General features: G+C 41.6%; 2 protein-coding genes across 4 annotated transcripts; both read right to left on the bottom strand.

Moving 5' to 3' along the window:
• Window positions 1-299: 299 nt before the first annotated feature.
• LOC142463371 (uromodulin-like) lies at window positions 300-30,211 on the bottom strand. Of its 2 annotated transcripts, XM_075566026.1 has the most exons (17): window positions 30,031-30,211; window positions 29,624-29,686; window positions 28,279-28,434; window positions 26,524-26,762; window positions 26,021-26,146; window positions 25,219-25,417; window positions 23,084-23,221; window positions 18,073-18,087; window positions 15,970-16,758; window positions 15,768-15,872; window positions 13,872-14,080; window positions 9,496-9,659; window positions 6,522-6,767; window positions 5,631-5,793; window positions 3,706-3,787; window positions 2,060-2,092; window positions 300-702 (listed from the first exon to the last, which is right to left on the bottom strand). In XM_075566026.1, exons 1-17 carry the CDS (start codon window positions 30,152-30,154, stop codon window positions 623-625), a joined length of 2,931 nt encoding a protein of 976 aa, XP_075422141.1. In that variant the 5' UTR covers window positions 30,155-30,211; the 3' UTR covers window positions 300-622. The 2 variants fall into 2 exon arrangements, with proteins under 2 accessions (XP_075422141.1, XP_075422142.1); XM_075566027.1 differs by lacking the exon at window positions 29,624-29,686.
• Window positions 30,212-41,451: 11,240 nt separating this feature from the next.
• Window positions 41,452-69,667, bottom strand: LOC142463370 (uromodulin-like). 2 transcript variants are annotated; one of them, XM_075566024.1, is made up of 18 exons: window positions 69,492-69,667; window positions 68,882-68,923; window positions 68,279-68,434; window positions 65,234-65,472; window positions 64,686-64,811; window positions 63,074-63,248; window positions 60,932-61,069; window positions 60,718-60,732; window positions 55,979-55,993; window positions 53,399-54,193; window positions 53,207-53,311; window positions 51,822-52,030; window positions 50,474-50,637; window positions 47,216-47,461; window positions 46,566-46,728; window positions 44,569-44,650; window positions 43,692-43,721; window positions 41,452-42,110 (listed from the first exon to the last, which is right to left on the bottom strand). In XM_075566024.1, the coding sequence occupies exons 1-18, from the start codon at window positions 69,586-69,588 to the stop codon at window positions 42,031-42,033; spliced, it is 2,877 nt and encodes a 958-aa protein (XP_075422139.1). In that variant the 5' UTR covers window positions 69,589-69,667; the 3' UTR covers window positions 41,452-42,030. The 2 variants fall into 2 exon arrangements, with proteins under 2 accessions (XP_075422139.1, XP_075422140.1); XM_075566025.1 differs by lacking the exon at window positions 60,718-60,732.
• Between the last annotated feature and the right edge of the window lie 1,527 nt (window positions 69,668-71,194).

The raw sequence follows: 71,194 nt of genomic DNA, 5'->3' as shown, positions 1-71,194 counted from the left end.
ACCCACCCATTCAGTCAGTCACCCAGTCACCCACCCATTCAGTCAGTCACCCAGTCACCCGGGGGAAGCCCAACCCTGTCGTCCGCCCCCCCAAAATTACATCCCGGGCAACGCCGGGTCTCTCAGCTAGTAATATATAAAGAAGTGCTGTCTACTGCGTCTAGTCCATACACTCACCCACATTCCAGTCCCCGGAGGACATTGCAGAAGAAGAAAAAATTTCACAAGAAGAAAAGGAGAGGTTAACCTGTTTTGGGTGTGCATAAAATGTTATATATTTAATGAAACAAAGTATTGAGTAACCAGTTAATAAATGTATTTTATTGATTGAAGTTGAGTATACAGGTTACAGAGCAACAATTTAATCGAGCATGCTTGTTTTGTAAGGATCAGTCAAAGTTGGTGAATGATTTGGAATGCAGCAAAACATAAGTGTTACTGTAGTAAATAAAACGTCAATAGTAATATATTTAACTAAGCATGCAGAATAATCAGAGCCAGTCAATTAACTCAATATGTTTTATATGTATCCTCCATTTACACTTCATAGATTGAAGGAGTTTACAACTCATACTCCTGCGTTATGAATAATTATGACTTAATGTGCACGATTGTAGCATGCTTAATTAACAATGATAAAAAACAAATGTCTTGCCAGGAATAAAATAGTAGGCGTCAGTAGAGCCATTGAAGTACGTGTTCCTAAACAAAAGAGAAGAAAAGTTGATCAAAAGACCATTTCGCCACATGCACCCACTTGTTTAGCATGAACAGGAATCAGGGGGTCTCCAGAGCAAAACCGTGTTAATTTCAGCTCCTGCTTCGTGACATAGATGCCTCTGAAGGGGCTGCTGGTATCTCATGGAGGTTTAAAGCCCTCTCATCGCCGGGGCCTGTTTTACAAATGTAGCACCCTCAGACGCTCACCATTTTGCCGTCGCCCCCCTCCAGCATTGCAAATGATGCTGTGACGTCACGTGGTGACGCGTTGTCTTGGCAATGTGATACCGTGGCATTCCATTGTCATGGCAACGCATAGGCATATGACGTTGCAACATCAAATGATGCCTCGAAGCTGGAGGAGGAGGGTGGCAACGTAGCACGAACCTTACGAAATCTTCAAAAGGTGGAACATCGAAGCTGTGGGGCGCTGAGATGCCCCCCTCCCATTAGGAACTACAGGCCTGCTCATCATGCTGGCCAATAAGAAGTCGTAATGCATGACGTTGTGGCTTCCTATTGGACTGAGGGACGCGGTAGATTTAAACCTCAACCTACCAGTGTGGCATATTCTCCGGTAAGTATATCAGGGAGCAGGGAAATCTGAAATCCAGCTCCAGGGACCCCTGCTTTTTATACATGTAGTAAAAAAAGAGGGGGTGGCAAATAAAAAATAAATAGGGGATGTGCCTGTTTTTTGCCCTTATTTGGTTTTGGTCCAATTCATTATCTGAATTTATTGATGAAGATATCCAGTTTCGCCACAGAGTGGCAGCAGTTAGTTCCAACACAAACAGCATGTGATGCAGAAAGGGAGAGATGCAATTGAGAGACTAGAGTGAGCATCAAAGCCAAAAGTGAGACCCATAACAAGTTCTAACAACCAGGCAAATGAGAAAAGTTACAGTAACATGCAGTGACTGGGGAGGGAGAGGAACTCTGAAAGAACTGGTGTGAACAATACCCTCAAAACCTATGAAAGTGTGCAGTTGATATCTGGAAAGTGCTGTAGTATAAAACAATAGGTACGAATTACCATACAAATGTTTTAATCAAATAACCATGTAATCTACTGCCCCCCTCTGTCACCTATTGCCCCCTTCTGTCACCCACTGCTCCCCCATCACTGCCCCCCTCTGTCACCCACTGCCCCCTCTGTCACCCACTGCTCCCCCATCACTGTCCTCTGTCACCCACTGACCCCTTATCACCTACTGCCCCCCTGTCACCCACTGCCCCCCTGTCACCCACTGCCCCCCTGTCACCCACTGCCAATGGGGGCATTGGTTGGACCACTTATAATTCCGTCTCATTGTTTGTAATATCGCTGACCACTTACCATCACTGCTTGGTACCGTGGGGGTGATTTGGTCTGTAATGTAACAAAAAAATGGATTACACGTCACATTAACCAGCTGTCTGCCAAGAACTAGGGATGTGCTAAACTTTCGCATGAAGTCGCAAACTCCTTGTCCTCAGCGCACGTTCTCAGCCTCACAGGAGAACAGGGAAAGAGAAGGAAGCGATGGGATAAAAGCATGGAGCACATAACGACTGAGGAAGGAATCCCACTTTGAGGCCAGTAACTGTGTCGTGTACTGTATGTACAGTAGACAATAATTCACTCTCTACCCCTAATCTATCTGTAACCCTCCAAACATAACACTTAGATTGTAAGCTCTTTGGGGCAGGATCTACTTTATCCTTATGTTGCCATTTACCTTTAGCACTTATCCTTATTGTTTGTATTGTATTTACCTCCTATTGTAATGTTGTACAGCGCTGCGTACATGGTTGGCGCTATATCAATAAGATTATACATTACACATGCCTATTAAACCCATAAACCATATATCATATTGTGTCCAAGTGTAATGTCCCCTGCCTGGGTATTGTAGTTTAAAATTGGGTTAGCCAAGTTATCCAGCGTATGAAGTATGACAAGGACGCAAGGCGAGGAAGTGTTTTCTAACTGCATTTCTTCTGTTTACATTGTTGCTGTTAATGACAAACAAAAATACAAATAGTGATGTGCAGATAATTAGCGAGCTAAAAGTGTTAATTATGTGATTGTAAATTTGCTGCTATAGTAATGTGCTGTATTAGAAGTCAGGATATCACCAAAGCCAGGTTTTGCCCAATGGCATTGAATGTTTTTTTCCCAATGATACAACTATTGTATTTTAACACTAGTCCAGGGGTGGCCAATTCCAGTCCTCATTGTTCACCAACAGGTGAGGTTTTCAGGATATCCCTGCTTCAGCACAGGTAGCTCAATCAGTGGTTCGGTCATCATGTCTGAGCCCCTGATTGAGCCATCTGTGCTGAAGCAGGGATATCCTGTAAACCTGACCTATTGGTGGCTCTTGAGGACTGGAGTTGGCCACCCTTGCACTAGTCTATAAGCATTAACTCTAAGGCTTGGTCCCCGCGGGCTGTTGGCGCTGCGGAGACAAGAGCCGCCCCTCAATGGGGCCGGGCCCGCTTAGGCGCTGACCCATGCTGAGGCGTGCTGACGCTTGTCAGTGAGCCCCTGCAGCCGCAATGAGAGCAGCTTTAGCAGGGGCTCGCGCACCCTTCCGCAGGCGTGCGGAGGCGTAGCTCTTACATTTTTTTTAGTTTAAGCGCTCATTGGAGCGCAGGGCCGGTCTCGTGAGCTGTTCGCCCAATGAGGGCAAACCAGCTCTGTGACGTCACTGGCCTGGCCCCCGACACACTCCCGGACGGTGCGCGAACTAAGGCGAGGGAAAGCACCCGCTTTCCCTCAGCCTCCGCGCGCCTCCACACGGCTGGAGTCACCATGGACTCAGCCTAAAAGAGAAGTTTTCATTCTCAAAGCAAGCTGGCACAGTCTCACTGGTCTCTCTACATAAGCCTCTGAATATGCTTTCTTATACTTTAACATCACTGATGCCAATAATTTACCAAAATATGGCAACTTACTGGTACCTGGGCAACTCACTCTCTGCCAGAAACACTTATTACCTTGTCGGACTATGGGTCCCACAGACACAGCCATGTTGCGATTCCCGGTATCAGCAATGCGAGACGCCCTCCCAGTGCAAGACTAGAAAAGGCAACATGTACAGAATATAGTTAATGAGTTGGATGATGAGGCACAAGCGCAACAACAGCTTATTTAGGAACGGAGCTCTTTTATATTTTCATTGCACACGAAGAAAGCTAGAATTACAATACGCAAATTGCATGCAATCATTATTAGGCCGCGCTTATAGTCCCGGCTACGGCGACGCAACCGCGTGACGTCATCCGTCGCCGTTGTCATAGCGATTTCTGCCTATAGTGTAGGAGACAAGAGGCAGCGACCACGGAGTTTGGCGGGGGTGTGGCAGCGGCGAGGCGGGGATGTGGCCATGAGCGGTTCGCCCTCATTGGCTGAACCACTCACGTTATTTATTATTTATTTATAAAATATTTTACCAGGAAGTAATACATTGAGAGTTACCTCTCGTTTTCAAGTATGTCCTGGGCACAGAGTTAAGACAAATAATACATGTTTACAAATACAGTTACATAATGAGCAGAGTATACATTATATACAAGACATTGCATGCACAGTTAAAGATCATTTATATTATGGGCGTATGAAACAGTTACAGACCAGATAAAAATGTGTGACAGCCTTAGATTTGAAAGAACTTAGACTGGTGGTGGATGTAAGAGTCTCTGGTAGGTTGTTCCAGAGAACACGTGCCCTCTGAAGTCACGCGGCAGTCGCTGAAAAAATCAATTTCAATTGACTTCAGTGATTTTTGTCATGCCGTCGCGGTCGTGCCTACTATTGGCGCACGTGACGGATTAAATCACCTTGTTTTGATGCCTCGCGCCATTGCCATTGCCGTAGCCGGGACTATAAGCGCAGCCTTAGGATCTAATAGTTGTTTCCACAGCTACTTCTCGGGTAACTAAGGTATATTATTCTTATCATTTATTTGTAAAGCGCGGTACAATGTGGGTACAGAGTTTTGTATATTACATAAACAGAATTACATACAAATAAGGACAAACATGAACAAACAGATACAGAAGGTAATAAGGTTCCTGCTCCTCGTGGGAGCTTACACTATAGGGGGAACAAGGGGCAATGTTGGGACAAACGGCTAAAGTGGCTGCTCAATGTGGGATGGCGTGTGTCTAAGAGTAGAGTATGGTCCAGTCGCACAACTGATCCCATTAAGGTTTGGGGGTGAGGATGTTAGGGGATGTTAGCTTGGTGTTTGGTCCAGCCGTGCAGCTTGTCTCAATAGGGTTGGAGTGGGGTTGGATGTTAGGGGTATGCCAGGCTTCCTTGAAAAGGTGAGTTTTCAGGGAGTGTTTAAATGTCTGAATGACTGGGGGTGAGTCTGATGGTGCATGGTAGGGAATTCCAGAGAGAGGGGGCAGCACGGAGAAGTCTTGTAGGCGGGGGTGAGAGGAGGTGAAAAGGCGGATGTTGTGGGCAGAATGTAGGGGGCGTTTAGTGATATCTTTGGGGATGAGATCTGATATTTAAGGGGGGCAGCGTCGTCGATAGCTCTGTAAGTCCGAACTAGGTTTTTAAATTTCATTCTAGAGGATATGGGAAGCCAGTGAAGGGATTTGTGTAGTGCAGCAGCAGAAGTGGAACGGTGATGGAGGTAGATGAGTCTAGCAGCAGCCTTGTGGATGTTTTGAAGTTGGGACTGACGGATGAGGTGAATGCCAAGCAGGATAATGTAGCAGTAGTGCTTTTTAATTGTGCATTGGCATGATGTAAACACATATACACTGTAAACAGGACACTACCCATAAACTTTGACCGTTACACATAGAAATTAAAGAGCAATTGTTTCGAGATCTATGCTTTCCATGTCATTCAAAGAAATGTGACAAGAATGAGGATCACCAGGTAACAGCGGTCACATACTTACAGGTGCGCATGTTTCCGTTGCGATTTCACAAACATGAAGCTCACAATGCAAGTAGACAAGATTATAATCCTTAACATATTCGAACAGCTGGACAGAAAATCGCCCTCTGTTTGAGACGCCATTTTCAGCCATGTTAATGCTCGAGTCCTGTTTGCTGGGGCACCTGTAAAAACAATATAACCTCTCTGAGAACAAGACACTAGATTTGAGCATTACTGTGAGTTTTCACTTTAAATAGAATACATTGCGCATAAAAAACGATCGAAGTCAGCAGAAAACTGGAAAAGATCTGTAAGGGAAACTCACTGGGGATCTAAATGTAATCGAAAATGTATTAATTAATTACTAATTAATTACTGTCTGTTTGTTCGCTATGCATTTGGACACCTCTTAAGATATCGTAACCACATTTTGCTGATGGTTTCTGAGATCAAGGAGTAGGTTTTTGTCTATGTTTGGATACAATTCACAAATGACATCACTGATAACATCACAAAGGACATCACCAATGACATCACATTTGACATCACATTTGACATGATTTCATCACACAACGCTCAACACTCTGAAAATCCAATTTGCAATACTAGCAAAAATACAGGAGCAGCCAAAGTTCTTCAAAAGTGCGAGATCAGTGTTTGGGACGAGAGTGCAATGTCCCACAAACACGCAGCATTAAAGTCTCTCGATCAAACACAGAGGCAATTAAACTATTATGGGTGGAGTTGTTGTGGTTTTAGCAGAGGGATTTCGCTTTAAGACACTAAAAAATGTAATTATCCATTTATAAATCTCAGTATTTTTTTGGTCTCTTAGAACCCCGAGCAGCACCGAGCACTTATACCTAGTTATTTATCAAATGTGTGCTTATCTACCAAAGCCATTCTGTACCTGTCTCTGATGATATAATATTTTCTAGAGTCAGAAGCATTGCTTGAAGGCGTAGCATAGCAGTTTTTCGCCAACAAAGTGAACTGAGAGGTATCCCCTCCATCAAGAGTGACTCCAATGTGCAATGTGGTTTTGGCTGACAATAGAACTACCGATCCCTCATATGGTGTAAAGTAGCTCTCATCTTGGTAGAGAGCCATACGTGCCACAAACAGTCCTGTGCCTTCCATGCTGATATTTACTGAGCTGTAACAACAATCAAACTGTGTCACATATCATTTACAAAACAATTTGAGAATATTCTAAATAAAATACTTAATCATGTCACAGAATTCTAATACTCTAGTGAAAACGAGCCGAGATGTAAAATGTTATACGAAGTATGAGCCATTAAAGGAAGTTACTGCCGGCAGGGTACTGTATACACATCAGATACTAATGTGTGATAGGTACAGTATTGCTGCATATTTAACTTACTGCATTACAAAAGGTTTTCTTGAAGAGGCAAGATAATTCAGACTCCCGTCCATTTCTCATCCAAGTTTCTTATTTTTAGCATCGCACAAATTATAATACGTAAACTGGTGATATTAGGATTCTGCAAGAAAATTGACTTCAGCAGCAGTTTCTGTGCGATAGTCTCACTGTTTTAATCAATAACCCCCACCTATTTCTAGTGTGGATTAATGTAGCAACAATTTAGAGAGGGGAGAGAGTGGGAGGTGTGGGAAGGGAATGAGTGACATGGGGGGTGAGTGACTTTAGGGGGAGTGGAAGGCTTAACATGGTGGTAGAGACAATGCAAGACAATGCATTACACAAGGGGGAAATAGTAACTTTGGGGAGGAGGGAAGAGTGACCTGGGGACCGTGTACGATGGGGGGCAGTGGGTGACATGGGGGGAAGAGTGACTTGGGGTGGTGACTTGTAAGTAGTAGGTGACAAAGGGTGGGAAGGGTGACATGGGGGGTAGAATGTGAGGGTGGAGTGGGTGACAGTGTGGGGGGGTTGAGTAACATAAGGGGAGCTTGAGTAAAATTGGAGGGTAATAGACATAGGGGAGAGTGTCCCTACCTCTTCTGGTGTAGCCATTGGGTCTGAAGGCACTTATGGCAAATCAGAGCCGCTCCCTGTCTCCTGTTCGCCCCACCACCGCTGATGATTGGATCTGGTGTCAGAGGAGGTGGGTCCAGCAGGAGACAGAGGGAGTTGGCTAATAGCTGCAGTTAACCATTACATCTGTACCAAAGGAGGCAGGGAAGAATTCCTTCTACACCCTCGGACTACCAATCATCGCTGATCCCCCCCAAAGCAACAGTGGGAAGACATATTAGATGGTCAGGCGTGGGAGGAGGAGACCTCAACCAAATCTAAGACCAAGCAAGGTTTTGGCTAGGCTAAGATTTGGACCCACAGATCCATAGCGTGATCTGGAATGTTCCAAACTGCGGAAGCCCGCAATTCTTGAACTCAGGAGATCTGAAGTTGGCCACCCCTGGTGTAGATTAATGTTTTAAACATGGTGTAAGAAAGTAAGTTGCAGGTATAAGGAATAGAGCTATGGAAACTAAATGAAACACACTATTCAGGTGAAAATGTTAGTTCCCTGCTTTAGCAGGACTTTAGCATGTCCATACTCAAACTCCTAACATGTGCACTTTGAACAGACTGGAACACACTAGAATTTCTTAAATGACACATGGAAATTGCTAGAGATGTGCAAATTATTCGCCTGCACTCGCCCTGAATATGGCGTTTACTCGCACGCGTAAATATTCACAGTTTACGAGTCATTTAAATAAACTTTGTAGACTCTGGAGGGAGCTGATAGATATGAGCTAAGTCAGGGATGCGCAATCTCTTTCCCCTGAGCCCCCCCCGCCAGGTGTCACCCCCTCCTTGTGCCCCCCCCCCTTACCTTGGCTCCGGCGTTCTGATGTCACGACGTCACATTGCCATGGTGACGCATCACCAGAACCCATCTTAGCCAAGGTAAGAGAGGGTTACAGAGGCCTTCGACGCTTCCACGGCATTTCATTTAAATGCCTTCGGGAAGAGCGCAGGGCCTCTGTAACCCCCGTGGCGCCCCGCATAGAATCTCGCACCCCTCCATTTTGCGCACCCCTGAACTCTATAAGTAACGCGTCGTTAAATCCGTGTGTTATCTGCCCCTCCTTACATCACAGTCCTAATTTCTCGCTATACACCTGCCCAACTCTTGCGTTCTGCTCATGGATGTCTTCTATCAGCCCCTTTTGTGCGTAAAGCCCCCTCCCACCTTAAACTTTTCTCATTGACCACCCCCACCTCTGGAATGTCCTTCCCCTCAATATCCGACTTGCACCATCTCTATCCACCTTTAAGATTCATCTTAAAACACACATCCTTAAAGCGGCATACTGTATGGGGAGCTCCGTGGCTGATACTATAAACCTCATACTGTACATCAACCTTGGCCCCCTGCAGACGCACTTACCAGAACGCCCTCCTACTTCTCTGTACGTTCTTCCTACTTACTAATTAGATTGTAAGCTCTTCGAGCATGGAATCCTTTCCCTAAATGTTACTTTTATATCTGAAGCACTTGTTCCCATTATGTGGTATTTATATTATTTGTTATTTACATGATTATCACGTTTATTACTGCTGTGATGCGCTATATACATGAATGGCGCTATATAAAGATATACATGCATAACGGCGCTCTGGGGTCAGACATTGTTACAGGGAACACCTCTTTTGCATACTATTAGCACTAACGTCCGTTATAGCAACACAAGAGCTCGAAAACAGCACTTCACACTGCGTTAGTGAGCTTTGAAGAGCCCCTTTAGCATTAGCACTTGATGCATTAATTTAAGTTAACGCCTCGTTAAGTCAATAATGGAGTTATATGAAAATGGGCCCTGGTGTTAGTGACCAATACGGGCTGTTAGTATTCAGTGAATAAAGGCGGAAGAGAGGTTTTAAGTACCTGGCGATAGGCATCACAGCTGTATCAAGGCTGATTTGCATATCCAGTGGGTACACACAGGAATACTGTATACTGACATAATCTTCCAGTCCTCCCCCAATCGCTAAAGGACTTTCCAGCGACAGATATATGGTGTTTCTGTAGATGACATGTGTTTCATTTTTCTATAGGATAAAAGAAACACTTCAATGCAAAATACTTCACATGAACTAGTTAGCTTTGCAATACAAATACTTATACGTTTGCAAAGATGATGAGATGCTACATAGGACGGATTAGATTTCCTCTAGCTACTCCACTATATAAATTCTCTCTCTCTCTCTCTCTCTCTCTCTCTCTCTCTCTCTCTCTCTCTCTCATTCACAGATATCTCGCCACATGTTGTATTGGTGGAGTGGTTTGGGAGGTACTTTTATCAGTCAGGGCCTTATTCAGAAAGCCTCGATAAGGCCCTTATCGAGCACTTATCGACCAAAATGGCTACTCGTATACAGATAGCCTCGATAAGTGCTCGATAACGGCCTGTATCGACGCAAAATTTTATCTCCATCTGAAATTCGCTGACTGAGCAGCGATCAGCCCATTATCGACCATTTTCGGATGGTTGATAAAGTCGCGCGATTCAGAGACCCGCGAGTCGGGTGTCGTGGCCTATCGCAGCCCATCGCAGCCCTAAAAAATGATTTTCTCCCCAAATCCAATTCACCACAAAATTGTTGGTCAATTGGTGGGGAGATGGGTCGATGAGCTGCGATATGTCGGGACTTAGAAGAAATCAGGCCCCTTTCCTGCCTCGGATTGATGCCGGGGGTCTCCGGAGCTGATAGCCATTAATAGCAGCTCTGGACCCCCCGGCATGCATCCGAGGCAGGAAACATGCATGTACAGCAACTTCATTACCTTAGCGGCTAACCGCTAAGGCAATGAAGGGGTTAAACACCCGTGCCAAGCTTACTGTAAGAAACATACAATACAATGCAATACTGTGGCTAGCGGGGTGGGTGAAGGGGAAATTTGGCCCTTAGTGGCTGTTTAGACATTGCGGGGGGGGGGGTTGCGGGTATTATTATATGGGTATGATGTACCACTATACTACTCAATGGGTACAGGGTGGGTATAGTCAGTCAGGGTGGGTGCTTAGGCCTCCCGGGTTGGTATCGGGTCAGGGTGGGTTAACCCCTTAATGACAATAGCGGTTAGTAACCGCTAAGGTGATTAAGGGGTTAGGGGCCATTAGAATGTCTTTATTATGTATATATGCTTTCTGGCAACGGAGGACAGAGGGACCTGCTGTTGTGGTAAGTATAACTGTATTTATTTACTTAATTTTTGTATGCTAATGCAGTGATTAATAATGGGAAATAATCTATTATCCATATCTGGATAATAGTTATTTTGCCCATTACTGTACTGTATGGGTTTGGGCGGAGGGGGGCGTGTATTAATGTTTATTACAATATTTATTAATAGTATCATATGGGAGAAAAAAGAACCCAGTCTTCCAGCACTCAATCACAAACAAATGTAGAGTTGTAAATTTAAAATACTTTATTAATGCCAAGAATAAAAAAATGGGTGTTAAAACGTAATTAAACGGTGTATTGTAACAGCACGTGACTGTGTCCAAATGTTACCCACCTTGAGCTGGGTGGGTGGATGTAGTAATAAAACCCCTTATGGATATTCGGGATTTGGACTGCTATATGTTATAGCTTCCTAAAAGGTATAGGAAAGGAGCCTATAAAAACTCACCCAGAGGTTTTGTCAATGTAAGTGTATCCGGGTATGTAGTGCACACTCACAAGATACACTTATGGTGCAATTGTATTAGTATACTATGCAAGGTCAGACCGTATCTACCCCTATTGTGGGAAAGGTCGGCATCTTTCTCCTGCACACGCGGGAAGCCAGTTCATTTAAATTTAACAGCAGAGGGATATTGATCCGCGTTAAAAGATTTGTGGCTTCCCCCAAAGTGCATGTTCAGTGGGGATCGCGCTTCGTAACCATACAGCGCGATCCTCTTACCCAGGCAATCCTCTCCTGCACACGCGGGAAGCCTGCTCATTTGAAATTCAACAGCAGATGGATATTGATCCGCGTTGAGTGACTTACGGCTCCCCCCGGCGTGCATGTGAAGCCGGGATCGCGCTCTGTAACCATACAGCGTGATCCTCTTACCTTTAGGGGTCTATTCAACCCACCTACAGACAGGCATGTCCTCGAACATATCAGCGCTGATATAACCAAGATCAGCGCTGATATAGGGGACTATGCGACTTATAGCTAGACCGGCCCCTATTTAAACTCACAATTGGTATATAGCTGCTATACAGGGAAAGGGGGGTGGGGTGAGTGAACACTGATTCCATCCCATCATTAACCCCACACATACCCTATTAGCTGGTATTAGCTGCATTTTGTCAGTGTGTTCATCTACTCAGGAGATTCATATATTCTGTCAGTTGTTATGTGTATTTATTAGCCCTATAACCAGTGCTGACCTCAGCTGCAGCAACCACAATATAGTGGAGGTTGCTTCAACAGGCTATTATAAATACACACAGACCTCTATACTGAGTTGAGATTACCTATACCTCACTGACACTACCATAGGTGAGCCCTCAGGGTTTATAGTACAAATAGAAACACCACGGCATTATTACTACCACCTATGGTGAATCAACACTCTGCAGTATATATACCTGATAAACGCTAATATATACCTCACCTCATACTTGCTTATAAGCCTGTGTTTTACCTTATTATGTGGGCGTAATATGAATCCGCAAAAGATCTAGCGCCAACTAAGATATCACGCAGGGAGCAGTTTATTCCCACAATAGGGGTCGATACGGTCTGACCTTGCATAGTATACTAATACAATTGCACCATAAGTGTATCTTGTGAGTGTGCACTACATACCCGGATACACTTACATTGACAAAACCTCTGGGTGAGTTTTTATAGGCTCCTTTCCTATACCTTTTAGGAAGCTATAACATATAGCAGTCCAAATCCCGAATATCCATAAGGGGTTTTATTACTACATCCACCCACCCAGCTCAAGGTGGGTAACATTTGGACACAGTCACGTGCTGTTACAATACACCGTTTAATTACGTTTTAACACCCATTTTTTTATTCTTGGCATTAATAAAGTATTTTAAATTTACAACTCTACATTTGTTTGTGATTGAGTGCTGGAAGACTGGGTTCTTTTTTCTCCCATATGATACAATCAGTCTCCATCCAGTCAGCACCTCACTGTGGTTATCATCAGCTGTGCGGGTTTTTCTTTGTGTATAGCAATATTTATTAATATACATTTCTTTAATAGTGTAGAGGTGCAGGGGGTCTCCGGAGCTGAACCACGTTGGTTTTATGTCCGGGGACCCCCTGCTTCCTGAGATACAGGCACCTTTATGGGGTGCCGTAATCCCTCTGCATTGAAATGTCCCGCATCACGTGACCGGGACATTTCCTTGCATAGGAGATACTGGCACCCCATAAAGAGGCCTGTGTCTCGGGAAGCAGGGGGTCATACCAACGTGGTTCAGCTCCGGAGACCCCCTGCACCTCTACAGTATTAAAGAAATATATATTTAAATAAATATTTTTCAGGCGACATTTCAGCTGGGAGAGGCGGCTCTCTCAGAGCCGCTCTCTCTGCAGCAGAAATGAATCACTGGTTCAGGCCTTTTCAGAGGGTTGATTCTCTCGCTGGCAGCAACTCGCCTGTTTTGGGCATTTTGCTATCACTGGTAATCGAGCCTTTCTGAATACCGTGATAGCAACGCCCAAAAAAACACTAATTTTAAATTCACTGGCGATTTTTTTTATGAACCTTCTCTGAATAAGGCCCTCAATGTGTACCCTACTAAAATCTTTCCTCTCCTTTCTCTCTTCTCCAGCAAAACCCAAAATTCAGGGTGTGAAGACTTTTACATGGCAAACGCCTTGCAAACGTCAAAAAAATTAGATTTCTTTTTTTGGTGAATTAACAGTTTTGCCGAATTTCTCAAAGTATGTAAGTTTGGGTAATAAGTTGACATATTTAGTAGCAGCATCATTACATCTCTATTGATGGACAGCCTTGAAAAAGATCCCTTTTACAGACTTCTTTCTTATAGAGTAATCCCCCCTTTGACTACCTGAACGTGGAAACCTGACACTAACATTTTACACTACATAGAATATTACAGGTACAACGAAAGAATGGACAATTTCATTTTTAGGATTTAGCGATATTATTTATCTCAATGATATATAAAGCTGACATTTGGATTCAACCAGGATTATCCTCTGTTACTATTTGGCCTGTCCTTTCTCCTTCAAATATACTGATTTATTACAGATATATTAGTAGTACTTACTACGAATTCATTTCCACATTTTCCTGTTTTAAGTGGAGACACCACGGAGATTATGTTTGTGCTGTTATAATCTGGAAAGCCAAAGCATCCCCTGTCTCTCAGGTGTATGTTTTCGGTGTTCAGGTTCAGACTTTGTAGCTGGCATTTCTTAAAGGAAGCTTTTATTTCAAGAGTACCGCACGTCAGAACTGGACGCAACGTTTCAATAGCTAGAAACACGAGATATAAAAAGTAGTTTTTGACACATTTCATTTTAATATAGTGGTTTATACTGTACCCCTTCTTTATGAACCTCTAGATGATAGTAGGGAGCCAGAAATGTATTAGAATCCATTCCTGGCACAAAGACCATCAATGACTATCAATGCTTTGCACCTAGACTCTAATACTGTTGAGGACATAAAGGTCCATGTCTATATGTGGTTCTATGCTTCGAGGCACCTTACTGCACTGGAAGACAGGGCTGCCGACAGGGGGGGGACAGCCAGGACAGGTGCCCCGGGCCCGATGGCTTGGGGAGCCCGGACGGCACTGCAAGTTGGGCCTGACCTCTGGCCAGGCCTGGCTGCCAGCTCTGTCCGGGCCTCAGCTCTCCCTCAGTGACAGGCCTCTATCTCTCTGTCCCACACCGAGCTTCCGAGATGCTGCGCGACGGGCCTCTATGACATCAGCGCGCCAGAAATGTAAGCGTGGCCCAGTTTCCGGCGCGCACGTTGACTTCAGAAGCTCAGCGTGGGACAGAGGGATAGAGGCCTGCAGCTGAGAGAGAGCCGTGGCCCGACCGCAAGTGGACTCGCACCCGGGCCTGGCCAGGCCCCCACAGCCACTGGACCTGGCCTGACCATCCACAAGGTAAGTCTGTTTTTTTAGTATGTATTGGAGGGTTGGGGGTCTTTTTGTATATGTAATGGGGGTGGGGTCTTTTTAATATGTATTGTGGGATGGGGGTCTTTATTTATATGTACTGTATTGGGGTGGGGGTACTTTTAATATGTACTGGGTGGGGTCTTTTTTGTATGTATTGGGTGGTGGTGTCTTTTTTTATATATATTGTGGTGGTGGGGGTCTTTTTTATATGTATTGGGGTCTAGGGGTCTTTTTAATATGTATTAGGGGTGGGGATCTTTTTTAATATGTATTGGGGGTGTATTTTTTAGTATGTATAGGGGGTGGGGGGTGTATTTTTTAATATGTATTGGTGGGCGGGTATTTTTATTATGTATTGGGGGTGGGGTTATATGTATTTAGGGGGTGGAGTTGTTTGGTATGCATTTTTTTGGGGGGGGATTAAGTGAGAGTGGGGTAATTGATGGAAGTGGGGGTGAGTGAGAGGGGAGAGGGTGGGGAAGGGGAGTGAGTGAGGAAAAGAGGGAGTAAGAGTGAGACGCCGAGGAGAGAAATACATGTGAGGTGAGGGGGGGGGGGTGGGTTAGTGAGGAAGAGGGAGTGAGATAGATGGGAGAGAAATACATGGGAAGAGGGTGGGAAATAGAGGGGACTCGTGAGGTTTGAAATGGGGGGGGCGGCTCACAACACCGCCGAGGGGGGGGGGGGCCCAGACATAACTCTAATCCTGGGCCCCGGAAAATCTGACTGCGGCCCTGCTGGAAGATACCTTATTGCTCATTCACTTGAACTCAATAAGGTTATTTTTACACATCATATAACATGAATACATTACACCGTCTATCTTTGATTAATTCTAAATTAATTTGATCCATTTATTAATCCTAGTTTTGTTGTCTCATTACCTGTCCGATGTAGTTATGTTGTATAGTGTATAATGGCTTTCCGAAAATGCAATGTAATATGAATTTGCTCTGAGTATAAAAGTAAGTATTTTTAAGTACTCTGAAATCTATGTGTCCCGAGCATATCAGAAAGCATTGTACATACCAGATATTTCATATGTATTTTTGCAGTAGCAACCATAGGTTCCATTAAATCGTCTGCATTCTTCATCATCTGCACACGCACAGAAATCATCGACTGTGGCTGGATCTGTATGAAAATAGAATGTAATTGTTGTATCACTTCAGGGTTTCCTTGCAATATTGAAGACACTGATAATAATGATATTTGGGATATTTTTACTTGCCTGTACAATATCCCAAACTGCAAGATGGAGCTCCTCTGAATTTGTAAATGTGATACCCTCCAGGGCAAGCCTTAATTTGAACATCTGTTGACCACAAGCAACAGTAGTCACCCCAATGGGCGCAAGCCGTGCGGTTTACAATTCCGTCCATGGGTCGAGGATGGGATCCAGATAACCACATTGGGGCAGTAGTACCGCAGCTATATGTAGGAACACAAACTTCTGGCATGCGAATCCCTCCACTGCCGATGAATCGATGCCATCCAAAAGTTCCAGAGTCACAGTAATAGCCATATGAACTGGACATGCTTCTCCAGGGCTGGTTAAGTGTGGTATGGTTAAAACACGGATCAGTACAGGAATAAGATCCTATGTATTTGGTGCAGTCTTTATCAAACCCACACACGGCTGTTGTACATTCATCAAACTCACAGGAAGATCCATTTCCAATGTAGCCAGTGGGACAGGAGCATGCATAGGAGCCATAGTCATTTATGCAATATGCTAGTGCATGGCATCTGTTTAGATCTGGTCTTAAACATTCGTTTATGTCAACACATTTTTTATCTGAAGACATTTCTAATCCATATGGACAGGCACAAGTGTATGAGCCGTAAGTGTTTATACAGCCACCATAGTAACACGAGTTTGACAAATAATTGCTACATTCATCATAATCAGAACAATTAAAACCATCGCCTATGAAACCATCTTTGCAAGTGCATGTATAAAAATTGAGATATTCTTCACACGTCGCATTGATGTGACATTTTGAGCAATTTCCTGTAGCTGAATAAAAACAAGAATAAACAATTAACTATTTAGTGACATCATTGACATAGCTTTCATCTTCAGAGAAAGACTAGAGAGTTGACACCTGATCATATAAACATTACAATGCAGTTGTTACATCATGTGCACGTTCAGTGGTTCCCAACCTTCCCCCACTATTAAATATTTTTTCAGCGAACAGCTAATTAATAAATCTTATTTCCTACTCATGAGACTATTGCTTACAAAACTGTTTGACTAATCCCAGGCATATAGGTATATAGTGTCATATACACATGCTTTTCAGGGCCCCAAATTGTACCTCAGTGAGGACAGCATGGGTGTATAGTTAATGACTGCAGTAGCTTCCACATCCCACAATGCCTTGATGCTGTGGATGCAAAGCATTGTGGGGAGCAACTTTAGCAGTTAGTGCTATAATTCACAGCTTCTGTATACAACCCAATGTAAAAAAAAATGCATATTGTGATACAGTGACTGTCTCTGAATGGGCTGGAGTGGTGCAGCTAGTGTGTTTTCCAGCCTACAGTGGGTTAACTTCCCCTGGAGAAGCTAGCACCAGCTGCAACTAATTAAACAAGCAGTACTCCTGATTGAACAGGAGGTGTAAAAGACAGGACATGGCCTGCACACACTGAGAGGTGGCTTTCCCCAGAGAGGGGGGAGAGAGAGACTTCTCCCCAGCTAAGAGGAAGCTGGCTGGCACAGTTCTACAGGCCTGCTGGACGTTGGTCGCGAAGCCTGCTTGGGCTGCCTGGGTGCCACACGAAGGAAGAAGCAAGGACATGAGTCTGCTGTGGAACCAGGGCTGTCCTGTAAAGGTCATTGGATCCAGAGGGATTTCCTGGACTCTCGTGAGACCGAGTCCCAACAACAGATAAGGACTAAATAATGTATATTTGGGGTGCCTAAGGACTGTTGCTAACTGAGTGTATTATTGAAAGCTGGGAACCAGTTTAATTGGCCAGTGACAATCAGAGAGGGAGCTGACATTTAGACAGTAATTAGACAGTCATTTATGAAGTAAAGTTGTTATTATTCTTTTTTTAAAGGATGACTAAATCCAGTAGAACACAGCTACATTTTTAAAAGGTAAATCATGAGTTCATATATTTGAACCATATACCCTTCCTTACATAACACAGTACATGTTTCCTATATCCAATTATCTGTAATGTTTGTATTGAAATTCACTTAAACGATGTGTTGGCGGCATAAAAAAAAGAGATAAGGTAAGATCATTATTAACACTGTACGTATTAACTATATCAAAACATTTGTAATGTTTTTATGGAAAATACTGTAACTTACATGATTTGTTGGTGGCTACAAAAAAAGAGAAAGGAAAATATAATTAGTAACATTGTATTATGGACAGGAAAAGTCAAGTGTAAGGCATTATTAAAAGTGACCAGGGAATCGCTGTATTCATATTAGATGGTGACAATCCATTAGACCAGATGTGGCCAACTCCAGTTCTCAAGGGCCGTCAACAGGTCAGGTTTTCAGCACAGGTGGCTCGATCAGTTTTAACAATGTCGTTATATGGCAAGACTATTTTTCAAGCCTTTATTCAAAATGGTCTTACTATAACCTCTCCGGGAGAATCTTTCTTGGAGTTCTTTAACTCTGATGTTGAAAACATCTGAAGAGGAGCAGTTACGCATAAGTCTCAAAAATTCACTGATCGGAATCCCCCTGACCTGGTGACCGGGATGGGAGCTAGTAGCATGGAGCACAGAATTGGTGGCTATGTCCTTCCTAAAGATGTCGGTGGAAAGACATCCAGAAGCATCCACCCCAATCCGCAGATCGAGGAACTCGACACAGGACTGCTGGTGTGGGTCAGTCTAATATTATATGTGTTATGGCTGAGAACATCCACAAAGCTGGCAAAATCTATGGCAGAACCCTGCCAAATTACCAGAATATCATCGATGTATCTCAGCCATACAAGGCATGATGTTGTAAGGTATCGGTTGTCATCTGAAAAAAACAGTTCTCTTTCCCACCACCCAAGGAAGAGATTGGCATAAGAGGCTGCGCAAGCCACCCCCATTGCTGTGCCTCTTTTCTATAAATTAAACTTATTTTTAAATACAAATATTTTTTCAGTCAAAATGAATTCCAATAGGTCCATAATAAAATTAACCAAATCAACTGAAATATTTTGCCTCTTCCATGTACTAGACATTTTTCCCAGTTTTCTATTTGTGTCTGCTTATGCACCCATACCTTTGTCCCCTGTGAGGATCCCCTGCCACTTTTTACATTTTCTCCCCTGTTTTTATTACTCCAATAAACTTTGTTATATTTTCTATGATATACCTGTGTGCTCCGCAAGGGATTCTTTTGTGTATATATATAAAATTTTATATAGTATATATATATATATATATACCACAATTATTAAGGTTATAGTGGGTAAAAAAAGTGACAAAAAACGTCCCTTTTTTTACCCACCATGACCTTAATAATTGTGGTGAATACCTAGTCTAGTCTCAACCAGCATAGCCAGTAACCAGCCTCACACTGATGATACCCATCAAGGTTGAAACATGTCTGTGAGTGGGTTTACTGGCTTTGCATCTCATCCCAGCCCAGCCCAGCCTCTGTCTAAAAGCTGTGTTTAAAACAGTATGCATTGGCTTGAGGATTTGCTTGTGTAATACGAGCTTGAGACAAAAGGTGGCACTGTGTGCTCATTTGCATGTCATTTCCCAGAATCCCTTGCTACAGTGGAAACACTGTGTGCTGGGCGATAATGGGGAGAGACATGTCTAAGACATGCAAACGAACATACAGTAATATTTACAGTTGCTATATATATATATATATATATCTACTATATATTTCTGAAATGTCTGTATGTTTGTCTGCATGCCCTGTGTCCCTAGGGCCAATCGCATTGCACCTTTGGCCTGTCACTCCAACTCAACACTGTCCCACCCCTCACCACACTGTCCCACCCCTCACTGACTCTCATTGGCCTTCGGCCAACACCACTGCCACATTGTCCCACGCCTCAGTGACCATTCACCTCCACACACCGCACGAACAAGCAGCGCAACACTGCCTCTTACAAACACCCCCCTCCACCACCACCCCCCCAACCTCATGCACCCCCCTCCACCACCACCCCCCTCAACCTCATGCACCCCCCTCCACCACCACCCCCCCCAACCTCATGCACCCCCCTCCACCATCACCCCCCCCCAACCTCATGCACCCCCCTCCACCACCACCCCCCCCAAGCTCATGCACACTACGAACGCACGCCACAGCTCTCCCGCTACTGCAGCCCATCACCAACCCCCCTCACCCAAACATACAACGCACGATGCTCCATCACCCCCCCCCCCTCACACGAACAGCAAACGCACGCTGCTGAAAATACAACGCACAATGCACTATCACACCCCCCCCCCCACCCGAACATCCCCGGAGCACACCCAAAACCACCCCACCCCCCTCTCCCATACATCCACCGCACGATGCTCCTGCGGAGCACCTCAACCCCCCCCCTCACCCCAACACAAAACTCACGCAACATACAACGCACGATGCTCCATCACCCCCCCCCTCATCCGAACATCCCCGGAGCACACCCAAAACTACCCCACCCCTCTCACCCATACATCCACAGCACGATGCTCCTCCCCCCCCACACTCACCCCCCCCCCACACTCACCCCCCCCACACACTCACCCGAACATCCACCGCACGATGCTGCTCCGGAGCCCCTCACCCTCTGTCCACCCCCCCACCATCACGTGCGCCGCCCTGCACCGGCTCCGGACGGGAAGCGCGGCCCTCCTACCCCAGCCGCTCCCTTACCTCCCCGGTGCTACCTCCCGCTCAGGTAAGTCACTGCGAGTCCCGCCTCAGCTTATGGCGCCAGTAACAGCCTCGCGCCTCAGGCCCATCCACTCAGCCTCGCGCCTCAGGCCCACACAGGGCGCTTCCTGCCGCGCGAGTCACGGGGGGGGGGAGGGGAGCGCGAGTCACGGGGGGGAGCGCGAGTCACGGGGGGGGGGCGAGCCGCGAGTCACAGGGAATGGGGGGGTGGGCACTAGCCGAACCAGCAGGGGGACGGACGCACGGAGGGGGGGGGGGACATGCACATACATTAATTATGACAATACATATGCCCACTGCTCTCCACCCTGTCCCACACTCCCCTTCCCCCCCACACACCTTCCCCCCCCCACTCCCCTTCTCCCCCCCACTCCCCTTCTCCCCCCCACTCCCCTTCTCCCCCCCCACTCCCCTTCCCTCCCCGCTCCCCTTCCCTCCCCGCTCCCCTTCCCCCCCGCTCCCCTTCCCCCCCCGCTCCCCTTTCCCCCCCGCTCCCCTTTCTCCCCCCCGCTCCCCTTTCCCCCCCCCGCTAACCTTCCCCCCCCCGCTCCCCTTTCTCCCCCCCCGCTCCCCTTTCTCCCCCCCCGCTCCCCTTTCTCCCCCCCGCCCCCTTTCTCCCCCCCGCTCCCCTTTCTCCCCCCCGCCCCCCTTTCTCCCCCCCCGCTCCCCTTTCTCCCCCCCCGCTCCCCTTTCTCCCCCCCCCCGCTCCCCTTTCTCCACCCCCGCTCCCCTTTCTCCCCCCCCGCTCCCCTTTCTCCCCCCCGCTCCCCTTTCTCCCCCCCGCTCCCCTTTCTCCCCCCCCCGCCCTCCGCTCCCCTTTCTCCCCCCCCGCCCTCTGCTCCCCTTTCTCCCCCCGCCCTCCGCTCCCCTTTCTTCCCCCCCACCCTCCGCTCCCCTTTAACCCCGCCCTCCGCTCCCCTTTTACCCTCGCCCTCCGCTCCCCTTTTACCCCCGCCCTCCGCTCCCCTTTTACCCCCCCTCCTCCCCCCCTCCTCTTCCCCTTCTCCCCCTCCTCCTCCCCTTTCTCCCCCCCCGCCCTCTGCTCCCCTTTTACCCCCGCCCTTCGCTCCCATTTTACCCCCCCTCCTCCCCCCCTCCTCCCCTTCCCCCCCTCCTCCTCCCCTTCCCCCCCTCCTCCTCCCCTCCCCCCCCCTCCTCCTCCCCTCCCCCCCTCCTCCTCCCCTCCCCCCTCCTCCTCCCCATCCCCCCCTCCTCCTCCCCTCCCCACATCCTCCTCCCCTTCCCCCCCTCCTCCTCCCATTCCCCCCCTTCCCCCCCTCCTCCCCTTGAAAAAGGCGACAAAAAACCTCCACCGTTAGCATATAGCCAATAAAGAATATCACTTGTGAGCACATTCACATGTCTTAGACAGGTCTGCACCTCTGCCTTTCAACCATTATCACAAAGCATACAGTGCTCCCACTACAGCAAGGGATTCTGGGAAATTACATGCAAATGAGCACATAATGTGTCACCTTTTGCCTGGAATATCCATTCCCATTCATATTCTACAAATCTTAACCTGAGTGCTATCTGATGATTCCGGTACCGGTATCGTATGTATATATGTAGGCTTTTTTCATAAATAAGAGACACGTTTGTATAGTGATATAGATTTTTTTACACTCACACTGCAGGCTCTCCTTCTCCAAAAAACAGCACTCACTAACTATATAAAATTAAAGTGCAATAGAAATCCACAGTGATGAACATAATATATATATATATATATATATTATGTTCATCACTGTGGATTTCTAATGCACTTTAATTTTATATAGTTAGTGAGCGCTGTTTTTTGGAGAAGGAGAGCCTGCAGTGTGAGTGTAAAAAAATCTATATCACTATACAAACGTGTCTCTTATTTATGAAAAAAGCCTACATTTAGCCTATAATAGTAATAATCCTTCGACAACAGGGCATTACTGGTCAATAATGCCCTGGTTGGGTTACCTTGGCCCCCTCTAGAGCCTTCAACTCTTCCAGCCAGGGCATTATTGGCCTGTAATGCCCTGTTCTTCTGGGATTATTACTTAATTCAAGTTTGTATTGAGTTCCCACTTACAATACTAAAAGGCACTGGACATTGGACCAGTTGCTACATTGCTACAGTAGCACTTTATTGCCTCAGACATTATAACATGTACAGTATGTAAAACTGTACAGTATGTACAGGCAGCTATAGAAGAATAGCTGGTTTGAATTTGCAGTACCTCCTCTGTTAGCAACCTCATCCCAAATTATAATGACCTCATGATTTAAAAAGTTGTCAATGGCACCCATTCTTTATTTTCATTGTCCTTTATTTTCAATCAATAATGATGATAATTGTGAGGATAACCCACTAATGGAGGACTGATGCCCTGTTGTTAATTAGTTCTTTGCACACTTTCCCAGATTCCATGCCTGTAATTACACTGATGTCCCATTGTTAATACTGGAGCATTAGATATTTGTACTGTACCTCTAAATCCTTCAATGCGCACAGAATTGGGGCCTGAAGCGTTTATATACATTCTCCAAATCCCCATTTTAGGATTTTCCAGAAGCAGTATTGAACCCCAGACTTCCGACAAAATGTTCCTGGTTTTTCCTTCAACTCCTACAAATAATTAAAAAAAAAAAAACTTTTGTGTGCTAAAAAAAAACATTACACAATTAATTGTTCAATTAACACAAACATGGTCAATGCATAAATGCATAATAAATTACATGCACTGCATATATATATTGTGGTATATACAATTACTCAATGTACACGATTTTAACAGGTGTTTAAGAAAACAGTTACAACAGTTTTACAATACCAGAACCTTTATTCCTAAACTAATGTAGCTGCTTTGACATCTGCTATTTATTTAAATTAATTAAAATGTATCTGCCTTTAGTATAAGGCTCCTATGCTGTTCTTTATTCTGTGTATCACGTTTAAGAAACCCGTTAATCAGGTTTTGTGCTTTCGATGCAAGTTGTTAGCAAGATGGTTTTTTTTTACAAATATTTTACTATAAACTGTTTGACAGAAATACAAAATGTGTTACATCCCAATGTGATTCTTGGCATTTAGTATAGTAACTCCTCTCTAAACTACTGAATATGTAAAATACTGTAGGTGCAAAGTTTCTCTATGGATTCATGGTACGGGTCCGATTCACGTATATCCTCGAAAGTTGTCATTACCAAACCGCGCGGTTGGGGTGTTCAGGAATCGTGGAATGAAATGTGAGAAAAAAACCCTATTCTCTATTGCAACGCGCATCTTCAACACGTGATATACTGTGCGGTTTATCAGCCAAAACGCCCGGGTTGTTCTTCCTTTAGAAGCGGAATGACATGAGTTGGGGATAACTCCATCCCCAGTCTGACTTATGCGTTTTGCTCTCTCAGACAAACCCATATTTCAGGCTCTGGATGTAACTCACAATACTAATCTCGCCGCCCTTTAGGTGGCGTGAGAAAAAATGCGAGTTTTTAGAAGCGGTTTGCATAACGGAGCTACGAAAATGCCACTTTGAGTGAAAACAGCTTCTAAAAAATGCCATCTCTGTACGGATTGGACATGCAAGAACGGCTTACAGAATAGCAAAGCATGCCAATCTCATCGGAAAGGGCGCTTTAGACACGGATTGACACACTTTGGAGCTACGTGAATAGGCCCCTAAGATTAAAAAGGTTGAAAATGCCTCATTCAAAGTAATTTTAGCCATGACAATGCTGTCTTTCTTGATACAATCATCCAAGGATAATACAGACTTTATATACTGTATAATTCAGTGGTAATATTTGGTACAGTGTATCAACATACTGTAACCATATGTATGTACAGATAGATAGCATGATACTATTAATTTTATATAACATATGATTCCCGAACTGTCAATTAATTGTTCAGTACACTTGAAAAAAACCTTTGAGGAAAGCTCTTAATATCATAATTTAAAGGAGCAAACGATACAATATCCCACATGTTTAAAAAAAAATGAGTTCTGTAGTATTTGATAATATTTACTGCAATTTAAAAAAAATAAAAATGTATTCAACTCAATGCCATTTAATGTGTTTTTAATATACTGAGCATCCTTTGATTTCTATAGCCGGTTTTAGCCCACCTCCCCAGCAGTGCAAGATCTTTGCAACACTTTCCTTCTGTATTTGTGACCATTTGTTGCCAATGTTCCCAGCAGTTTGAGCTGTAAACTGTAACAATAGTCAACGTTACCTGAGTAATATCAGGATACATTGTTGCTGCTGAGTTCCACTGACTGAAGGATCGATTAAAACTGAAAGGCGGCCATTACGTGAACCCAGGTAAGCAGCAACTTCGCTGATCAATCTCGGGAGAACAAATTGATCAGCAGCTTATTTCATTTGTTTTTAATAAAGGCAATCAAAGGTTGCATATATTAAAACAAATATACGGTTTTTCTTTAGTGCCCCATGGACGGGCTCCTTAAGACATCTTTCATTTTTCATGTTGGTCCCCTACAAGTTATCACAACCTACAATGAATCTACACTTCTCCATAAAGAATTCTGCTAATAAAACTTTGATGTAGCTCATATATACTGTATAAAATGCTAGGAGGTGTAAAATACTTACCAGTCGGTCCAACAAGCCTCACTGAATTAACCGATCCATCGGTAGTAACTATTAACGCACTAAAATTTGTTGCAACTGAAAAGCTGCTGTGGCCGATGCTGCTGTTACTGCTAGAATTGCTGGAACTCTGATCTCTGGAGAACAATCGCGTTGTGCTGTTAACAGGCGTCCGCAGCATGTAGTGCAGGTAATCAACCATCTTAAACAAATCATTTTGTTTTTAGCAAGTGTCCTTAATGTATTAAACCATCAATAGCGGCATTGCATTATTATTGTAGCATTATTTAAAAAAAAAATAAGATCTAGAACTGTACTGTAACTAAGTATTACTGTGGGGTTATTTTTTTTAAATAATTCGGTTATTTCTGTTGAACATTGTATTAACGTTAACATTTTAATTAAAATGTTAATTTACCTCCGCCTTTTCCTCGCAGTCTCTCCTCTACTATTTGCCCAGTCACTTGAAGTGTTATGTAAATATAAATATATGCCATTTCTCCAATATTTAATAAGACAACATGGTCATGAAATATACATAATGACGTAACGTGTTCCCCGGATACCACAACATGTCCTGTTACAATGAAGGATATCACAGATTTTCCCATATGATTTAATAGTCGTGATATTGCAAAGTATCGTAACAGTTCCCAATATAACATACCAGAGGTGTCAGTTACACAACTATACCGCTTGGTGTCACAGGGGGCCTCTCTATGACGACCATTGATGCCATGTGGTGTCTGAGATACCCATTCTGGGATTTATACATCTAAAGATGTAAGCAAATGTTATTACTTACTTTACTCTGGACTGCAAGGTCTATTATTGGAAAAACATGTCCAAAACTGTGAGATGCAATATCTTTGTAAATCAGGAATTGAGGCTCATTCACACTGTGGCAGGAATCAGAAACCAAAAAAATGACCTAATCAATAAAAAAAAAAGCACATTGGACAAATTAGTGCAATGCAGCATTCGTAGCCTGTCCCAGCATCCTAAATGTCACACAATGCAAGATACAACATGTTCAAATGATGCTAGCTATGGCTGTGCACATGGGCACACGCAGTGTCACTTCAGCGGCACTAAGTGGGCATCTTCAGCCATGTCATCGTCATTATGATTGGGCACTTGTTTGCTCTGCATCATTAAGGTGCTTGTGGATAGCAAACAAACACTATAGTAATATTATTATATTAATACTGTAATAGCATGGTATTGTTACAGAGAACAGTCAGCAGATGCTGATACAGAGTTTTTATTCTGCACTCCTTCATAGAGGGATCCTTTGCAATGTCCTACCTTTGATTGTTTAGCATCTAGAAGTGAAAATATGCGAGTCACTGTGGAGTTATCATTGTAATCTTTTGCAGACGCATCTGTTGTAACTACAATGAGAGAACTGGGTGGGCTGTTTTCCAGGGCTAGCAGGAGTCCTGCCATTGCCAGTTCTGGGCAGTCTCCACCATCGTAAGTGTAAATATTATCCATATAGTTGCCAAATTCTGTTGCAGAGCATGTGATATAAACCGGTCCCACAGCTGTAGGTTGAAAATTATGATTAATTATAAACCAATCATAACAAATGTTTAAATAGCTGTTTTTAATTGCATAACAGGTAATTTGCGATTAGCTCTACACTCTTTAACCCTCTGATTGCTTTATTCTGAATTAACATGGAATCTTGCCCAACATTATTCTCCAATTCTCTCTACTTGTGATAAAATTTAATTTGGCGTTCATCTTGGGCAAATAAAAAGGTCCTTATAACTTGTTACTTATCTCATATTCTTCATTGCTGAAAGGGCTACTAGAACAGCAAAGAACACCAATAACAAAACACTCAATCCTTTTGTGCTAGAAGGGCTTGAAATGGGTTTCGTCTCTCTTCCATCTAGCTGATCACTCCTAGGTTCGGGGAAGACACTAAAAGAATGGACGGTTCACTTGCATTTTGGTTAGCAGGAAAGGACATTGGGGTACATTCTCAGAAGGCCAATAAATACTTAACGATCTTTTAACTGAAATTAACATCGTTAAGTGCTAACGGGGATCTTCAAAGCGAAGTAATGATACGTTAAGTGCAGTTTTCAGCTGTAACAAGCCCTTGCGTTATTATAACAGCCATTAGTGCTGATGAGATGCAGAAGAGGCGTTCCCTCTAACAATGCATATGCACAGAGCTCTGTTATAGTTACTGCAGGGATTTGACGTTAGTTACTGTAGGTAAGAGCTAAAGGTGGCGTTACTCCGATCCAGACTCTGAAGTAAGTATTTTACAGGGTCTGGATAAGTGTAAGACCACAAGTAGGTATGATTTAATTATCGTATTGTTATTTACCGGGTTCCATTTGTCTCCCGTCTTCTCTTTTTTTACTTTCATTAAACAGCTATTCTGGGACCTGATAGAAGTACCGCCATCTTTGGGTAAGACAGGTTTAACGCCATGTTATTTGAAGCTAACGCAAGGCAGTGCTAGCTTGATGACATGGTGTTAAGTGTATGCTAATGAGATAACTAACGGCCGTTGTTTTTGCATGCATTTAACTTTGTGGATTCCTGTTAAACCCAGGGAAACATTAGATAACACCATGTTAGTAGCCCACATTTAATGGACTTCGTTCTGAGGATCTACCCAATTGGGAGAATTTGAAGTAGCCTCTACTTTATCATCCAGTTTACCCACCCTGTCTCTCTTACAACTCATATCCTCTCATATCTTTGATAACAGTCACATTTGCAACAAGCAGCTATATGTGAGAATCTGTATGTTCCTCCATTCTTTAGAGCTAGGAAGTTAGTAGGTGGCTTAATAATAAGAGCTTTGAGCTTGTGACATTGGACAAACCACTGTAAATCCCTGTGTGCATTCAATTATTTTACGTGTGATATTCTATGCTGTTCTATGTGTATTCTGTACACTGAATCATGATATAGGAAACATTACTTTTGTTTCAAAGAAACGTGTGGAATGAAAATGTATTCCTAATATTCCCAAACACCTCCACCAAGGGATATGTATGTAAAAGCAAGTAAAAGAATATAAAAATGTCATACATGGATCATTGAATTGCACTAAAGTATATTGTCGGATATCACCAGGAGGTAGGACAGAAAGTCGGTTCAGTAAAAATCCACTGGCCGCCTTCAGTAGCTGAATATTGGAATTCATGGAGCCAGTTGTGTCCACAGCTAAAGTCAGTGATGGAAAGTCTAGGGAAATAAGTAAAATGAGTCACAATATTGCGTTACCGCTGTCGCGATGTTTAATGCGCAGTTTCCCATATCTCCATTGAAACAAATGTATCTGGTAACAACATTGTGCAATTTCAAGAACTAATCCCCCGATAACTGCAATAATGTTTGCTACACTGGCGACACACTTTATTCGAGCTTGGCTAGTCCCACGAATTCGGGTATACCCGGGTGTATTGAGGTTTGTGACTGTTTTCTGCCCGAGTGCATTGAGTTATTTTCCAAGCAGGGATTGAAGCATTTTATTCCCTCTGGCTGCAATACTGCACAGTATATATATATATACTGCATTACAATTCAGGAATTTATGCCATCTGGTAGACACGCGAAGCATTGCAGCCTATTAAATCCTAATCATTATCATTTAACAGATCAGCCGCCCATCAGCCAGGCATGAACCCAGGCTGGGAAGGCAAATGCAACGGGGCTTGTCAGAGGTGAGGAGTGGCGCATTCCAGGTATCTGCCAGGTACATACCAGGTATTTGCTCGAATAAAGTGTGTCGGTGCAGTACATCTCCATTTATAAATGGTCTTTATTTCTTTTGACCATTATTTGACACAGCATTAGCATGGATAAAGTGTTACATAAAATTACTTATACTTTACTATTTAAAGCTAGAGAGTTTATACTATATCGTTATTGCACATTTTTTCTTCATCGTGAGGTTTTGTCTTAGAAAAAAAACGATGTTAATTTCCATAACAATGTAGCATATACTGTATGGAGGAGACAATCCGCAGATTTACAGAAGTTCACTTAAAACTTCCTAACGTTAAAAGGCATGTTATCCATTCATGTTTTCTAGCTTGGACCAGGGAAACAACAAGATACTATATACTGTAATGCTAATATTAGCCCTACAGCCAACACTAACGGTCATTTTGTGAAGCAGTCACCATAAAGCCTTCATTAAAAAAAAAAGTGGAAATTTACTTTTTAAGAAAAACACTTTTGTACAGTTACCGAAATAAACATTTAATACACTTAGATTGTAAGCTCTTCTGGGCAGGGTCTCCTGTTCTTATGTTACTTTTATGTCCGAAGTGCTTATTCCTATTACGTTACGTGTGTTACTGCTGCATAGCGCTATGTAATTGGATGGCGCTATATAAGTAAAGATATACATACATACATACATACATACCAGTTCCTGCAGCACATGACTTATTAACAAAGGGCCAGGTTGTACTTTTAGTAAAAGGTAAATCTGTAGGAATAAGGAAAAAACTAATTGACAGTTTACTTATTAAACACATAAACATTACAACATATAAAGGCCCTGCTAATGAATGGTGCTATTCCGTAGGTTGCTCTCAAGCGCTGGAATAGCACCATACGGCCACAAATTAGTATCAAATGTTAAAGCTAAGTAAGGAATGTATGGAGGCTACATTTAACATAGTGCAACACCTTGAAAATGTTCAAGTATTTTAATTACTGGCATTAAACATGCATGTTCTTAGCATGTCATTACAATAAAGTGCATGCAGTAACTCACACATTATTAAGATTATCCCTAGCAATGCTTTTACTATAGCCTGGTTTACTCACTGCTAGTTGTCATGGAGCTGTTCGCCAAGTATAATGAGGTTGCATTTTCTGGAGACCACCAGAAATGGAATGATGAAGCCGATCCACAGCAAAGAAGCAGTAGGGTTATCCAGAGGGCCCTCATGTTCAGCTCTGTACAACTGGTGATTGCTTCTTCAATCTAAATTGGAAACAGGAACCACTCCTCTTAAATACCACACAACCTGCGGATCCCACTAGAGTAGACTATAAATAGCATGATCAGTCATTCACCAGATGAATCTGGATGTCTCATTCTCACAATACAGCATTTTTGCTGGATTATCTGCCTTCTGGAAAGAATTTCATGAGTTGCTGTGCCAAGCCCCCAACCTACAGTATTTACTCCTTACAATATGAACTTCCTGAATCCATGAGGGATTCAGGGCCTTAGGATAGAATATCCATGAAAGTATCGGCAAGTCTTCTAATGGTCTCCAGTCCAACTTCATTCACTCTTTCATTCAGCATGTTTTGAGGGCGACTGATGTCCAACATTTGCTAATTTCGTTTATTTTCACAAACGATTCACACATCTCTACTAGGGAACACTAGATAGAAAGATAATGTTGGTTAATATACTATGTAATACTGTCTATTTATTCTACTTACGCTTCTGGTTGTTTTGCAACAAGACACATTACAGTGTAAATTCTTACTTATTAACATAAGTATAGAAGCAGCCTGAGCTTCTGTATCCATAAACAATAGCCCCCGAATATAGAAACTGTTGTCAGATTACAACTATTTGTCTTATCTAAGTCTACTTTAGTTTTTCAGGCAAAAAAAAAGACTGGGTCATTCAAAAGATTAAAAGAAAAGGGTACCTTCGTTTTATTCTCTGTGTATAGTTTTCTCCAAAATTAAACTTTCCTTTAGCGGTTAGCTCTTGATTTCTGCTTCATGTTTGTACTGAAATAAACCGTTATCTGACCTCCAAGCTCTTTTTTCTGTTTTCTCTTTCATAGTATTACAAACAATTCTCCTTTATTTTGTCCCATTGCTCTTTTTTCTGTTTGATATCTTGTACTAATCTAAAACGTTCCCTTCTCTTGTACCTGTTTCTGTTTTCTGGCTTGTACATGTAACTTTTTATTTATTTTTGAAACGGTTTATTTGGCAAATTTGATGGGCTACGGAAACAAGAAAGGAACATTATAACATAAGGATGATTGGGGAACCGGGTGACATATCACAGTGTATAAGATCATATTGGTAGATAACCTGGTAAAAAAAAGGGGGACAGACAAAAAAAGGGGGACGGGGCCTGTAACCACCAGCAGAGCACGGCACCACTGTAAAAATCAAGTCTCCTCTCACCTCTGCCGCCCCCACTGGCCGCCCCCCACTGTGGCAGTTATACTCCTTGGCAGTCAGACTATAGAAGAACGGCATCTATGTTAAAGTTCCCTCTCCTTGTTAGCTCCAGCCATGGACTCCATACTGTTGCAAACTGATTACTGCGCTCCGGCAAAGAGGCAGTAATTCTCTCCTGTATCATGACATGCCAGAATCTATTTTTTTAACAATATTCATATGCTGGGGAATTAGGGTTTTTCAAACTTGCTGAAATATACTGTAGCACGTGACAATGTGGCAAATGAGTTTGGCCTCGCATCTGTGGAGATCAGGAATTGGATACCCAGCAGGACTGACAAAGGTTATGTATGTATGTATGTCTTTATTCATATTGCGCTATTAATGTACATAGCGCGTCACATCAGTAATACACGTGACAATCATATAAATAGCAAATAATACAAATAACACATAATGGGAAGAAGCGCTTCAGACATAAAAGTAACATTTAGGAAAAGGCATCCCTGCTCCAAAAAAGCTTGCAATCTAATTGGTTGGTAGGAAGAACGTACATACAGTAGAAAGTAGGAGGGTGTTCTGGTAAGCGCGTCTGCAAGGGGCCAAGGTTTATGTATGAGGTGTAAATTATCAGCCATGGAGCTATTCATATGCTTCGTTAAGGAGGTGGGTTTTAAAGTGGGTCTTAAAGGTGGATAGAGAGGGTACTACTCAGATATTGAGGAGAAGGGTGTTCCAGAGGTGAGGGGAGTCAGTGAGAAAGGTTTAAGGTGGGAGAGGGCTTTAGATACGGAAGGGGTAGGGAGAAGACATCCTTGAGCAGAACGCAAGAGTCGGGATGGTGTACGGCGAGAAATTAGGGCTGAGATGTACAGTAAGGAGGTGCAGATCTTTATAATATTGCGGAGGGAATAAATGACAGGTTTTAGCTACATTGAATGTGAGCGGAGAATGTGAGAGAGGAGTCGAGTGTGACCGCTAGGCAGCGTGCTTGTGATACTTGGTGTATCTGCACGGTGAAACAGGTAGTTGGTGCAATCTAGGCACAATTGGGGTATGGCGAGTAAAAAGTGAAACAAAACTCTGCACAGTAGAAAGACAGAAAAACCAATACATGTATCTGCATGCCTTCCATTGGTCTCCAACGGCTCCAGCTAAGCGCAAACAGATGATGTGTCAAAAAGAACACTACAGCGGGTCTACTCATTCAATATCCCAGACTTTGCTGCATAACCTGGGGAGTGACCCACACATTCTAAGCGGTTAAGCAATTTCTCTCATGTTATGAAGATAACAAAAAAATCAGGTGTGGAAAACAGCAATAAATAGACCAGGAAACTACTTTAAAAAATATGTAATTGCAGTATTACCTCATGAGCTTAACAAAAGGGGAAAATACCTGACACACAAAATACCCACAAACAATGTTGAAAAACTGCTTTTGAAAAAGTGATTTGGACACAGGTTAAAGTCTTTGTGAATCAGCTTTTGTTTGTAGTTAACTACAGTAGATGTAAGAACTATATGTGCATGTTCATACCTAGGACTGGGGGTGGCTGAGAGCACAGGGCGGGGGCAAGGTGAGACATTTTATTCTTACCTGTCAGTAGAAGAAAGGAGGAAGCAAAACATAATAAATAATCTACCGATACATGACCTAATAGCGCTATGTACTCTATACAACACAGAGGTGTGATAGCGGTTAACTAGATTATACAGTAAAGGAATTCAAAACCACTTGTGACAGACACAAGGCCAACAGCCTACTGGGGTCTGGTACTTGCGAACCGGTCAGAAAAGGAATCAACTAAGTGAGCCCTATCTGCTCGTCTTTTATATATATCCCTGTACGTTCAACTTCTGCACATGTTCCTGGAGATCTGATTTAAATACCAACGTTGTCGTACAGTACTTAGAAAAACCATACCAATTATTTCCACTTTCACTACACAGTCAAAGGTCAAGAAACTGGTGTCGTCCTATCCCACCATCTGTATTGAGCAGTAGAACCACAATACTGCGCTCTGTCTCATAATTTTACCCACCATCCCCTGGAGTGGGGTAGACTGAGCAACTGAAAATATGACAAATGTGCAGCATTCCCACTACACTCCTGGTTAGTCACCCTTTCCAACACTGTGTCACTTGGATAAATTAGGTTCGGGAACATTGAAAATGTTCTCTCTTCTAACAATCTACATAATTCTTAGAGCTGGGTTCACTAAAGGTCGATGTTGCAGTGTTAAAAAGAAAAAGTGTGCTGCAATCATTTTTAGAATTATTGCTGTATTTACTAAGATGTATTTATTCATCAATACGTTGCCATATTTATTCTTAAGCATACTGTATGCAAAAATTGTGATAAATTAGAGTTAAATAATGCTTGCAATTCCAGTAAGCATTAATTTGTTGAAATCTGTGTTAATCAGCATTAGTACTGTAATTATGGAGGGAGTAGGCGATAATACACCTTTTTTAGCGTAGAATTATGTAATACGATTTCTTACAAAACCCTATGAGAAACTGTACATAATACCGCGCTCCTCCCTATAGAAGTTTGCTGCAGATAAAAAGATAGGCCTTACATACAGTATAGAAAAACAAAAAGAACGATTCCTGCGCTCCTACAAATTAGGCTAAAATAAAATAATGATCTCATGAAAAAAGGGTTATTTTGTTAAACCCTTTGGCCAAAGCATTTATAAGCCTGCATGCCACGTCAAGGCATAACCGTATGCAGGGACCTACACTGAATATATGTCATAATTGTCCCATGGACTAGTGATAAAATGTGACAAAGCCCTGAAAGGGTTAAATAAAGCATATGCTTCTGTGAGTAGTGCAAATAAAAACTGGCCAAAGCCAGTATCAAAGTTACCTTACTCTAGAGGCAAACTGTGGGTGCACAAATTCCCTGATGTGAATATGATAACACTTACACATATTGCTTTCTGTCAGCCTTATACATTCACCTACTTTTCAATGGAGGGTGATGCCCAGACTGACACTGGGGTGAATTGTACCTGCACTAGTAGGACAATTGGTAGGGGCGCAGTAACTGCTATGTATTGCTGTATTTACTAAGATGTATTTATTCATAAATACGTTGCCATATTTATTCTTAATCATATGCAAAAATTGTGATACATTAGCGTTAAATAATGCTTGCCATTCCAGTAAGCATGAATTCATTGAAATCTGTCTTAATCAGCATTAGTATTGTAATTATGGGGGGAGTAGGCGATAATACACTTTTTTAGCATAGGATTATATAATATGATTTCTTACAAAACCCTGTAATAGCTAATTATTTAACCCCTATCATACCTGAGGCTACCAATGCTTTGCAAAGAAATGCCTTCTGACACCAAAGGGTTTAAAGCTGCAGTTCAGTCAATATCCTGCATGTGTGTTTTTTTTAATAAATCAGTTCTGTACTGTGAGAAAAACGGAGCACTATCTCCAATGCTGTAAAAAACAGCCAATAAACCACAGGTAAAGGACCACTTGATAAAGGACCTTGATAAAGGACCACTAAGGTCTGAAACGCGTTGGTGTGCTTTGTAACTGATTTTTGACCCATTAAATAGCTTTATTTTGGGAACGCATACCCTGTGGTTTATTGGCTGTTTTTTACAGCATTGGAGATAGTGCTCCGTTCTTTTCCCTCTCCCTTTCTGTGAAGATTTCTACAACGGAGGCACATTCAACCTGGAGGTGCTGGATATCTACAAGGACTTTCTTTTCATCGTGGAATCTGCTTTCCCAAGTGAGTCCGTTCCAGCTTTGCCTCAATCAATATCCAGGGATCACAAACTGGTAACTATCCTTACCTCATTGCCTTGTGGGATAGCTGATTACCTGATCCAATAGGACATATACATATCAACAGGTTGTCTTCCAATTCATTATATATTTTTTTAAACTACACAATTGTCTTGAGAGCATCACACATTTTTTTCTTCTGTACTGTGAGAAAAAATACTGTTAACATTTTCTGTTTTAAAAAAAACAACTTTGAAAGACCAATTTTCTTGTATTCTATTTTAACAAGCATGCTTGTTCCTATAGCAACGATTTACATTCCCCATATTTGAAGATGTCGCCAAACGTTGCCGATCAATAGATGGAGAACGAATTGACCGGCAGCTATGCAGTTCTTTAGGTAAGTAGAGATTGCCCACATGAAACTATTGAAGTAAAAAAATAAATAAAAAAAAAAAAGACTGAACTGCAGTTTTAACAAACAACTTTCAAATAAATCACAAAAGGCATAACATCCATGTGTAATATTTGTAAGTATTATGCTTTTAGTTGCCCAAGTAGCCATGAGTTTACTATGACTAGCTGGCCACTTGGGCATCTAAGGGGTTAATATATTATTCAATTTAGCATTGTCAATATTATGTAATTGTATCATGTATTCTAGGTATGGTAGTCTTAACCTGCCTATCTATATAGAGACCCAAAAATAGGAGCGCATGGAAAAGAGAACCAGAAAACCGGAATTAGTTCACAATTCTTTATATTATATTTGGCAAGTTAGCTGAAAAAGATCTACAACATATGTGCCAAAATAAACGGTTAAATAGAGTTCAAGACAATATGAGTCACCACGAAAGACGTGCACTAAAGGAATTAAATTCCAATGGTGACCTTATTATCCGTCAAGCAGACAAAGGGGGTGGCACCGTTTTACAAAATAGAGATGATTATATTAGAGAAGCAAATTGTTTACTCAATGATGGAGTCTCTTACAAACTTCTAGTAGGGGATCCCACTTTGAAATATGAGTCTATTGTTAAGGATTTTCTTGGTAAAGCACTGAGCTCTGGGGTACAGTCGGGCAAAGAATTTTCTTACCTTTATAAAACATTTCCGCGAGTTCCCATTTTATACCATATTCCCAAGATACATAAGACGCTAGAGGATCCCCCTGGTCATCCCATTGTGTCTGGAATAGATTCAATTACAGCTAATCTTTCACAGTATGTAGATAATTTTTTAGCACCCCTCATGGCAGCACTACCTTCCTATTTAAGAGATAGCACGGATGTATTAAATTCTTTAGAAGATATCACATGGTAGGAGCACTTTATTTGGGTTACTCTAGACGTGGCATCACTATACACGTGTATACGGCATGCACAAGGTTTAGAGGCCATCACTTATTTTTTAGATATTGATAATTCTTTATCCATTATTCAACAGAAATTCATTTTTAGATAGTATTAATTTTATACTTTGTATCATGGAACAAGAATCACATTTCTGCCCGACCCCCCTTCTGCTTGTCAGCTCCTTAAGTTCAGTTGCATGCATTTGTTCCACTTACACACACCGTGCCTGTGTGATGTATCAATATGTTGCCCTTTCTGCTTGTGAGCAGGCAGCCAGTGAGTTGCTACAGCAACCTCTGAGATTTCTCTCAGAATGGGCTAGTCTGCCCTCCCCTCTGCCTTGCTGACAGATAGTCTGTCCCCAGACTATTCCTGTTATCCACGTTCCCCCTCACTTCCTTTTCCACCTAAGATCACAGTGAGTACAGACCTGTCTGCATCCACCCCTGGTAAGGCATTTCTGTCTTACCGTAGTCCACCTCATAGAAGCATTCCAGTAAGAGAAGCACTCTCTACTCACACTACACCTACAAGTACCCGTTGTTTTCTACTTCTGCAATAAAGTTAAGAAAGACATTAAGGACTTATGATGCTTTGGAAGAGGGTAGACATGAGTTAAAGCTAACTGGAGCTATTCATACTTCAAACGTGACCCTAGTTCCAGGATACTTTGTCACAATTATTTGTCTTTTAAGGGTCACTTCTATCTCCAGACCACTGGGACGGCCATGGGGACCCGCTTTGCCCCTAATTATGCTGGTCTTTTCTTGGGAAAGTGGGAACTGGGATATTAGTGGGAACTGTGGGAAATGAGCTTAGTCACTCATTTGGCTAGCCGCTTTATACATATTATGGACGCCATCAGTGTAATGCAATATATTTATTTCATTTTTTTTATTTTTCATTCATGTGTTGTTTTTCCTATTGATTATTTGTACTCATTACGAGATGTTCTGTCTCTTTTCTTTCTTTATTCTTCTGTTCTTTCTGCAAAACAAAATTAATTAATTATTTACAACAGCTGTCTTATATGACGGGGAGAGTTTTAAATACCCAGGACCTCCCCCACCTCGTCACTCCTTGAGAAAGCGCCACAGTGGGCGTGAAACGCGTGGGAGAGTAGTTAGTACTGTTTGTTTTTTTGTTTTTTATGTAGTTCATTAAAGCTGATTTTTTAACCTCTTTTTGCTGGCAGTGCCTATATTTTGTGCTATGGAGCGGCTGGATAATCGATTCTTACCTTGTTCTGTTACTATTTGAGAGGATCTGTTTCACCACTGGGTGCCTGGAGGAGACACTTCTGGCAGCGTCAGGGCAGCAGCTGGAAGGAGGGGGATCAGGGCGGTGTTTCATCGTGAGTAGAGGGTACTCCACACCGGGCATAACAGGGGCTAGGGGGACAGTGATTGCATATCACAACCAATTGTCCCCACTGTGTTCCCCTCTTGTTACCCCCATCAATCTGCTATTATTCTGAAACTGCAGCCCTTTAATCCCTATTTTCCAGTGTCAACTCCTATTATTACAGAGGCGGCACATTTTATTTGAGTGCGGCTAGCTCCGCAAGCCGGGGGATGCCCCGGCATGCTAGCCGCACTCCCTCGGCGTGCCGCGCGTCATCGACGCGCGATCACGCGTCATCAGGTGCCTGCGCCCCCTGCACGCGCGTCCAGGGCTCCCCGAGGGAGCCCTGGTGTCCCGCGATGTGGGGGACGGCGGCAGGGGGTTCCGGGGGACCCGGCGGACCTGGCGAGGGGAGGGAGAAAGCCCCAATCAGAGGGCGCTCCTCCGTGTCTTCGGCATGCGCCCGGCACACTCCGGCGCGCGCCAGGTTACTGCTGCGGCCGAGACCAGGCAAATGCTCGAATAAACTCGGCCGCAGCAGTATATCATTGCCATTGAGGCATTTTTCCAGACCTCCTGGAGCTTGTACACGGTTTTTTTCTATAATCATTATAAGTGGTCTGTTATTGGTTGAGACATCTATCCACTGAGGTATATAAGTATAATCATACTACCATATGACTATTCCCTGAGGAAGTGCCATTTGACACGAAACACGTAGGTGGTGACGTCATATGCAATGGCGCACATCCATGACGACGGACTTCAGGGTTGCTGCTCCAGGACACCACGAGAACATTCCAAGGAGATTTATAGAGACACAAGGTCTGATTTTTTACCAACTTGCTTGCCGAGTGATCCTCACCCTTTAACAACTGGGGTGCCTTCCTATGGTTGGCTGGGTATTTATATCCTGTTCTTTGTGGATGTTTTGGAATTCATTCATTTGATCCATATTTGATCGCTGTGTATGTGGTGTCTTTTATTTTGCACCACATTATATTTGTAATAGTCTGTTGATCTGTATCTGTTTTTTAATATAAAGAATTGTGCACTAATTCCGGTTTTCTGGTTCTCTTTTCCATGCGCTCCTATTTTTGTGTTTTTATGTGCTGAGTATGCCCCGCTGATCACGGGAGATTAGGAGCTGCAGGGGAGACTGGAATAGCCGGGGAGAGCTTTCGGAGAGACAGCGCGCTAAAAAACAACAACCTTTTTTGCTATCTATATAGAGACCATTATAAACATAGACAATATAACACCGACACTGGCCTGGAGTGGGTGATGGAACCTGATATTTTTTGGAGGTAGCGATATCACCAGGTGTCACAGTTTAGTGAATAAATAATTAACGGTTAATTCCTCATTTACATACCCATACTCTTGCAAAAGGACTTTAGGGAATAGGGCAATAAATAGAATTGGTGTTTAAGTACCAATAATGCCAGTTTTCTATTCATCGTCCTTGAGTGAATTCCCCCTTCAGACTTGGGTTGTACAACATTTGCTCAGTTTGTTGTATCATTTCCTTGGGACAGTACCTCTCTCTATTACACTCTTTATCAGGCTCTCTCCTTCCATGCTTCTACACTCAGTAATTCAGCACAGCCAACTGAATTCTGCATTTAAACACAAACTAAGCCCTAAAGGTGGCTTATTGGGTAGTACTGCTTAGCAAATATGGCTTCTGTTGAATACATATTGTCACAGGAGACCAGGACCTTTGACACGTATTTATATTTATACTGGGATCATTCACTAGGCAAAACAATGTTGTAAAAACAAAATGCAATTTTTTCAGGTATGCCTGTGTACAACACAAAAAATACACAAAATACAGATAAAAACACACTTACTGGGGGTCTGGGGGTGAAATCTAGGCTCTACTAGGTAGGTGCAGGGCGCCTGCTTCGGTAGGCTTACCCTGACCGGAAAATACACCCGGGCTTCCTGGTCCTCTTTTCAGCTTCAGTTCCTAGCCACGACCGCTACGTTATAAAATGAGAACTTGGACCTCAGGTCTGACTTAGTCTCTTCAGGGCAGACTTTCCAAGCTTAAAAATGAAGCCGGTTGCTCTGCTATTCATGACAGAGTAACTTTGAAAAGCCCGCCCTAGCTTCATCGACACAAGCCACTAGATCATCTGGTTCTCTGACTGGGGCTTCTCTTTACATACACTACGCTGAGCTATCTTCAGCAAGGAGGTAGGAGGAGCGACCAATCAGAGCGTGGAAAATCCCTTGCCAGCAGCCAATAGGAATAGGGACTCATCCTTTGGCTGATGTCAGAGTAGGGGGAGTGCCAAGCTGGCTCGGGATACCCCGTGGGTGGGACATACGAATTGACCAATGGGAAACGCACCGACATTCTGCCACTTCCCCCAGTCAACCCATTGCCACCTACTGGGCAGGCTCCACTGAGTCTGGCAAACCAGAGGGTCCTCCCCACAGGGGTATCTGTTCTACGGACCCAGTACTCCGCCCTGCCCCGGCCACTTAGCACCCCGACACCTCTCAACATCCCGTCTCCTCTTTGAATTCCGATGTCTATCCAGACTTCCCGGCACCTATATGGATGCCCGGTCTGACAGAATAGACATTTTATAGTAATAGCACAAATGAAATAAAACATGCTTTAATACATAAGATCACTTGGGGAGACTCATATTTGACAGGGAAGTATGACTGGGATATCTGTGCTCGAAAACCAGGAGTCTAGGGGACATTGGGCACCCCACCGGTGTAATTCAACCCGCGTACCAGCAAATAATACCTGCTCGCTGGGGAGAATTAGGGGACTACCGGTATCTTTGGCCCCCGAACTCCTGCAAACAAAACAATTGCATTTGTACCCAAATATCCCACCTAAAACTTACACATAGAACGTTTCATGAGTCTGGGGCACAGGGAACATGAACAGTTGACAAACAGGGGACACTTTAACATTTACATGTTAAAATGCCTGGCTTACGGTGCTATGTAGCTGCCAGGGGCCCACGGGTCTCAGGGGTAACCAGATGGGTTTAACCTGTATTGTATAGCCTGGTTACCCCCTTAGTGTCACACTTACCAATGAATTATTATATAATAGAAAGCCTATTATATGATATTCTTAAATATGTATATGGGTCAGAGGTTTTAAGTAGAAGATTATCCATATCTACAGTTAACATTGAGCAATACTTTAGTGGCACCAACTGTATATGTATATAGATAAACAAACAAGATGTTTCTGAGAGTTCCTGTGCATAGTCAGGTGAACAACAGAAGACTTGGTGAATATGTTTATTTATTTTAAAAATATCTTTGGCCATTCTTTCTAATAAACAAACAGATTTGGATCTGCAGCGGATCGTCCGGTTCCTTTGGTACGCAGATTTGGATCTGCAGCGGATCGGTCGGTTCCTTTGGTACTGAGATTTCCGTGGATCAATCTCAAAAAGGGTGATTTGCGTTTCAGTGAAATTTTATTTTTATTTTTATTACAATACAATCCGCGGATTCAGCAATCCATTAGCGGATTTTTAAGAATCTGCCAACAGATTGCTGAATATGCAGGTTGGATTCTACAAATTCATCCAAGGGTTGTATCCAATCGCGGTTTTTGATAAATCCACACGAATTACAACCAATAATTTTTCTTTATTGTAGTTTAGTATACAGGTTACAGAGCAACAAGTTGAAATAGTCTTAATTGAGCATGCTTGTTTTGTAAAGTTTAATTATCATTGGCAAATGACTTGGAATGCAGCAAAACACATGTACATGTTACATGTGAATTATATATCAGTAGCAATTTATGTTAAGCAGACATTCAGAATTATCAGAGCCTGCCACCAATAAGATAAATGATTTCTTATATGTATCCTCCATTTAAAGTACACTTTCTAGAGCAAGGGTGGCCAACTCCAGTCCACAAGGGCTACCAATAGGCCAGGCATTCAGGATATCTCTGCTTCAGCATAGGTGGCTCAATCAGTGGCTCAGTCAGATGGAGCCACTGATTGAGCCACCCGTGCTGAAGCAGGAATATCTTTAAAACCTGACCTGCTGATGGCTCTTGAGGACTGGCGTTGGTCACTCCTGTTATATAACAGTCATGTAGTGAAAGAACACAGCATTGTTGGAGGTGAGATTATAAACCATTCCCCTGCAATAGGAATACATTCTTTATTCTTCAATGGGCCCGATTGCAGCACGATTAATTATCCAAGATAAAAAAGAAATGTCTTGCCAGGAATAAAACAGCCGGTGTCAGCAGGGCCATGGAAGCACGTGTCCCTAAATAAAGGAAAAACATATTATATTTCTCTTCTTGCCATTATTTTCTTGCTAAAATGTGAGGATATAATGATGAGAATATCCGGTTTAGCCACAGGATGGCAGCTCCTCACTCTCACATAAACAGCATGTGACGCAGAAAGGGGGAGACATGAGATTTACACACTAGAGCAGTGATGGGTACAATGATATACTGCAGTGGCCGCATGTGCCATCTAAAGGGCCGTATGTTAAAGGCTTCTCTCCACGCCTTTCACTTGGCTGCCTAATGCCGTTTTGCTGATGAATCCCATCCTGCTCCTCTTTGGCAATGGGAACTAATGGCCAGCACAGGAGAGGAGCCGGGAAGTATTTATCAGCTCGCTCACTAAGTAGCTGAGAGGAGAAATGATCCATTTCAGCAACATTACTGTACTAGTGAGAGATGGGGGAGGGTTACTAGGGAAGGAGCTGTTGGGGGACATAGGCCCAGGTCACCTGCTGCACATCAGTGGACTAGAGTAATGGATCCAAACATTTTTACATTGTGCACTTCCTGCTGGGAAATCTTTGTTCTGCGAACCCCTAATTAACAATTATTATTGCCTACACATCAGGCTATTGCTAACAAACTGTTTGATTGATTCCAGAAAGTATAGGATCCTCAGCTAGTGGGGGGAACCAAATGCTTAACAAGGCTCCAAACAGCACCTCAGTGTGTGCAGACAGCATGAGGGGTACAGCTGTCAGTTATTGTGGGAGCTTCCAAAATCACATCCCCCAATGCCTTGCGGCTGTGAATGCAAAGCATTGTGGGGGGTGACTTTGGAAGCTCCTGCTGTAACTCCAGTTATACCACCCACCTGAAGGTGCAGTTTGGGACCTTACTAAGTGCACCAAACACATACGTGGGATCCCCTATTACAGACTTTTTTAATGAAACCCTTGGAGATGCCTCACGATGCTTTAGGGGTGCCCAAATCCCCTGTCGGGATGCACAAAACATGCAGAAACCAGGAAAGGAGAGAGAGCCAAAACGGGTGTAACGACTGATGTTCAAAATTGTTATTTTCTATAAAAATCACAAATTTCATATGAACTACCCTAAAAACCTAGGAAAGTATACAGTTAGTATCGCCACAGTGCCCTAGTACAAAATCATTAGGTATTATCATACAGTATAAAGAGACTTATTTATGGATCAGCAAATATATACATATTTTTTTTAAAATTAAATCAAATAGCACATGTGTAAAAAAAAAAAGTACAAATACTCTACTAGGGTCAATGTAAATACACCACTGAAATTATATAAACAAAACAGGGGGAAAAAATGTGATGGAAAGCTATAAGTAATTACTGATTCCAAGCGATGCTAGTACAGTCTCACTGATACATTGGTTTAAGTAACCCAGTTACCGTTTCCTTAGCGAAACGGCTTTAAAGTATTTTTGGGCTACTTCGAAAAGAGACAGCGATGCATAACATGTGATTAACTCAACAATATAATTCTTATATATACAGTACATTATAAGATCTGGTGGCATTGTTTGGGCCACTTATGAATCCTTCTCATAGTTTGTAATATTGCTGATCACTTACCATCACTGCTTGGTGCCGGGGTGGTGTCGTCTGTAAGGACAAAAATAACTGGTGGTCACAAATGACACATTAACCATCTATATGCTAATGATATATCTTCCATTCGGTATTTTTGTGCACCCAGTGCACTTATCACAGTGTCACAGGAGAACAGGAAAAGAGAAGGAAGCTAAGGGATGAATACATGGGAGTAGGTAATGCCGACTGAAGAAGGAACTGATTCTGGGGCCAGTAACTGTGGGGGAACTTCAACTGTGTTGTGTACAGTATGTAGCAGACACTGTCACATGCCTGTTAGACCCATACACCACATATCATCATCATTTTCATGGTCCACGTATAGTGTCCTCTGTCTAGGTATCTGAAATTGGGTTAGGTGAGGTATATATGAAGTAGGACAAGGACACAAGACTGGGGAAGTGTTTTCTTATTGTATTTCTTCTGTTTCACAATAGTGATGTGCATATCATTATATAGGGAACCAAAACTAGTTCTGGAAAAGTGATAATAACAGGACTGTAAAGTTAATGGGCTACTATAGTAACATACAGTACTATATTATAGGTCAGGATATCTAGGTTTTGCCTGATGGAATTGAACGTTCTTATCCCAAATATACAGCCAAGGTGTTTAACACTAGGCTATAATCATACACTGTAAGTCACAACCTTCTGTTCAGTACTGGAGCTTCCATAATTTGCAGCGCTAAAAATTAGTTTTCATTCTCAAATTGAGCTGGCGCAGTCTAACTGGTCTCTCTGCATAAGCCTCTATTTATGCTTTCTCATACTTTAACATCGCTGAGCCTCATCATTTCCCAAACTAAGGCCATTTACTGATATCCGGGACAACTCCCAGATACACTTAGAGAAGTTACCTTGTCGGACTATGGGTCCCAAAGACAGAGCCATGTTGCGATTCCCAGTATCAGCAATGCGAGACGCCCTCCCAGTGCAAGACTAGAAAAGGCAAAATATCACAGAATATATATCAATGTATTGGATGATTAGGCAACGCGCATTAACAGCTCATTTAGTAACAAAGCTCATTCATAAAGGTAGAATTAGAATACACCATTTGCAAGTAATCATTGCTAAGATCTACTTGTTTCCAAAGCTACTTATCAGGTAACTAAGGCAGCTATAATACTTTAAAATATTGCATTGGCGTGATGTACAGTAAACACATTAAACTGTAAAGGGGACACTAACCATAAAGTTGACATTTTAATAGAAATTAAAGGATAATTATCTCAAGCTCCATACAGAACTTTCCATGTTTTTTCAAAGAAATGTGACAAGATTGAAAAGGCTCTTTGACATTTAGTCAAGCGCCGGTATCTCCGTGTGTGGGCGGTGCCATCATGCTAAAAGTCGGTTCTGTGCTGTCAGCTGGCGATTGGACAGCAAGGAAAAGTGGCAGAAGTGTATTGGATAGAGGTTAAGTGTTGGCAAGATGCCATTTGCCAGGTGAAAGCTTCACGTATGTCAGCGGGTCAGTTTCAGTCGTTTGGGTGGTTATATAAAGGGGGTGATTGTGATAAACTGGTAATTCTTAGTTTTAAAATCAATTGAGCCCCCTCTTTCCTCCCAGTAATCTTTATTTTTCTCTTTACAGGTTTGGTGTTAAGAGATATCGTGCTAGCAGCAATTGTATTTATTTATTAAATACAAACAAGTTGTTGCAGAATTACAGTTGAACGTGAGTGTGGTTAATTTGGATTAATGGGCTTAAGCGAATAGGGTTTGATGTTATAAAATTGGCTGAGGGGAAGAGCTCGGAGATGATTAGAATGCTGGGTTCCTTTATCCCTTATTGCTGGGATGCAAGGGATATTGCATTGGTTAATTAAAATGTTGTTTGTTATGATGAGTTAATAAAGTAACGCTGTAGCCTTTGCAACCTAAAATTAAACAAAGTGTATTGTATCTTTATAAAACAAAACAAAATCTTGTCACTCTTGAATAAAAAATGAATACTGTACCTAATTTACCTCATAATCTGGAATATACATAAGCAATAGCCCGACGCATTTCTCCCTACAAAAAGGGCTTTCTCAAGGGCGCCAATGACAACCCCCACTTTGTAGGGAGAAATGCATTGGGCTATTGCTTTTGTATCTTCCAGATTGTTTAATAAATTAAGTATTCTACTTTTATTCTAGAGTGAAAGAACAGGATGGTGGTGCACAGCCGAAAATATCACACTGGTGATTTTTTCGGGTGTGCACTACCATCCTGTTCTTTCATCTGTATACCATCTACCTGCAAGAGCACGCCGAACACAGTTCACATCGGAAGAGACCCCGTCAGTAGCTCTTAAAGTCTTTCTTCCAACCATGATATACTATGGAGATTACGTCATGATAGGCAAATTATGACCGGAGATTGTGACTATATCAGGTCTTCACACACGGGACCAGTGCCTCCAGCAGTCACAGCATACAGTACACTTAAAGACATTACATTGATACATTCTATCACTAACAAGAGGCTTTACAAACCGGGATTGAAATTCTATCACTTCATGTGAATGTATACTTGATTTGTTACATACAAATTTCTTCTACAACCCTTATTTATGCTTACTGCTGATTACTGCCCACATGGTTTTTGAAGCACTGTTTCTTTTGGGATCTTCCCAATACTTTTGCTTTATTCTAGAGTGCCAAGTTGTTTTTCTTGTTTTGTTTTTAGCTGCCCAGGGTTTTTTTTTTTTAATCTCGGGAGAGTTTTTCCGTGAGCACTGAGTTGTGCGCTTCTGGTGCGTTCCACTTTTAATTTTTGTGTGTTGTATCTTTATTTATGAGTCTGATGGAAATGGGCAAATTGACATGAGCATCACTGCAGTGGGTAACACTGCTCACATACTTACAGGTTTGCATGTTTCCGTTGTGGTGTCACAAATTTGAAGTTCACAATGCAAGTAGGCAACATTATATTGCTTAACATATTCGAACAGCTGAACTGAAAATCGCCCATTTCTTGAGACGCCATTTTCAGCCAGGTTGATGGTTGAGTTCTGTTTGCCGGGGCAACTGTGAAAACAATAGAACCTCTCTGAGAACAAGAAGGAAATCCAAAAATGGAGAAAAGTGGAACACAACGTAAACAGAACTGGGGCGATGCAGCAGAGATCCGATTAAAACGTATTAATTAGATGATTGACAACATGGCTGCCAGCATGAAAACAAGGTATTCCATATAATATTTACTGTGAGTCTTATTATCTTTTAATAGAATATATTGTGGTGAAGAAGATCAAAGTCAACAGCTAACAGGAAAAGATCTGTTGTAAGGGAATCTCGCTGTGAACCTAGATTTACAGACACAATGGGTGATGTTAATCTCCAATATATTCATTCTTTCAGAGATTCTTAAACCTATATTCTGTATTACTATCCTTTGTTTTGTTGTTTTGACATGATATTATCATGATATCATACCATTTTCCTTCAGTTTCGAAATGTACTTTGCCTTTACACCATTATAAAATGTGTGCTTATCTACCATCCATGGCCTTACCTGTCTTTGATGATATAATATTTTCTAATGTCCGAAGCATTGCTTGAAGGCGTAGCATAGCAGTTTGACATCACCAAAATGTACTTAGAGGTGTCTCCTCCATCAAGAATTACTCCAATGTACAATGTTGTTTTGGCTGTCATTTGAGCTACCGATCCCTCATATGGTATAAAGTAGCTCTCATCTCGGTAGAGAGCCATACGTGCCACAAACAGTCCGGTGCCTTCAATGGTGATATTTACTGAGCTGTAACATCAATTAAAGTTTAAACTGTGTTGTCACATATCGTTAACAAAACAATTATTCAATAATATAAAAAAATATATATTTAATCCTGTCACAGAATTTTAATTATCTAGTTAAAACCAGGTAAGATGTAAAAAGGTGTATTAGATATACTAATAAATGAGTGATACAATATATACAGTTTTACTATATACTGTATTTATCTTACAACTTGACAACACCAATTACATACTATATTAGACATTTTTTTCTTGAAGATTAAAGTAAGAGAAAAGAAAATTCAGACTCCCATCCATTTCTCACCTACGTTTTCAGTATACCACAAATGATACTATACAAATGATACTATTTAAACTGGTGATATTAGGATTCTGCAAGGAAATTTAAGTCCATTGTACTTTCTGTGGGATAGGGCCTCACTCGACACTTTCTCTGTTTGATGAATAACCCCCACTACTTGCTAGTGTGGATACAAACAGTTAAGAGACACTTCAAAATGCAGTCTGCTTTGAAAATGAAGAATGGGAATTCTCACTGCTTTTGTTGGTTCTAAAAATGTTTTATTTTCAAGATGTTTTACTTTGTGCCCATTCTTTATATCGTCAATATCCTCAATATCTATATATTGAAGAAGCGTACATTGACATTTTAAAGAATAATTACAAGAATGCAACATCAACCCTTAGATTACATAAAGATAGAATAAGATCAGTAGGGTAGTGCGACAAGGAGACACCATGTCACCAAAACTTTTATTACAACACTTGAAGAATTGTTCAAGACATTAGATCGCGAAAAAAAAGCAAAATCATATGTGAATATTTGTGTCACCAATAATTTGCAGGTGACATATTTATTTCTGCCACTAGTACAGAAGACTTCTAGCAACAAATTGAAGAACTCGCCAAAGCAAGTAAGAATGTGGGTCTCCATATGAAACTCCGTAAGACCAAAGTGATGTTCAACAAATGCGTCAAGACTACAATGGTCAAAGTAAATGGAATAGAACCAGAAGACTTTGGAGACAATGTCTACCTTGGCCGGCAAATAACAATGGATGGGAACTTTTTGAATGAAATCAATAGGAGAAAGAAGATGGAATGGAGTGTATTTTGAAGAAACAAGACAATATTTTAGAGGAACCTTCTACTGTGCCTCAGGAGGAAAGTTTTCGACCAGAGCATTCTGCTAAATAATAGCCCCTGGGTCCGAATAATACAAATAAAATAGCCACCAGCAATGGTAGTCAGAGAATAAAAGTAATGTTGCCAGTCATAGTGACATTCCCCTTATTTACTGTTATTTTACTATCGCTTCCATGGTTCCAATGTTTATGAAACAGTATTCTCCTGATGGTAAAAAACAAACAACATGGAGAATGTGGATAAAATCAGGATAATTGTGGGGTAAAAACACGATCACTGTAGATTAATGCTTTAAACACTGTATAGTATTTAAGCTGCAGGTATTAGGAATATGGAGAAAAAAATAAACACTATTCAGATGAATGTGCTTCCATGCTTTAGCAGGACTTGTAAGGAATCCACACCTCAGTTTACTGCTTTCCTTGCCTTACAGACCTGTGCAGTCCTGGAACACTCCCCCTGGTATCTACAGCAGCTGTGCAAGCTATTTACTGCAGCTCTACCTTGTACTCACTCATTGGAGCAGTGCCCTCACACCCTCCTCCGGGGATTGGCCCGCTGGCCTTTAAGTACTACATTCCCCACAATCCTTCTCTGCTGAGCATAATCCTTTTTGGATGTTCACTGTGTTTGCCACAGCTACCTGTTTGGCCACCTTGTTGCTGTTCATGTTCATGTTCCTTGTTCCTTGTTCATGTTCCTAGTTCCTGATGCCTGCTGCTCTCCATTGCAGAGGCTGTGTCCTGGTTCCTGTGCTGAAGCGGTGGATCTCCAGCGTAACTTCAGCTCCCTGTTTCCTGAGGCCTGCTGCCCTTCCCATAACAGAGGCCTGTCTCTGAGTCCTGAGGTCTGTAGCTCTCTCTCCCTGCACAGGCTCAGCCTGGACTCCTGTGCTGAAGCATTGGTTTACCAGTGCTGCCTGGCGGTGTGCCCTCTCCGGTCAGCCTTCTCCTTCCTGAGACCGGCGCCATGGGCCGTGGATGCCATTCGCGCAAACCCCATTCCCGACCTGCAGCAATTTCGCTGAAGCAGGAAGACCTGCTTGATCTCCTGTTGCCGACTCCCTGCTTGGACTAAGTCAACCATGATGTCTCCAATCCTGACCCTGGCTCGTCTACTGACTACGCTGCTCTCTCCAGTCCCGACCCTGCTATGTATGACTACGAACTGCGCAATCTGGATCAGCCTGCGCGGTCCAAGGTCGGTGCTTATACAATCCCAGCTCAGCCACACGGTCCGACCCTGGTTTGTGGCGAGCACAAGCGTGACAATACTATGGCATGTCCATAACAAACTACTAACATGTGCACTTTAAACAGATTGGAACACACCAGGATTACTTGAATGACACATGGAAATTGTCTCTTACTGTACATCAGGGGAGCACAAACTTTTTTCCCTATACCCACTGCCGGCAGTTCCCCTCGCTCCACGCCCCCCTCCCCATCTTACCTTGGCTCCGGTGGCGGTGTCATGATGTCACGTTGCCATGGCAACGTGACATCACATGACCTCACAGCATAATTTGATGCTGCGTTGCCATGGCGACGCGTGTAAGAAGCCGCCGGAGCCAAGGTAAGTGAGGTTTATAGAGGCCTTCCCCGCTCCCCCGGCAGTTAATTTAAGTGCCTTCGAGAAGCGCGTGGGGCCTCTGTAAACTCTACGCCCCCCGCAGACACCCTCATGCCCCCCCTGTGGGTCACGCCCCCCAGTTTTTCACACCGCTGCTGAACATTATTATTGTCCTTATTGTGAACAGTATACTGGTCAGTGTTGCTTATTGTCTCACCCTCTTGGTGATAGTGAACAATAAGGGCTGTTAGTATTCAGTGAATGAAATGCAGAAGAGAAGCTTTACTGTACATACCTGGAGAAAGGCACCACAGTTGTATCAAGACTGATTTGCATGTTCAGTGGGTACGCACAGGAATACTTTATACTGACAGCTCCATCTAGTTCTCCCTCGATTGTCACATTACTTTGCAGAGACAGGTAAATGGTGTTTCTGTAGATGACATGTGTTTTGTTTTTCTATTGGATAAAATAAATAAAGTAATTAGACATTATTTACATGCGCTAGATGCAAAACAAATACTTATGCATTTGCAAAAATGGTAGGATCTTACATGAGACGGATTTTATTACCTCTAGCTACACCACTAATTTTACTTTGTCTTCAAATTAGGACGTCATTTTTGGGAAAGAATCTCTGTTTTCTATTTTTATAGAATTTTTATAGAATAAACATATACATTTTTCTAAAATAAAATCCAAAATAAATTTCCTCAATGTCATCTTTTTATGTCACTATGACCACAGTACAAATAAAGTATGGACATGAAATGATACGAATAATATATATAATAATATAATAATTGGGCATGTCACACTGCAATAGTGTATACGGGAGACCATCAGCAAGCCTGCTCACCGTACCGGAGTGCAACGGGATCTGACGTCAGACGCCCAGTCTTGCGGTTACACGACGGAACAGGGGCTGGAGACGGAGGACTATCGAGAGCCGCGGGACAGTGAGCAGGCTTGCTGATGGCCTCCCGTATACACTATTGCAGTGTGACATGCCCGATTTTATCTGATACATTGATGGTGCATTTTTTACTTAGTTTAAACCACTTTTATACCTAACACACATTCCCAGCTAGCTCAAACTCCCACACCCACCACATGATGAATATATATTTATGTCAACCAGAGAGCTACTGAGCGTGGCAATTGCATACAACAAGAGACAGGGGGTGCCCAATGCTACATCCCATTGACAAAACATATATGATGAAAAGTATAAAGCAAAATACTTCAATAATAATAATAATAATATTAAATACTTGGTTATTTGGTTAACCCTTTGGCCAAAGCGTCATAAGCCTGCATACCAACGTCAAGGTATAACCTTATTAATGCAGGTCCTACACTACACTGTGAACCCTTCCTTTTACCTCTGTAAGAGCAAAGAACCATAATAGGTCTTGTTCCTGCAGCAAATGAAATTTGCCAACCAGAGAGCTACTGAGCGTGGCAATTGCATACAACCAGAGACGGGGTGCCCAATACTACATACCATTATAGAAACCTGGCACTCTGATTTAATCATGACAATTCTACCGTTCTATCATCTGTCCTGTCCTCCCACACAACCCTCCCCAAAAAAATATATATACTGATTATTACAAATATATTAGTAATACAGTACTTACTATGAATTCATTTCCACATACTCCTGTTTTAAGTGGAGACACCACCGAGATTATGCCTGTGCTGTTAAACTCTTGGAAACCAAGACATCCCAGGTCTGTGAGGTGTATGGTATCGGTATTCAAGCTCATACTTTGCAGCTGGCATTTCTTAAAGGAAGCTTTTATTTCGCGAGCACCACAAGTCAGAACTGGACGCAACGTTTCCATAGCTAGAAACACAAGACACAAAGAATCATTTGTTTTTGTTTTCATAAAGTCTTTTTTATACCTCTTCTTCATTAACTTCCCTAGAACAGAAGGGGGCCAGAAGTGGGCTGGTTACATTTGGCTGGAATTCAGACCAATCAGCCTCTGATGTCAACTTTATTTTTGATAATAGGAACACACCATTAGAGTAGATATATTGTATAGCCCCCCTTAGCCAAAACTAGATACATTGTGTAGTATCACTTAAGGGGTTGCACCTGTATCCTTTTGTACCTGGCTGAATACAATTATAGATCAACCAGCCACTGCTATATACAGTAATAACTCCATTATTAGATAATAATTGGAATAGCTAACACACAAAGTATCAAGTTGACACTGAAATATTAAACAAAGATACAGCAATGTTAGAAAGCAGTTATAAGTATGAGATTGCTGTCCGGTTATTTCACAGATTACTATACCCAGACACAGTCACTGCTGCTATCATTGCTGGAGCAAATACTGCACAAGTATTGCAATGGCTGCCTGGGCACTCTGAGTAGTAATTGCACTGTATACACAGTACATGTGCAGCTCATAACAGAGAACTCAGTATTATAGCAATCAGAGTACTAGACTTGTAATTGCTCAGTGTTCCTACTATTTCTATACTTTAAATAATGTAAATAGTATTTCTCCAACCTATCTTATGTTTTATATGGATGAATTTTGGGGTATTTAAATGATCTACTTTCATTTTAATATTAAAAGTTATGTTTTATTTGCCACTCGATTGCATCATTGAAGGAGTACTTGGACACAGCCCCTTTCCTTTATCAATATTCTGTATCATCCTTCCCAGCTTGCACCCTATTAGTAGCTGAGGGGTTGAGTGGGATACTATGCATTCTGAAGAATATATTCCCCTGTATTTTATTATTGCCTTTTCTAAATACAACATCCATTGATTAATCCTATTTTTGTTGGTGAAATGTTACTTGACTGTTTTTCTGACTGACGCAATTACGTAGTATAATATAATTTGGCTCTCAGCAAATGGAATGAAATATAAATTTGCTCTGAGATTTAGACAAAGCTTCATATTCCTCTTACAGTAAATCAAGTAGTATTAAAGAAAGTATTTTTAGAACTATATACCTATATGCCATGGTCATATGTTGAACCATTGTACATACCAGATACTTTAGATATATTTTTGCAGTAGCAACCATGGATCCCATCAACTAGCCTGCATTCTTCATCATCTGCACACGCACAGGAATCAATAACTGTGGCTGGATCTGAATGACAATATAATGTTGTATTATTTCAGAGTTTCCAGGCAATATTGATACTAATGATATTTTAGATTATTTTTTCTTACTTGCCTGTACAATATCCCACATTGCAAGTTGCAGTTCCACTTAATTTGTAAACATGGTATCCTCCAGGGCAAGCCTTAATTTTTAAATCTTTTGGCCAAGTGCAACATTGGCCATACCAATTGGTACAAACAGTTCGGATTACAATTCCATCGATGGGTCGAGGATGGGATCCAGATAACCACATTGGGGCATTAGTACCACAGCTAGATGTAGGAATACAAACTTCTGGCATGCGAATTCCTCCTCTTCCAATGAATCGATACCATCCAAACATGGAATTGTCACAAATCCATTGATTGACATCTATAATGGACGAGCTTCTCCGTGGATCGTTAAGAGTGGTATAGTTGAAACACGGATCAGTACAGGAATAAGATCCCTTGTATTTGGTGCAGTCTTTACCAAACCCACACACGGCTGTTGTGCATTCATCAAACTCACAGTCAAATCCATCTCCAATGTAACCAGGGGGACAGGAGCATGAATAAGAGCCTTGGTAATTTGTGCAAATTGCTTGTGCATGGCATTTGTTTAGCTCTGGTCTTGAACACTCGTCTATATCAACACATGTTTTATCTGAAGACATTACATACCCATTATAACAGACACAAGTGTATGAGCCATACGTGTTTTTACAGCTACCATAGGTACAGGTGTATGACAAATAATTACTACATTCATCATAATCTGAACAATTATAACCATCGCCTATGAAACCATATTTGCAAGTGCATGTATAGATATGGAGATATTCTTCACACGTAGCATTGATGTGACATTTTGAGCATTGATCTGTACCTGAATAGAAACAAGAATCAACAATTCAATTAACAATTTAGTGACATTGACAGATAAAAAGTAGAGACAACACCTAATGAAGATGGAACTACAATGTACAACCTAGAAGCTGATCTATTAACGGGGGAAGTTTGAATCAGCCTCTTCTGTGCACAAAAAGGAGCACACATGAGGTTCCTGGGATATATGCTAATAGGAGTAATTTAAGTATAATTTGCATACCTTATTAGCATATATCCCAGGTATCTCCGGTGAGCTCCTTTCTGTGCACAGGTGTCTCTCCATGTGCTGTTTTAGGGGATAAATATAGCACTTGGTCTTCTGGTAAAGTCGGATTCTTTCTCCCCTGTAAAATTTATTTTTTAGGGTCTGGAGGGAGCTAACGCCACCTTTAGGTAACACAGGTTACACAGCTTTGTGGATTGGCGTTAACCCCAGGGAACATAATGTCTGTTACTGATTTTGATAACATGATGTTCTGAACCCTGACAATGGAGTTTTTTTGATCTGGGTCTTAGTCTTTCAAATGTGAATTGCTTGTAATGTTTATTATCTACATTTCCAACAAAATAATTCCTCCAGCTTAATTTGTTAAACTAAACATTTCTTACATGACATGTAGGTCTACATAGATATACATTTATTAGACACCTAAAATAATATTTTTTTGACAGTATTACTATAATTGGTGCCTTTTAAGAACCACAAAACCCAATGAAACTATTGTATCTGCTGAAGTTTTACCAGTATGTTCCAATGACAAAGGAGAGAGACTCCCGTCCCTTACACATGCCTAGTCCTTAAATAATGGTGATATCCAGCTTAACAATGTGATCAAGAATACATTGTACCAGTTCCCTTTCTTTATATTGGACACTGTGACAGGGTAAATAAAAGCCACCAGCTATATGCCTGGAAAACCTATGTCTAGTCTGCAGTGCAGCAGTGACTAGGTTAACTTCAGCTGGGAACCTCAGGACAATTAGTTGGATCCCAGCTGCCTAATCAAGGTGTGTTACAACCCCAGGCTGTAGACACATGTGGCTGCCTGTTGAGGAGAGAGGAGTAAGCTACTGAAGAGATTACTGATTCAAGGTCTGTGAGCAAAGTAGATGAATTATGAACTGTCTGTCCTCTGCATAGAAAAGGGTAGCTGCCTTATTTTTAGACTGTCTGCTAAAGAGAACTGTTTTGTTTGGTCTGCTGAAGAAAAAGCCATTTTTTCCTTTTGTTTGCTGATGAAAAGCTATTTTTGTTTTTGTGTGCTGTATATCTTTTAAGGCTAAATAAATAAGCCTTGTCAAGAAACCCGCGTGTGTAGTTGCATGTACCCTGCAACAGACACGTACAGAAATATTCACTTTATTGTATCAATCAACCCGGCTCAGCCGCTACGGATTTCAGCAGATCAATCTCAGAAAGGGCAACTCGCCTTTTGCAGATTTTTCGTTTTTTTTAACAATCCAATCCGCGGATCTTGCAAAACGCTAACAGATTTTAAGAATTCAATCCACGGATTCAGCGATCCGCATGCGGATTGTTACAGTTCACCAGCGGGTTGTATTCAATGGCGGGTTTGTAGTAATCTGTGCGGATTGAAACTGAATGTCAAACTCTGGAAATTCCGGGAAACAGATGTGGACTGGTTCGCCCATCTCTAGCGGTCAGTGCGGTCAGTGCGGTCAGTGCGGTCAGCCGCTTCGAAGCATATTCAATATCCCCTAGTCTTAGTCTTGTAATGAAATGTCTATTTTATCAATAATGTTTATAGGGAAATTTACTTACATGAAATGTTGGTGGCTGTAAAAGAAAAAAAATAGTAGTATTGTCATTAAAAATCAAATATAAAGAACTATTAAACATTATAAAGGGTCTACATATGTATTGCATTAACTGTGCTAGGAACTGTTAATGAAACATTTCTGCATTATTACACTTCTATATTTGTTTTTTAGGAGCTACTAAAAATAGATACTGATAATTGTTTTCATATGTTGGACACAATGGGGCCGATGCAGAGAACTGCGAGAATGGCCATTCGCCAGACTTAAAATTCTCCATGTTTTTGGCGGATTCCCCTCGCAGTATGCAGGAAGGTGCGCATACCTGTGAGAGGAATCCGGCAGAGAGATGGCGAGCCCTGGCGATAATGGCTCCGCTGGTGAGGTCTGTCAGCAGAGAGCGAGATCCGCCTCTCTCTGCACAAATCTCGGCGGCAAAAAAAAAATGTGTTCATATCAATAGGATTGCTATTGTAGATGTGCAGGGGGTCTCCGGAGATGAATCGCGTTGGTTTTATGTCCTGGGACCCCCTGCTTCCCGACATACCAGCCCCGTTATGAGGTGCCGGTATCTCCTATGCATTGAGATAGCCCGATCACGTGGCGCGGGACATTTCCATTCATAGGAGATACTGGCACCTCATAAAGGTGCCTGTATCTCGGGAAGCAGGAGGTCCCCAGACATAAAACCAACATAAAACCGACCCTCTGCACATGTACACTAATAATAAAAATACAGTAATGCTGCTTCATTACCTTACCGGCTATCCGTTAAGGCAATAAAGGGGTTAAGTCACAGTAGCATGTTTATTGGGGACAATGGCCCCCAATAAACATTGCAATGCACAGCACAATCAGGCTCTGTGCCCCCAACAACACCTAAACCCCCCTTTTATACATAACCCATAGTAATTTTTTAGGCACAGGATTGGTACTATAGGCTGGCGGTGGCCCTCGGGTGTTGCCTGCAGTATCAAGTCTGTGCCCAAAAAAATTATTACAAGACACATAAATACTTTCACATACATACACCCCACCCTCCTACCCACCCTTGTGAGGCATAACCACCATCACCCCCAACACACTGGGAGGCCTACCGTCCGTCCCTTGGGGACAATACCCCCTACCCCAAAAACCCACATTCAAAACAATACGCACACCCGCAAGAAGCATAACAATTATTAAAAAACTATACATAACCCACCCACACCATAAAGCAAATATATTGTGGTGTTACTTAACCCCTTAATAACAATAACTGTTAATAAGCGCTAAAGTAATTCATGGGATAAGCCACCCTTTACCCATTCATTTGTAGAGTGGCTTCATCATTCTCTTTTTATATATATATATATATATATATATATATATATATATATATATACACATATATATATATATATATATATATATATATATATATACACACATATATCTATATATATATATACACACATATATCTATATATCTATCTATATAGATATATATATATACCATAATACTGAGTTAAGTTATGGTGAGTAAAAAAAGTGACAAAAACCCTCCACAGGAAAGCAAATATGCAAATACAACTGTATGCTCATCTGCATGTCTTAGGCAGGTCTGCAACCCCGCCTTTCCCCATCATCACCCAGCATACAGCACTTCCACTGCAGCAAGGGATTCTGGGAAATGACATGCAAATGAGCACACAGTGTCACTTTTTGTCTCAAAAACCATTTTAACATGGTTCCCTATAGGCTTAAGCTTGCTGCATGGTCACAGCTTTGAGCACAGCCAGGGTTAAGGTGCATACCCAGAAAACCACCCACAGAGAGCTGTTTCGACCTTGATGGGTCTCATCAGTGTGGGGTTGATTTTAACTGGGTATGCATGAGAGGCTATGGGATAGGCTATACCATAATACTGAGTTAAGTTATGGTGAGTAAAAAAAGTGACAAAAACCCTCCACAGGAAAGCAAATATGCAAATACAACTGTATGCTCATCTGCATGTCTTAGGCAGGTCTGCAACCCCGCCTTTCCCCATCATCACCCAGCATACAGCACTTCCACTGCAGCAAGGGATTCTGGGAAATGACATGCAAATGAGCACACAGTGTCACTTTTTGCCTCAAAAACCATTTTAACATGGTTCCCTATAGGCTTAAGCTTGCTGCATGGTCACAGCTTTGAGCACAGCCAGGGTTAAGGTGCATACCCAGAAAACCACCCACAGACAGCTGTTTCTTTTTTATTTATTTTTTATTTTAATTTGCAAAGATAACGATTCACATATTAACAACCAGTAAGTATCCCTTTACAAAAGGTAATAAACAAAAAACATCACTATACATTCCTTATAATGCCAAGACAAAACAAACTACACAATGGCAAAATAAAATTTCCATTTTGTACTAAGTAACATTCAAAAGGAAACACAAAAACAACCACCCGAAACATTACATTTTATACTTTCTGTATTTCCCTTTCTTTAAGGACTCTTTCTACTTGCTCTTTCATACACCGTGCCTCTGCATTGCTCTTTGCGATGACCTTTAGAAATTCATAGAGTTTTTCTACTGTAGCGAAACCAAGTTCTTCCCTATACTTCCTATTAAAGAGAATGATGAAGCCACTCTACAAATGAATGGGTAAAGGGTGGCTTAACCCATTAATTACTTTAGCGCTTATTAACCGTTATTGTTATTAAGGGGTTAAGTAACACCACAATATATTTGCTATATGATGTGTGTGGGTTATGTATAGTTTATTAGTAATTGTTATGTTTATTGCGGATGTGTGTATTGTTTTGAATGTGGGTATTGGGGGTAGGGGGTATTGTCACCAAGGGACGGACGGTAGGCCTCCCGTGTGTTGGGGGTGATGGTGGTTATGCCTCACAGGGGTGGGTAGTGGGGGTTGGGCTTAGCACTTCAGAGTGGTGGGTGAGGATGGGTTAACCCCTTAATGACGGTAGCGGTTAATAACCACTACGGTAATTCAGTGGTTAGGGGACATAACATTGGCTACTGTTATGCTTATTTATTTCAAAGTATTTCTGTGTGTTTTACTTATTTTTTGGGTGCACAGACTTGATACTGCAGCCAAGCGGGGACCCCTGCGGGAACACCCGAGGACCAGGCTATAGTGTCATTGCTGTGCATGCCAAAAATGATATGGAACTGAAGGGGTTCCCTGTGTATTTCTTTATATATATAACAACAGTGGTTGTTTATGGGTTGCGGGTGGGTCGCTTGAGGGCTTAACCCATTCATGACCGTTGCGGTATTAACCGCTATGGTAATGAAGGGGTTAAGTTGACCCGCAACCCCCCCGAAAACCATAAACACCCCCCCCCAATTCCTACTACCCCCTTATTCCACTGCTGTTCCCCACAGAAAGCATGGTAATGGATGGTTAACCCCTTCATTGCCTTAGCGGTTGCCCGCGAAGGCAATGAATTGGGCTGTTAATGCATTATTCCTGCTTCGGATGCATGGGGGGGGGGGCTTCGGTGCTGATATTACTGGGTATCAGCTCTGGAGCCCCCCTGCATCAATCCGAGGCAGGAAAAGGGCCAGATTATTTTTCTATGTCCCCTATCGCCGCTCAGCTCCAGTTTCTTGCCAACTTTTGTTGACGGAGCGATTTGGAGAAAATCTCTCCATTTTATAGCCGCGATCAGTGCCGAGATGCTGATCGGGGCTACTAGAATACGGCGGGTTTTAAAACTGGCGAGATATTGCTTCTCGCCACCCGCGCGGCAAGTTTTTTTTCCAGAAACAAAAACTGGCGGATTTTCCTCATCTCGACAGTTTTTCGCCATTTACTGAATTGCTGTAGGCATATTTGGCAACAAAACTGGCGAGATAGGGCTTCTCGCAGCTCTCTGCATAGGCCCCAATATCTTGAGTTTACAAAACCACAATACTTTGATTGAGATGCATCTATCTACACCGTTACTTTAAATACCGTATGAAACTTGTATTATGAAATATTAGTGTCAGTGATTAGTGCCCTTATCTGTACATTGAAAGATTAGTGCCCTTATCTGTACATTGATCTGTACATTGATAAATTGATTTCCTACTCCAGATCTTCCTCATCTCCAGTCCTCAGGGACCCCAAACACTCCAGGTTTTAAGGATATCCTCACATTAGCACAGGTGGCTCAATCATTTTGACCGAACCACCGGGCTCAAGCAGGGGTATCCTTAAAACCTGGACTGTTAGGGGTCCTTGAGGACTGGAGATAGGAACCATGGTACTAGCCTATAAAGGTGTCATTTTACTCCTTGAAGTTATTTAAAACAATAAAGGGAAAATTTATGTATTTAACTGTATTTGTAACCATGTATTGTCTGTCATCTTAACTCTGTTCCCAGGACATATTTGAAAACGATAGGTAACTCTCAATGTATTACTTCCTGGTAACACATTTTATAAATAAATAAATGTAGTCTAGAAACATGTCCTGTCACTGAGAGATGTTATTAAAGTGGGTCATACATGATTGCTACTATCTGTTGAAGTTCTATCACGTCCCCACTATGGAGAGCAGGTATGAAACACCTAAACACACTGATACAAATAAGAATATTATTTAGAAAAATGATGAGTTAAACAGTATAACACAGCTACATTTTATGAAGTTAAATCAAGGGTTGACGATATACCTGAACTATATACCCTTCCTTATATAGCACAATACATATTTCCTACATCCAATTATCTGTAATGTTTATATGGAAATTCACTTACATGATGCGTTGGTGGCTACAAAAAGAGAAAAGGAAAGATAATTAATAACACTGCATTGTGGACTTTAAATGTCAAGTGTGAGGCACCATTAAAAGTGACCAGGGAATCCCTGTATGCATATTAGATGCTGACAATCCCTTAAACAGTGTGGTATATGGATAATTACAGTGATGTTCCATTGTTAATACAGGAGCATTAGATATTTGTACTATACCTCTGAATCCTTCAATGCGCACAGAATTGGGGCCTGAAGCTCTGATATCTATTCTCCAAATCCCAATTTTAGGATTTTCCAGAAGCAGTAATGAACCCCAGACTTGTGACAAAATGTTCCTGGTTTTTTCTTCAAAACCTACAAAAAAATGAAAACCTCTTTTATATGAAGTGCTAAAAAATAACTTAGTTAACATTACACAACTAACTGTTTCATTAACACAAACATGGTCAGTGCATACAAGCAAAATATATTACATAAACTGCATATATATATATAATATATGTGTATACATTTACATAATAACTAATGCTTACTATCGTTGCAGGATTTTAACAGGTGTTTAAGGAAACAGTTACAGTAACAGAACATTATCACTAAACTACTGTAGCTGCTTTGACACCTGCTATTTATTTAAATGAATTAAAATGTATCTGCCTTTAGAATAAGGCTCGTATGATCTCTCCGCCGAAGAAAACTGTTCATTATTCTGTGTATCACGTTTAAGAAACCCGTTAATGCAAGTTCTTACCCAGAAGTTTTTTGTCAAATATTTTAGTGAAAAATGTTGGACAGAAATACAAAATGTGTTAAATCCCGATGTGAGTCTTGGCATTCAGTGCCTCTAAACTACTGAATATTGAAAATAGGTGCAAGTAATGTACTTTTATTGATAGATGTTATGAGGCAAAGGGTGAACTTACCAGAACACTCTCCCACTGAATGTTTCTGAATGCCTCTCTGGAATATCATCCTGGATGGCCCTCCGCCGACTTAAACTTAACATGGCAAAAACAGAGCTCCTTATACTTCCTCCCAAACCTGGCCCTACTATCTACTTCCACATTACTGTTGGAAATATGATCATTCACCCAGTAGCCCAAGCACGCTGCCTAGGGGTCACACTCGATTCCTCCCTCTCATTCTCCTCTCACATTCAAAACGTTTCTAAAACTTGTCGCTTTTTCCTCCGCCATATCACAGAGATACGCCCTTTCCTCTGTTACTCGACTGCTAAAACTCTGACTCAGGCCCTCATTCTCTCCCGTCTCGATTACTACAACCTCCTGCTGTCTGGCCTTCCTGCCTCTCACCTGTCTCCCCTACAATCTATCCTAAAGGCTGCTGCCAGAATCACTCTACTCTTTCCTAAATCTGTCTCTGCGTTTCCCCTCCTGAAATCCCTCTCCTGGCTTCCGATCAAATCCCACATCTCACACACAATTCTCCTGCTCACTTTTAAAGCTTTACACTCTTTTGCCCCTCCTTACATCTCAGCCCTAATTTCTTGCTATGCACCATCCCGACTCTTGCGTTCTTCTCAAGGATGTCTTCTTTCTACCCCCTTTGTATCTAAAGCTCTCTCCCGCCTTAAAACTTTCTCACTTTCTGCCCCGCACCTCTGGAATGCCCTTCTCCTCAATACCCGACTAGCACCCTCTCTGTCCACCTTTAAGACCCACCTAAAGACACATTTGCTTAAAGAAGCATATGTATAGCACTGGTTTAATCCTGGACACATGATACATAAAGCTTGGCCCCCTGCAGACGCACTTACTAGAATTCCCTCCTACTGTCTCTATATGTTCCCCTACCTACCAATTAGATTGCAAGTTCCTTGGAGCAGGGACTCCTCTTCCTTAATGTTACTTTTATGTCTGAAGCACATAACCACGACTTGTTATTTATATTATTTGTTTTTTATATGATTACAACATGTATTACTACAGTGAAGCGCTATGTACATTTATAAATAAAGACATACAGTACTGCCCTTGTAAGTTCTCCCTAATTACCACCCACCACTACTAAGCTCTTCGGGGCAGGGACTCATTTTCTTATTGTTACAGTCCTGTCTGAAGTGCTTATTCCCATTATGTGTTATTATATTATGTCACATGTTTTACTGCTGTGACGCGCTATGTACGGGAATGGCGCTATATAAATAAAGAAATACACTCAGTACATACATACACCATAATTTAATTTATATGTTACAGTCATTTGGTATACTGTATGTTGCATGTTGGTCCCTAATACATTTTCACAACCTGCAACAAACCAACACTTTATGAAGAATATGGGTACTAGAACGTTAACTAGCTTGTATGTATGCAATGCTAGGAGGTGTATAGTACTTACCAGTAGGTCCAACAAGTCTCACGGAATTAACCGATCCATCTGTAGTTACCATTATTGCACTAAAATTAGCTGTAACTGAAAAGTTGCTAGAATCGCTGTAACTCAGTTCTTTCGAGAACAATCGTATTGAGCTGTTAACAGGTGTCCGAAGCATGTAGTCCAGGTAATATAGCATCTTAAACAAATAATTCAATTTTTTTAACAATTGTCCTTAATGTATAAAAGCATCTAAAACATAGCAATTAAATATTTAGCATTATTTAAAAACAAAATAATATTTATGTACTGTACAGTAACTTTATGTATTACTGTGTGTATTTTTAAATACATTGTCAATTTCTGATTTAATTTTAAATTTTAAATTAAACCGTCAATGTACATGCCTCTTTTCCTCAACACCTCCACCTCTACTATTTGTGCAATCATTTGAATTAAATGATCTGTGTAAATGGAAGCATTCCACTTCCCCAATATTACAGACAATATTGTCTTCATGAAACAAAAGAGATACAAGCGCAAATAACACTACTTAAATGTGAATAAGTGATAAAGGTTAATTAAAACTGTCCTTGATAGAAATGCAGTTCCCAAATTAGGACTCCAACCCAGTCCAAATACAGAAATGATGAAAATATAGGGGCACAAATTCATCCAGTTACATAAAGGGAAATAAATAAACAACAATAGTGCTACACTGTAAAACAATTAGCCCCTGAGGAAGTCTAATTACAGACGAAACGCGTAGGACGAAGTCTTGCAGTCCTGAGACTTTGGGGGGACATTCACTCATTGTTGGTGGACTTCAGCCTAGAATAAGTTCCAATATTCAGCCAAGTGACTGCCTGTCGGCCGTGCAGCAGGAGCAGAAGATGTTGGGGGGTGCTGCTTGTCCAGTTCCTGTGTTGTGACCCAGGGTGGTCTGAATGCTCACCTCAAAGATACTAATGTAAGTGAATTACTTTGTGTATTTTAATAATTAAAGCGATCTTCACTATATTGCTCTGTTTTTCTTGTATGTGGATTCCCCTCCCCTTACCCTCCCTGTGGATCATTTGGGAAATCGTTTGTGGCTGTGTGAAAGTAGCTACCAGGATAATTTTTGCGTTTGTTACTCAAAACAACATAACTGTCTAACTTTCACGTGGGACACGTGAGTCTAACAATCAAAGATTGATCCACACTTGTTACGAATTGTTTTACAGTGTTGAACTATTGTTATTAATTTATTTCCCTTTATGTCCCTGCATGAATCTGAGCCCCTATATTTTCGTCAATCTTGTCTTCATGAAATATACATACAGATGTAGCGTGTTCCCCGGATAACACAACATATCTTGATAAAAAGCAGGATAACGCATATTTTACATTGGATTTAATGGCAGTTATAATGCAGAATATCGTAACATATCCCAATATAAAACACTAGAGGGGACAATAAACAACTATAGCACTTAGGGTTGCTGACGGCTTCTCTGTGATGACTCTGGTCCATGGTCAACAGATATGCAGACACTTATGTGTGGCGGACATTGTATTCACCATGGGGAGTCTGTGATGTCCATCCTTTTATTAATAATAAGCTCTAAAGATATAAGCAAATGTTGTTACTTACTTCAATCGGGATTGGGTTGTGATTGATTTGAAATATATGGCCAAAACTTTGAGACGCAATATCTTTGTAAATCTGGAAATCAGGACCACCAGTATTGAAGCAGTATCCGGAAAGCACAAAAATGACCTAATAAATTAAAATAGAAATTGGACCAATTGGTGCGATGAAGATTAAGAACAGTTCTAAGCTTCCTGAAGTCTGTCCCAGCACCCCAAATGTCACATACAGTAGTGTAAAATACAACATGGTTAAATGATTCTAGGTACTGTGTGGCTGTGCACATGGGCACATGCAGTGTCTATAAACCTTCATTGGCACTAAGTGGGCATCTTCAGCCATGTCGTTATCATTATGTTTGGGCACTTCTTTGTTCTGCATCATGAAGGTGCTTGTGGATTGCAAACAAACACTATAGTAATATTGATAGTATCTTAATGTTATATTAATACTGTAATATCATGGTATTGTTACGGAGAACAGACAGGAGATGCTGATACAGAGTATTTATTCTGTACTCGTTCATAGAGAGATCCTTTGCAATGTCCTACCTTTGATTGTTTAGCATTTAGAAGTGAAAATATGCGAGTCACTGTGGAGTTATCATTGTAATCTTTTGCAGGCCCATCTGTTGTAACTACAATGAGAGAACTGGGTGGGCTATTTTCCAAGGCTAGCAGCAGTCCCGCCATTGCCGGTTCTGGGCAGTCGCCTCCACCATAAGAATAAAGGTTATTCACATATTTGCCAAATTCTGTTGCTGATCGTGTGATATAAACCGGTCCCACAACTGTACAATGGAAATTATGATTAATTATAGCCAATCATAACAAATGTTTAAATAGCTGTTTTTAATTGCAAAACAGGCCATTTGGGATTAATTCTACACTCTTTAACCCTCTGATTTCTTTATTCTGAATTAACATGGAATATTGCCCAATATTAATCTCCAATTCTCTCCACTTGTGAAAAAATGTCAATAGTCTTTCATCTTGGTCAAAGAAAAAGGTCCCTATAGCTTAGTATCTCATATTCTTCATTGCTGAATGGGCTACTAGAACAACAGAGAACAAGTCACTCCTAGATTCAGATGAATACAAAAAGGATGGGGGAGCACAATGGTTGGAAACAGGCAGTGTTAGAGAACTGGTGATTGCTTTTTAAGGTGAAGCGGTTATATCTTGAGCGGATGTGTTAGCTCAGGTGTCTAATCTCTAATTGGAAGGATAGGCACACATGGGTGTACGTGTGTTGGTGTGAAGGTGAAATGAAATAAAGATATATAAAACTTACACGGCCTTGTGTAAGCCCTGTCACATCAAGGTTTCTTTGGGAGTCCCGTGTGCTTCTGATGAGGCTTTTCTTCTTGCGATGCGGGTTCTTCTTCTTGATGTAGCGGCCACTTACTTCGTTGATTCACAGTGCCACTCCAGGGGGATTTCCTCTCGTATAAATAGAAAGGAGGATAGGGTTAACACATATAATTATATATATACGTCAATGTGGGGGGGGGGGGGGGGATGGTGTGTTTTATGAACCACCAAGGAGATAGTATACTATATATTATAGTTTAACACTCACACGGACCAGTGTGAGTGTAATCCTATCTTGGTATCTTGTACACTTCTAGGTGTTGCCCAATCAAAATATCAGATGATGAAAGGGTGGGGTATAAGGGTATTGATGGTAAATATAACACGATACTCACACGGGCCAGTGTGAGTACACACTCTTAGCGGTATCTTGCTCTTCTATTCCAGTTGTAGGTGCTGGTGAAGGTGGGGTTAATATAAAAGACACTAATGTCTGGAGGGTAAAAACACTAACTTTAATAAAACATGAAAAATAAAAAACAAACACAGAATATAATTCTGTGGAAGGTAAAAGCAAGGGGTAGACAGTGTGGTGTTTAGTTGTAGGGAGTCTCTCTCTTCCGCGTCCGGATGGAGAGCTGCAACTGCACCTCCGCCTCCTCTGAAATGTGCTTTAAAATGTTCCAGGTGAAGAGCAACGCGTTTCGTCCAAGTACTGGACTTCCTCACTTCTACAGAGCCTGAGGAAGTCCAGTACTTGGACGAAACGCGTTGCTCTTCACCTGGAACATTTTAAAGCACATTTCAGAGGAGGCGGAGGTGCAGTTGCAGCTCTCCATCCGGACGCGGAAGAGAGAGACTCCCTACAACTAAACACCACACTGTCTACCCCTTGCTTTTACCTTCCACAGAATTATATTCTGTGTTTGTTTTTTATTTTTCATGTTTTATTAAAGTTAGTGTTTTTACCCTCCAGACATTAGTGTCTTTTATATTAACCCCACCTTCACCAGCACCTACAACTGGAATAGAAGAGCAAGATACCGCTAAGAGTGTGTACTCACACTGGCCCGTGTGAGTATCGTGTTATATTTACCATCAATACCCTTATACCCCACCCTTTCATCATCTGATATTTTGATTGGGCAACACCTAGAAGTGTACAAGATACCAAGATAGGATTACACTCACACTGGTCCGTGTGAGTGTTAAACTATAATATATAGTATACTATCTCCTTGGTGGTTCATAAAACACACCATCCCCCCCCCCCCACATTGACGTATATATATAATTATATGTGTTAACCCTATCCTCCTTTCTATTTATACGAGAGGAAATCCCCCTGGAGTGGCACTGTGAATCAACGAAGTAAGTGGCCGCTACATCAAGAAGAAGAACCCGCATCGCAAGAAGAAAAGCCTCATCAGAAGCACACGGGACTCCCAAAGAAACCTTGATGTGACAGGGCTTACACAAGGCCGTGTAAGTTTTATATATCTTTATTTCATTTCACCTTCACACCAACACACGTACACCCATGTGTGCCTATCCTTCCAATTAGAGATTAGACACCTGAGCTAACACATCCGCTCAAGATATAACCGCTTCACCTTAAAAAGCAATCACCAGTTCTCTAACACTGCCTGTTTCCAACCATTGTGCTCCCCCATCCTTTTTGTATTCATTACCTATAAGGGTCCTGGATAGATCCTGCTGGGGTTCCGAGTCACGAGAGGATACCACTCGAAAACCATTTACAGGCAGTATTACACCACTCTTTTTATACTTCTGCACATCAGATAAACTACATAGAGATAGCGCCCGGGTACCTCCCCAAACAAACTCCTAGATTCAGGGCATTTTATTTAGCAGAACCAACACCTTGTTTTTAAGAGAAAAGGGACGTTGTGAGAATTTGAAGTTTGCCTATAGAATGCCTCCCATTTTTTCCAGTTTACCCTACTCTGTCTCTCTTATAACTTCCATCCTCCCATGTCTTTTACAACCGTTTATAGTTTTGCAACAAGCAACTGACATGTGAGAATCTGTATATTTCTTCATATTGTATGGCTGTGAAGTTAGGATGTGGGCAATTTGTCTTTAACAAACCATTCTACTCTATTCTGTGTATTCTGTATACTCTCTCCCTCTATATGAGAAAATACTATTATCTCAAAGTAAATTGTGGAGAGAAAATGTATTCCAAATATTCACAAACACCTCCACCACAGGATAAGTATGCACTGTAATAGCAGATAATAGAATATAAAAATGTCATACATGGATCATTAAATTCCGCTAGAGTATATTGCCGTTTATCACCAGGAGATAGCGCAGAAAGCCGGTTCTGTAACACCCCACTGACCGCCTTTAGTTTCCGAACATTGTCATCTGAGTTGCTAGTGGTGTCCACAGCAAATGTCAGTGATGGAAAGTCTAGGGAAAGAAGTAAAATAAATAAATGATATTGCGTTACCGCTGTCGCGATGTTGTTCCCGTAACATCATTGTGCAACTTAGCAAACTAATTGTGCCATAATGGATGCAATAACATCAGCTTCATCTGTATCGATAAGAAGGCTTTAATTATTTTGAATATTATTTGATACAGCGTTAGCAGAGGAAATGGGTTATTTGTCTTCATCATGATTTCTTGTCTAAGAAAAAAAATATAATAATGTGCATTACAATGTCTCATATATGAAACAATTTGCAAATTTATAGCTCACTTAAAACTTCCCGACATTGAAAGGCATTTTATCTATGCATGTTTACTAATTTAAACTTGGGAAACAGCGAAATACTATATAATGCTAACATCAGTCCTACAGCCAACACTAACGGTAACTTTAAAGAGATAGTAATCAAAATAAACATTTCATACCTGTTCCTGCACCACACGAGTTATTAGCTAGGGACCAGAGATCTGTAGGAATATGGGGGGAAAATGCCAATTCACTTGTTGAACAAAAGAACAATCAACAGGCAAAATGTGTGGCCATGTTTATTAAACGGTGCTATTCCATACAGTAGATAACTTTCCAGCATAGGAATACACCTTACAGCCCTAAATGAGTAACAAATGCTAAAGCTATGTAAGGAACGTATGTAGGGCTACATTTGACATAGAAACGTTTAGATCAGACCATAAATAACAAAATAAAACTTGCTACTTCATTAGTTTAAAACATGCATTTATTACTAAAAAGTCAATTTACAAAACTGAATATAATCAAGGCAAATAACTTCACAGAAAGTCTAATAGCATGCTTAAAAATAAGAGGTACATCGTCACCACATGGATTACCAAAGCGACACTTTGTTTCAGAGCTTTCTTGCCCTTTCCACAGGCTGCATTTAACAGCAATAAACACCCGGAACATGCTAAAAGATTTTCTGGTTGATAGCATGTCATTATCATAAAGTACATGCAATAAATCACCATATTAAGATTATTAGTAGCAACGGTCTTTGCTGTCGCCTGGATTACTCACTGCTAGCTGGCACGGGTATGGTTGTTATAGCGGTGGCATATTCTGGAAATGATGAAGCACAGCAAAGTAACAGTAGGGTTACACAGAGGGAAATCATGTTCAGCTCTATACAACTGGTGGTGATCTCTTCCTCACTCTAAATTGAACACACGATCCGCTCTCCTTAAATACTGCACAATCTGTTGATCACAGCCAGATTATAATTAAAGGGTCTGTTAGTTTCCGCATCTGTGATTTATACGATAAGCTTTGTTTAATTTGGTTGATTTTCTGCATACTTGAAACACTATAACGAGGTGTTTCCCCAACCTTTTTAATCCTTACAATTTCTGATAAACTTCCTGCACCCTGGAGGGTTTAGGTCCTTGGAGGAGGAGGGAGGGAAGGGGGAATTATATAAGGCAATGTGAAGTATGTGTATGTCTTCCACAGGTCTCCAATACAGCTTCATTCACTCATTCAGCTTGTTTTCAGAGGGACTGATGGCCAGCATTTGCTAACTTTATTTATTTGCATGAGTGATTCAAAGATAATATTAGTTGTACTTAATTCGCTAGTAAAGATAGGATTGAATGATAATCGGTTCAATCTTATCTTTACTAGCGAATTAAGTCCAACTAATATTATCTTTTTGGATTTAGAAATATATATCACCAACAATGAGTTATACACCAAAACCCATTTTAAAAGTACGAATGTAAACTCCTTTCTACATCCAGCAAGTGGACATGAAAGGAGATGCATTAATAATATCCCATACAGTCAGTTTTTACGCATTAGGCGCAATTGTGCTGATGTGGAAACGTTCAAGGTACAATCACAGATACTCTTTGAACGTTTTCTACAAAAGAGTTATGACAATATCATTATTGATAGAGCATATAAAAGGGCATTGAATATCAATAGGAATAAATTGATTCAACCTCAGAACAGTAAGCGAAACAAACATCATAGTGTCGCCACCAATGGAAATATGAATATATCTATTCAACCATTGGAAAATCCTGTTATTAATAACTCTACTTTACCAATCACTACATCACCTATTTTAGAACTCAATGAAACAGACCTTAAAAACACAAATGAGAGAAAAATACCATATTTTGTAACTAAATTTAATAGTTTACATAGCAAGATCAAACATATTCTTAACAAATATTGGTATATCTTACAAATGGATCCCATTTTGGCAAAGATCTTACCCAAAAGACCACCGATTGTACTTAAAAAATCCAATAATATAAAAACTATTCTGGCCCCGAGTCTCCTTAAAGGTAGTGTTTCCATTAAAAAGAAGGACCTTAGAGATCTATTGGGTTTAAAAGGTAACCACAAATGCAATAGATGTAAAATCTGTCCGAGAATGCTGACACAAGATCATTTTAAATTTAAAATGACAGATTTTAAATATGAAATCAAGAATTACATTGATTGTTTAACAACATATGTTATATACATCTTGCAATGTGGATGTGGATTACAATATGTAGGTCGCACCAAACGTCATCTTAAAATACATGTGATGGAACATCTCAGAAATATTGTTAACATTCCCAAACTATTGGCTTCTGGTAAACCACTTACACACTTGTTGTCCCATTTCAAAGATGTTCACCAGTGTAGTACAATAGGGGTCAAATATATGGGTATTGAACACATAACTACAAATGTTCGAGCTGGTAATAAAGATCTGCAAATTGCAA

Source organism: Ascaphus truei, chromosome 11, assembly GCF_040206685.1.
Source record: "Ascaphus truei isolate aAscTru1 chromosome 11, aAscTru1.hap1, whole genome shotgun sequence".
NCBI classification, from domain to species: domain Eukaryota; kingdom Metazoa; phylum Chordata; class Amphibia; order Anura; family Ascaphidae; genus Ascaphus; species Ascaphus truei.
The sequence above is the reverse complement of the archived record's forward strand: the minus strand, read 5'-3'. Positions and strand labels throughout refer to the sequence as shown.

What these genes read in the sequence shown, in the direction of transcription:
- LOC142463371 (XM_075566026.1), bottom strand. Translation starts at nt 30,154, where the DNA reads ATGAGGGCCCTCTGGATAACCCTACTGCTTCTTTGCTGTGGATCGGCT. An exon ending in CAGTTTGGGATATTGTACAG is followed by an intron (nt 15,873 to 15,969) that starts GCAAGTAAAAAT and finishes ATTTTCATACAG; the next exon opens with ATCCAGCCACAGTCGATGAT. An exon ending in AATGTGGAAATGAATTCGTA is followed by an intron (nt 9,660 to 13,871) that starts GTAAGTACTACT and finishes TTTATCCTATAG; the next exon opens with AAAAATGAAACACATGTCAT.
- LOC142463370 (XM_075566024.1), bottom strand. Translation starts at nt 69,588, where the DNA reads ATGATTTCCCTCTGTGTAACCCTACTGTTACTTTGCTGTGCTTCATCA. An exon ending in CATACCCGTGCCAGCTAGCA is followed by an intron (nt 68,924 to 69,491) that starts GTGAGTAATCCA and finishes ATATTCCTACAG; the next exon opens with ATCTCTGGTCCCTAGCTAAT. An exon ending in TATGTGGAAATGAATTCATA is followed by an intron (nt 50,638 to 51,821) that starts GTAAGTACTGTA and finishes TTTATCCAATAG; the next exon opens with AAAAACAAAACACATGTCAT.